This window comes from Monodelphis domestica, chromosome 1, assembly GCF_027887165.1.
Source record: "Monodelphis domestica isolate mMonDom1 chromosome 1, mMonDom1.pri, whole genome shotgun sequence".
Lineage (NCBI taxonomy): Eukaryota > Metazoa > Chordata > Mammalia > Didelphimorphia > Didelphidae > Monodelphis > Monodelphis domestica.
The window spans coordinates 504,787,609-504,859,697 of NC_077227.1; the positions used below are offsets into that span (position 1 = coordinate 504,787,609).

At 40.3% G+C, this 72,089-nt stretch overlaps 1 protein-coding gene across 3 annotated transcripts; it reads right to left on the reverse strand.

Annotated features, from left to right (window-relative positions):
* Positions 1-12,222: 12,222 nt before the first annotated feature.
* LOC103099626 (somatomedin-B and thrombospondin type-1 domain-containing protein-like) lies at positions 12,223-57,332 on the reverse strand. Of its 3 annotated transcripts, none has more exons than XM_056812964.1 (6): positions 56,936-57,332; positions 48,868-49,145; positions 25,443-25,637; positions 19,116-19,194; positions 13,531-13,707; positions 12,223-12,642 (listed from the first exon to the last, which is right to left on the reverse strand). In XM_056812964.1, exons 2-6 carry the CDS (start codon positions 49,100-49,102, stop codon positions 12,525-12,527), a joined length of 804 nt encoding a protein of 267 aa, XP_056668942.1. In that variant the 5' UTR covers positions 49,103-49,145; positions 56,936-57,332; the 3' UTR covers positions 12,223-12,524. The 3 variants fall into 3 exon arrangements, with proteins under 3 accessions (XP_056668942.1, XP_056668941.1, XP_056668940.1); XM_056812963.1 differs by lacking the exon at positions 56,936-57,332 and adding an exon at positions 50,570-50,721; XM_056812962.1 differs by lacking the exon at positions 56,936-57,332 and adding an exon at positions 50,555-50,712.
* Between the last annotated feature and the right edge of the window lie 14,757 nt (positions 57,333-72,089).

The window sequence follows — 72,089 nt, forward strand, 5'->3', positions numbered from 1 at the left end:
TCCCTGGAATTTGGACAAAGCAGACATTGAGGGCTGCAAGATGAGACAGAGATAGCAGCTGGGGGATGCAGACGGCCTGGACATGCTGGGAATGTAACAGCTGAAGCCCCAAACTTGAGTGAGGTTTCTCCAGATGCTGGATGAAGACTTCCACTTGAGAGAAGGAGCCATCAGAATGGGACAGGTGCAGTAGTGTGCTGATAAATGTTTAACAACCAGCTCTTTGATGAGAGAGATGGGGGGGGGGGGGGGGAAGCCTACCTGACATTTTTTTTGAGTTAAATCTGCATTATTGACATTTTCTACATCATTTTCCCAAGTCTAGACAATCAACAAAACAACAAATTCAACCTTGATTTGCAGTATGTGATGATTTCCAAGGGATAAACCCTCACACTGAAATTTTAACGGCTCTCCAGAGCTGGATTAAACTGGCTCCAACTCATCCTTGTGGCAGCCCTAGATGGGGCATCTGGAGAGAGGCCAGTCAGCAAGGTCCAAGGCAGAGCTAAAACTTTCCCCCTACATCTCCCTTACTAGGAAGGCCAGGAAAGAATCACAGTGGGCTAAACTTCTATATATAAGACCTTATCCTTCAGTGCCCTTGGGACCGATACCACTTCTAATAATAATGATGACCACAACGACAGCAGCTCAAGTAGGTAAAACAAGTGCTGTTATCCTCATTTTATAGAGGTTATCCCAATTTTACAAAGGAGGAACCTGAAGGTCACAAAGCTAAGAATGAGGCAACTAGGTGGTACAGGAGATAAAGTACTAAACCTGGGATTGGGAAGACCTGAGTTCAAATCCTGCCTCAGATTCTCAAGAGTTATGGGCAAATTACTTAACTTCCATCTGCCTCAGTTTCTTCATCTGTAAATTGAAAACAATCATATTACCTACTTCCCAGGATTGTTCTGAGGATAAAATGAGAAGAAAATTGTAAAGTCTATCTAAATGCTAGCTATTATTATTAAAGTGTCTTCCTCACACAAACAGCCCAGCTAGTAAAGGTCAGAGCCAAAACTGAAACTCAGACTATCTAGTACCAAATAAGTCCTCTCTTCTTTCTATTATGCTAAGCTGCCTCACTACCATTTCCAGAGCTGTTTCATTTCAACCTCCATTCTGAAATTTGAAACACAAAGCAACTTCTGAAGGTAAAAAGTTGGTGAAACAGCAATAAAACAACAAATGTCAGAACTAGAAAAGAAATTGGAACACAGAATCTTAGAGCTGGAAGGGATTTAGAACATAGAATGTCAGAGCTAGAAAGAATCTTCAAATACAGAACACTGATCATCAAAACTAGAAAGAACCTCAGAAGCCATCTAAGGTGGCTTAGTGGAGAGAGCAAAACTGGAGTCATAAAGACTTGAGTCCAAATCTAGCCTCAGATATTTACTAGCTGTGTGGCCCTGGGCAAGTCACTTACCCTTAGTTTCCTCATCTGTAAAATGGGGCTAATAATATCACTTACCCAGTTTTCTGTAAGGATCAAATGACATAATAATTGTAAAGCACTCAGTATAGTGCCTGGCGCATAGCAAGTACTATACAAATATTAGCTATTACTATTATCTAATCCAATGTCCTCATTTTATGGATGAAGAAACTGAGGGAGAAGAAAATGCTTCTGTACATTCTGCCTTAGCAGCTGGATTAGGAAGGGCAAAAAAGATCTTGAACATGGCAGAAGACCCAATTCTCCAGCATGTGGTTATGTCCCAAAGGCAGAAACAGTCCATCACTCTCAGCTGGCGAGCACCCACTTGGATCTCTGTGTCTCCTCAATACTAGCTAGAGACCTTATCTGCTGGCACATGAAAAATAACTTTCCCTTCCATTCTGTTTCAATGGGAAATTTGGGAGGGAGAGGAGCTAGAAGCCAGCCAGAGCCCAGGGGGAATGACGTGATACAGGATAGCAGTGGAAAAGTCAAATGGGAGGGTTGGGGGGAGCAATTAGATCCATCTTTCAGAGACAGGGGAGGAGGTCGGTACCAGCTCCCTCCAGCCCTCCTCTTAGTGCCCTAATTCATTCAAGGGCTTTCCACCTCCAAAAGAAAAGCTAATGGAGTCTGAAATCAGATCGAAGCATACTTTTCTTTCTTTCTTTTTTTTATGTTTCATTTTGTAGCATATAGGAATATGTTTTACATGACTGCACATGTATAATCTATATCAAATTGCTTGTCTTCTCAAAGAGGGGGAAGGGGACAGAGGGAATGTGGAACTCTCCGTTTTTCAAGATAAATGTTAAAATTTGTTTTTACATGTAATTGAGAAAAAATAATAATTTTTTAAAATGATACTACCCCAAGGAGGCCTGAGCTATATACTCAAAGTCCCTAGAGAAGAAGCTGCTAGATCCTGAGCCCCAGAAAATGACCAATCATCTGGCATCCTAGGGAAATGACTAAGATATTCAGGAGAATATCCACCCTACTGGCAATCATGAACAATAATAATAGATATTTATAAGGGAAGCTGGGTGTCTCAGTGGATTGAGAGCCAGGCCTAGAGACCAGAGGTCCTAGGTTCAAATCTGACCTCAGACACTTCCCAGCCAGGTGACCCTGGGCAAGTCACTTAACCCCCATTGCCTAGCCCTTACCACTCTTCTGCCTTGGAACCAATATACAGTATTGGCTCCAAGACAGAAAGTAAGGGTTTAAAAAAATACATTTATATAGTGTTTGCTTTTGGGTAGGCATTGCACTAAGCAATTATAATCTTATTTGATCCCTACAATAACCCTGGGAGGTAGATTCTATTATTCTCCCCATTTTACAGATGAGAAACTTAAGCAAATATAGTCTAAGCAACTTTCCCAGGGTCACATAGCTAGGAAGTGCCTAATGCCAGATCTGTCTGAACTGAATGAAGCCTTCCTGCTGGCAGACCTAGCACTCCATTCCCTGGGCTGCCTAGCTCTGAGTGTGTGTGTGTGTGTGTGTGTGTGTGTGTGTGTGTGTGTACACATGTAGATTCACACATATAATCACAACAGCTCACATTTTATCATGCTTTATAATATAGAGAGAACAATACCCCACCCCCCATTTTAGAGATGAAGAAACTGAAAGTCACAAAACTATATCCTGAAACAACTAGGTGGCGCAGGGGACAAAGTGCTGTACACACACACAGACTTTCAGAAAGACACATACATAAAGCTTTCAGGCGGCCCTGGGATATATGACCTATGTCATCGGTCCAGACAAAACCCTCCCCCCAAGCTGAGTGACGGTGGCTCCCCCCCTCTTCCTACCCACCCCAAGACCACCCACAGGGACAGCCACTGCCAAGAACTTCATTTATCTCTCTCTGGGTGACCCACGGCTGAGATTTGACCTTTGAGTTTGGGGGCCCCTGACCCCCTCCCCTCAAGGCTAGCTCTCCAGAAGACCACTCCCCACACCCAGGAGCCGGCAGGGGGAAGAGGAAGGGACAGGCTCTGACAGGATAACTCCCAAGGTACCCCACAGGCTCTGGCTGCCAGGGTCCAGGAAGGCAGCTGTTCCTCGTGTTGACATTGGCTGGTGAAAGGCCCAGAAGGTTGCCATGGGAACAGCTGTCATCTCTCGTAAACAGTCCCTGGTTCAGGGCCATAGCACCCAGCTGGCTGGCTTGTTTACAGTCCTGGGCCTCCTTTCAGCTCGGTTCACCCTGTGCTCACCCTGAGATGAGCCCTGGGGCTCCTGCAGAAACCCATTCTAGAGAGGGATGGGGATTCGAGATTCCATTCCCCTCACCTGGGGAGACCAGCCTTTGTCTGGATCAAAGGAACTACCTGAGTAGAGGGAACAAAAGAAAAGACATGTGCAAGGAGAGCTAGAGCAGGCGTTCAGACACCTGGAGTTCCCTTCCCAGCCTACCACGAAATTGATGTTTGACCTTGAACAAGTCCTTCTCGCCTCCCAATTTTCTCACTCAAAAAACAAAATGGGAAAAGAGTGGCCTGGATCACACCGAATGGCTTTTCCCAGCTTTGACCTTCCAAGTCCTGAGTCTCTTTCATCTCTGTTGTTCTACATTCTAAAGTACTGTCCAACTCTGACACTCTCTGTTCTAAGGCCCCTTCTATCTGTGACATTCTATTAATCTATGAATAACTAAGTCTTTCCCCTTCAACACCATCATCTCACAGGGGGAGGGGAATAAGCATTTACATAAGGTCTGTTATGTGCCAGGCAGAATGCTAAGTGTTTTACAAATATTATATCTCATTTGATCTTCACAACAGTCCTGAGAGGTAAAGAGATTATTCTTATCCCCATTTAACAGGAGAGAAAACTGAGGCAGATAGAGGTTAAATCACAGATAGAGTTAAATCACTTGCCCAGGGTCACACAGCTAATAAGTGAATGGGGCTGGATCTGAACTCAGATCTTCCTGACTCCATGCCCAGTGCTCCATCCATTACACCATCAGCTACTTCTAGTTCATCCAGAGAAGTGCAAAAGCCAATTCATGATGGTTCTACAGAGATAATTGTTAAATTATCAGTATGAGCATTTACCCTGGCAAATGCCATGAATCAAGGCTTAACTAATCTTTTTGTTGATTTCTAGGCTTAAGAAAAGGATAGAGAAAATGTTAATAATTTTGGAAAGCACACCATTGAGTTCATCCCCATATATTAGCATCTAAGGTGGTGAAGTTCCATGCCTCAGTCAATCCATAAACAATCACAAAACATCCACTATTTGCAAGGACTGTGCAAGAGCCAGGGGCGGAGACAGAAACATAAAATATAGTCTCTTACCTCTGGGAGCTCAGCCTTCTTGAGAAGATAAGACACACACTTGTGAAAAAATAACACAATAAAAGACCAAGGACTCGAAGGAGTGATACAGACAGACCAGATTTATGGAAGTTCAGAGAAGGGTAAGATCTGCATGGGCTAGTAGAGGCCAGAGACTTCCTGTAGGATACAGCCCTTGAGCTGGACCTTGCAGGAAGGAAAGGACTTCAACAAGGGAAGAATTCCAATGGAAAGAGAGGACATGGGACCAGCGAGGTGACTCAGTAGACCAAGAGTCAGGTCAGGAAACAGGTCCTGGGGTTCATATCTGGCTTCAGACACTTACTTCTTAGCTGTGTGACCCTGGACAAGTCACTTAATTCCAATTGCCTAGTTCTTGCTTCTCTTCTGCCTTGGAACCAATACACAGTAGTTATTCTAAGATGGATGGTAAGAGGAAAGGGAAAGAAAAAAAGAAAGAGAGAAGGAAGGGAAGGAAGGAAGGAAGGAAGGAAGGAAGGAAGGAAGGAAGGAAGGAAGGAAGGAAGGAAGGAAGGAAGGAAGGAAGGAAGGAAGGAAGGAAGGAAGGAAAGAGGGAGGGAGGGAGGGAAGGAGGGAGGGAGGGAAGGAAGGAAGGAAGGAAGGAAGGAAGGAAGGAAGGAAGGAAGGAAGGAAGGAAGGAAGGAAGGAAGGAAGGAAGGAAGGAAGGAAAGAAGGAAGGAAGGAAGGGAGGGAGGAAGGAAGGAAGGAAGGAAGGAAGGAAGGAAGGAAGGAAGGAAGGAAGGAAGGAAGGAAGGAAGGAAGGAAGGAAGGAAGGAAGGAAGGAAGGAAGGAAGGAAGGAAGGAAGGAAGGAAGGAAGGAAGGAAGGAAAGAAGGAAGGAAGGAAGGAAGGAAGGGAGGAAGGGAGGAAGGAAGGAGGGAAGGAAGGAAGGAAGGAAGGGAGGAAGGGAGGAAGGAAGGAGGGAAGGAGGGAAGGAAGGAAGGAAGGAAGGAAGGAAGGAAGGAAGGAAGGAAGGAAGGAAGGAAGGAAGGAAGGAAGGAAGGAAGGAAGGAAGGAAGGAAGGAAGGAAGGAAGGAAGGAAGGAAGGAAGGAAGAGAAAGAGAGAAAAGGACAGGAAATCAGAGTCAGAAACAAAGGTCAAATATATGGAAACATATTCATAGCAAAACTCTGTAACAGGGGGCAGTTGGGTAGCTCAGTGGATTGAGAGCCAGGCCTAGGTTCAAATCTGGCCTCAGACACTTCCCAGCCAGGTGACCCTGGGCAAGTCACTTGACCCCCATTGCCTAGCCCTCACCACTCTTCTGCCTTGAAGCCAATACACAGTATTAACTCCAAGATGGAAGATAAGGATTTAAAAAAAAAACTCTGTAACAGGAAAAACTAAAAGTAAAGTGGGGGTCTGTTGATTGAAGAATAACTGGAAAAAAACTATGGTACAGTAAGAAAAGGCAGTTAGGAAGACCTCAGAGAAATATGGGTAGATTTGTATGAACTAATGCAAAAAAAAGCAAGCAGAACCAAGAAAACAATATACACAAGGACTCCAACTATATAAATCACTAAAAATCAATTATATTCCAAGTAATGGGAAAACCAAGGAAGGTCCTGGAGAAGAGACAATAAATATACTTTCTACTTGATGGCAGAGAGCACTACAAGGATAGAATCAGATATATAAGCCAGACAAGAGTTTTGTATCAGTTTTGGGTTTTTTTTTTTGCTTCATTTCTTTCTTCATCAAATGGGAGGGTTCTGTCTAGAGATGAAAGTAATCTAAAGACAAATGACATCAATAAAATGTATTTTTTTAAAGGAAGGACATGAGAGAAGACTATGGTCAGCAGGAGTATACGAGATGTGTTCAGAGGATAGTGTCCGGAGAAATGAAGCTAAGAAGTAAGGAAATGAGGTGATCGGGCTGGTCACTTTTCTGTGGAATCAAGTTGTTTGGCCAGGAGGAGACCCAGGGCCTGAAGGAAGCTTCTGCCCCCACAGGAGACGGAAAGGGACTGCTTGGTATTTGACTACTGCTCAAAAATATGTAGACCCATAAAAGTGGCTCTGATGCCATAAACCTAAATAGCCAAACTGAGTCAATTTGCAGAAACAGTAATTGCCAAAACTGGAAGGGACCTTGGAACCTAGAATGTTGGAGATCGAAGGACTTTTAGAACATCAAATATAACAATATAGAATGTTAGATCTTCACAGGCCCTTGGAATATAAAGCATAGACTATCAGACCCAGAAATGGCCCTGGAGAACAGAATACAGAATTCCGAGCTGGACTAGATCTTTAAAAAGAGAATACCCATGCCTAAAGGCAGCTGTCTCCTGTTCTGCTGCCTCATGTTTATTCAAGTGAATATTGTTTAAGTTGGGGGGGGGGGGTGGACAAAGAGCTTTGTCTATTTTGATCCCTGAAACTATCAAGAAAGCTCAAGTTAGTCTGAGCTTCTATCTTGAAGGTAGAAACTATAGATGGAAAAAACTAACAGCATTGGAAAGACAGTAATTTAACCCTGTTTTGAAATGTTTTTGAGACTGGCAGGAGAAGGTATGAGAAAACAGCTGCCCAGATAGTTTCCGCTGGTCTGGATTCTCAGGCCCAGAAGGCACAGCTAGTCTCATTGTCATAGCCCCGAGACCTGCATCTCAAGTTATTGGAGCTCTGGCTTTTCCAGAGAAAGAGGGAAGAGGGGAGAGGGAAAGCACAGAATGTGGGGGCAGAGAGAGAAGGAGAGTCAACAAGATAGAGAGAAGATAGAGGAATAGGGAAAGTAAACAAAAAGGAGAGGGGGAAAGGAGCAGAATAAGGGAGAAAGAGGGATAGAGAAAAGAAATCTTTTAAGAGAAAGAGATGAGGCAGCTAGGTGGTTCAGTGGATTGGGAGCCAGACCTAGATATGGAAAGTCTTGAGTTCAAATCTGGCCTCAGCTACTTCCTAGCTATGTGACCTTGGGTAATTCACTTAATGCTGATCACCTAGCCCTTACCACTCTTCTGCCTTGGAATTGATGCTTAGTATTGATTCTAAGACAGAGGAAAGGGATTTTAAAAAGAAAAATGGAAGAGAGAAGGACAAGAAGACAAGAATGATTAAATGCAAGAACACTAAACTGAAAGTTATGAGACATAGAATTCAGGCCCAAGCGATCCACTTGCTGTCAGTGCAACCTCAGGCAAGTCATTTCCTTTCTTTGGGTCACAGCTCCCTCATTTTTAAAAATGAGGTAGCTGAATGCAATAATATCAAGGGTCTCTTCCAGTTCTAACATTCCCGAGGTCCCTTTGGTCTGTGACTTTCTCTGTTCCAACGGCCCTTCTAGGTCTCTCTAAATTCAAAAGTCCCTTCCAGCTGGGACATTCTGTGAATCTGTGCTTAAAGGGAACAGGAAGAAGGTTAATAGGAAATAATGGAGAGAGGGACTAGAGCTAGAAAGCAGGTATGGAGAGGAATAACAGGTTAAGCAGGAGAAGAGAGGAGCAAGAAATTATAAGGGAGATAGGGAAAAAAGTTGAAGAAGAAATTGAGATGGAAGAAAGAGGAAAAAAAACAGACAGAAGGAAGGAAGCCAAGGGGCAATAGAGGGAAGAGCAGAGTTAAAAAAAAAGGGAAATGAGAGAGAACAAGCAAGAAAAGAAAAGAGGGGGAGGATGAAAGACAGAGAAAGAGGGAAAGAAAGCCAAGAGGGTGATCACCACATCCCCAAGCAGGGCCCACCCATGAACTCTGACTCCTGGAACACTTCCAAAGAACCCTAGGAATCTAACCCCACAGGAATGAACAGTGATCTCTCTGAGCTCAGGAACCTTGTGAGTAACGGTCTCCAATATCTCCTGCGCTCCAATTCCTAAATGTAGCTGCATTCTTTAAAAATGTCTTGACTCTTATGTAATGCAGCAATGACGAATGCTGCACAGATGGTGCCGTGACAAGCTTTTTGGAGATGATTAGGAGATATATTGTAAAATTAATGTATGGGCATTTAGCAGAGCTCAGCTAGCCACTGGCAAAGCAAGAACTGACCACATAACTTGATCAAGAATCCATAAATGGCCAACCTCCTAAAGGATTGGTCAAACACTTTCTCCTTCTGCTGGATTTGACAGCAGGGTTTGGAAGAATTAATCATTTGGGGTTAGGGTTGCAAGTTTTAAGATGCGGTAGGACCGCTCTCCATGGCTCTGATGTACCAAAAGGGCCTTGGACCCTGCCAGAATGCCTCCTTCCTAAACCCAACACACTGGAGCCTCGTTACTTATTAATAGGCCATTCTTGGAACTTTGAAGCTGTCTTCCAGAGTGCAGAGTATTTCTCTGCCTCACAAAGATATGTTAGTCACAAATTATATTAGATGCAGCAAGGCAAGCTACACGCCACCATCCCCCCAGCCCCACCACTCCCTCTTTGGTACTCAGAGATGAGATCATTTCATTTGGAGCCAATTATAGACCGTGCATGCTTGTAATGTACAAGGAAACCATCAGGTCCTGATCTCTCATCACACGCTGTACTGTACGTGAGGCAGGGAGGGACGGTCTGCTGTCTGACAGCTAGCTCAGAAATTTGCAAAAGTAGCAGATCCATCACAAGGAGTTCTGATCCTACCAACCCAAATGGTTCCACTGGCTAGACTGACTCAATATGCATTCATGTCAGAGCTGGAAGGATCCTTAGAAGATGGAATGTTAGAGCTGGAAGGGACCATAGAACAGAGAATATTAAAGCTGGAAGAGGCCCTAGAAGATAAGCTGTCAGAGATTCCAGACATGGCCCTAGACCGTGGAATGTTAGACTTGGAAGGGACCTTAAAACAGACACTGGCTGATCTGGGAGGGACTTTAGGATCTAGGATATAGAACGTCGGAACAGAAAGAAGTCTTAGAACATGGACTAATAGATCTGGAAGATAGATTAAAATATAAAACAAAAAATGTTAGAGCAGAGAGGAACCTTGGGGTTCTGTGACTCTGATGGCTATCATTTCATTAATTCGCACTAGACTAGGACAAGAGGGTCTGATGCTAAGACAAATTTGGGGGCAGAAAGTGATGCTACTTAAGCTGCTGCTGCTGCTGCTGCTGCTGCTGCTGCTGCTGCTGCTGCTGCTGCTGTTGCTTCTGCCACCTCCTCAGGGCATGACAGACCATGACTACCTGAGGATGATAATCCCCAGCCAGTAATTAAGAGCCAGTAATTAACAAGCAGCATGTTCTGCCTGATTCTACAATGACACACCCCTTAGGGCTCTAGTTCTGAGAATACCCTTCCATACTCTCTCCCCAAGCAGCCCTAGACAATGCTGATGCTGGACACCAGCAATTAAGCATTTTCCCTCAACCACCAGGGAAAACCTGGGAAAGCCGCCTTCCCCAGATCATCCAGATATCTTCTCTGCCTGCCAGCCTGGGGAATTAGTCTTATTCATCAAGCTTTGATAGATGGCCAGGTAAAATTCAATATGGCTATCTCCTTTTGCCTTAATATACTGATCTCCCTCTAAATCCCCCTCTCTTCTGAAAATCCAGGACAATCCAATCCAATTCAAACACTTTATTAATTATCTACTCTGATAAAGGTCCTCTGCTCAAGGCTGGGGATGCAAAGATGGACATGGTGCAAACCCTCAAGGAGATTATCATTGAATAGTAGAAAAGACAAGGATGCTTCTAATGAAAATGGGGATAAATGCACAGGAAAAGTCAAGGCAAAACTAGAGGAGACAGTCAAGGAAGGAAGAGAACGCTTTCACCTGGGGATCCCAGAAGACACCTTGAAGGAGTTTTTAAAAAGAGGTATCCAACATGAGGCTTTCAGAGTACAGTCCCAAACCCAATGTAATCACAAAATATTGCTTAATTTTTATTATCATGCAAAACACACTTCCATATTGGTCAATGCTGTAAAAGTACACTCAAATAAAACCAAAACCCCAAAATAAAACTTTAAATAAACTGATGTGAAAGATAGCATGCTTTGGTCTGCATCTATCCAACTCCAAAAATTCTTTCTCTGGGTGGAAACACTTAACAAAATAAATTTTAGAAAACAATAGAACACGGGTAATAATAAAACATGGTTTTCAGAGTAGGGCTAGTCACAAAACCACTAGAAAATATCCATTTTTATACTGAGATTTTTTTTAAATTAAATTCTTTTTTTCATAGACAGATTGATGGCTCAGTGAATTGAAAACCAGGCCTAGAAATGAGAGGTCCTGGATTCTAATCTAAGCTCAGATACTTCCTACTGTATGACCCTGGGGAAGTCACTTAAGTCTCATTGCCTAGTTGTTACTACTCATCTACCTTGGAACCGATACACACTATTAATTCTAAGATGAAAGGAAAGAGTTTTTTAAATAAGTAATTCCCCCTCCCCAATTAAAATTGAAATCTTTTTTTTAAATCTTTCTATAAACAATTTCCTCTGCTGGATTATAAACTCTTTAAGAGCATGAGAACTATATCTCATTCATTGCTATTTCCATAACAGGATACGGTATAGGTTAGAAACATATTTGTTTCTGTCCCAAACCTCCCACAAAGAGAAAAGGCAGGTAGATAGGGTAGAGGAGGAAGATTGTATAAGGAGGAAACAATAGAGCTAAGCTCTCAGAGAGGTGGGTCAGGAAAGGGGAAGCCTGTCAGTCTTAACAAGCCATTCCCAGGACCCCCAGGATCAAGAATGCCTCTTCCCAACTTGCTTCCATCACTCATCTCCTCTTGCCTAATTATGAGAATAGCTACATAATTAATCTCCTGTCTTGGACTCTCATCTTCACTCTCATATCTGTCCCTATGCCCCTTCCCAGGGACGTGCCCTGATGCACCTCCATGATCAGTGATGTCACTGTTCTATGTATCAGTGGTTGTTCTCACCTACAGAATAACATTCAAGGCCTTCCTTAATCTGGAGCTGATTTAGCTCTCTAGTCTTTTCTCACACTATTTTCCTTCCTGTACTCTCCATTCCCACCCAAATGAACTACTTTCCACCCCCAGCCCCCCAGACCTGCCCTTCCTTCTTCTAATCATCTATGCCTAGACTGGACTCTTCTCTCCCATGTTCCTCTCTTAAAGCAGTGGTATTAAATTCAAATTGAAATGGGGGCCAGTAAACCATAAGTAAGCATTCTTTTGGAGGACCTAAGGAAGCCAATCTTGAAGAACCATGTCTTTTCCTTGATCTAGACATACTGTCCAGCCAGTCACTATGATGCACCTTGCTAGCAAGTCCTTCTAGAATAAGGACCTTCTGACCAAAAACAAGTGTCAGCCTGGTCCTCATGGGCAGGCAAGCAGTCTGACAGCACCAGGGCAGTTAAAAAATCTGAGCCCTTTCATTCATTCATTCACACTCACACTGTGCACACCCAAGTTAAGATGACCTTTGCTAAGGACCAACATTACCATTCAGTCTGGTTTTCTTCTTAGTCAGATTATTAAAAAAAAATGCTGAGTTATAGTTTCTCCAAAACATCTTTATTCTCTACAGCAATGTTTCTGGTCACATTAGTATAAGTCAAAGGGGGGGGGCAAAAAAATAAAAAGCACAGAAAATGGAAAGGAGTGAGGATGGAGATTTCCAGTGTTTTGAAGACCAGTAGGGAGAAAAGTGAAGAGGACCTTCACGTGGCCAAAAGAATGTAAGACATGGGGTGCTTTCAGTCTTAGGGGAGCAAGTTGTTGGAAGAAGGTACCATCTACTGGTATCCCAAAGTTCAGAGGCCCTCCATGGACACATAGCACAAGTTCACGGCCCCTAGACAAACAGGAAGTTGTGGACAGCAGGGCAGGAACAGGCTTCCAGCTGCTGAAATTTCTTCCAGGTCCCTCTACAGCTGGGATTGCCAACAGCTTGCCACTGAAGCAGCTGGTCCCTGCAATGAACAAAGCATACAACGTAAACCTTGGAGGGGGCAGCACCTGCATGTCGGTCCAATCAACCACAGGTCGTCACAAGGCCATCTGGATGCATTTCATAGGGATCTCCATCTCCCAAGGCTGCAGTGGTTGGAAATAAACCAACAAAGAGTCTGAATGTCAGAATCACACAGAGATGGAGAGAACCTTCAAATAGAGAATGTTAGGATAAAGAATGCCAAAGATGGCACAAAACCAAAACAAAACAGAAGGTCGAAGCCGGAAGCAACTTGGGGACAAAGAACATTGAATCTTAGAGCTAGAAACACTCTGAGAACCTAAACGATCCTAGCTGTATGGGGGGTTAGAACCTAGAATTTTTAGAACTTAATATTTGTCCAATGTTAGAACACAGAATCTGAGTTGGAAAGGATCTGGGAATCAAAGCTCTGAAGGGGGAGAGGACCCCAGAAGCCTAATGTAGTCCCTGAGGCCCAGGGAAGGTTACCTGGGTGAAATTCTAACCTCCCACCTAACATGGAAATACCTCCTTCAGCTCCCGGAGAGGCAGACATCAGGCATCAGTTGAATAAGTCATTTCATAAGTCAGTGAGTTCTATTCTACTGTTAGACAGTTCTAATCTTTAGTTCTTGCTAATAGTGAGCCAATATTTGCTTTTCTGTAACTTCCATTCCTAGACCTGGGTTCTTCCCTCTGGTAACCTCCTTCTGTCTAGCTCACTGTAAACCAGGAAAAGTGATTTTTCCTCTCTCTCTCTCTCTCTCTCTCTCTCTCTCTCTCTCTCTCTCTCTCTCTCTCTCATTCTCTATCCCGCCCCCCCTCCTCACACACACACACACACACACACACACACACCACCCAATGCCAAAGTCCAGACTCTTACCCTCTAGATCCTTTACCATCCCCATAGCATCGAAGGCTTTTCATATCCAGGGCAGGAGGCTCACAAAACACGCAGACCGTATGCCCTTGGGTGAGGTACCTCATCCACTGAGTGTAGGGGGCTCTTGTCTGAAGGCAGCCCACAGCGATGGTCACAAGCCGGAACATGACACAATACCTGTGTCCAATAGAGAGAAACATACATACATACATACATAGAGTCTATTTTTTCAAACACTTAACTTCCATCTTATCATCAATACTATATAGTGGTTCCAAGGGAAAAGAGTGGTAAGGGCTAGGCAATGGGGATTAAGTGACTTGCCCAGGGTCACACAGCTGGGAAGTGTCTGAGGTCAGATTTGAACCTAGGACCTCCCATCACTAGGCCTGGCTCTCTATCCACTGAACCATCTAGCTGACCGAATAATAAATTTCAAAACCATTCCCACTTCTAGCCCACCAACCAGAGCAGATAAGTCAATCCTTGTTATGCTCATACTTCCCCATTGGAGCCTCTTCCTCTCCCTTGTTTATGTCTTTACAGATTAAAAAAAGAGAGAGAGAGAACCAGAGAAAGGAATCAACTTTCCAAAGATTATACAAAAGAAAGTATGACTGGGAGCAGGTAGGTGGCTCAGTGTATTGAGAGCCAAGTTAGAGACAGGAGGTCCTGGGTTCAAATATGGGCTGTGTGATCCTGGGCAAGTCATTTAACCCCCATTGCCTAGCTCTTGTTATTCTTCTGCCTTGGAACCAATACACAGTATGGATTCTAAGATGGAAGGGAAAGGTTGAAAAGAAAAGAAAAGAAGATAAGAGAAAATAAAAGAAGGGAAAAGAAAAGAAAGGAAGAGAAAATAAAATAAAAGACAAGGAAAAGACAAGGAAAGGAAAGGAAAGGAAAGGAAAGGAAAGGAAAGGAAAGGAAAGGAAAGGAAAGGAAAGGAAAGGAAAGGAAAGGAAAGGAAAGGAAAGGAAAGGAAAGGAAAGGAAAGGAAAGGAAAGGAAAGGAAAGGAAAGGAAAGGAAAGGAAAAAGAAAAGAAAAGAAAAAGAAAAAGAAAAGAAAAAGAAAAGAAAAAGAAAAAGAAAAGAAAAAGAAAAGAAAAAGTATGAAATAGTGAAAAGAGGACTATACCTGGATTCAGGAAAAATCAAGTTCAAATTCTCACTCCAATGATTACTACCTAAATGACTATGGACAGGTTACTTTATTTCCCTGAGCCTAATATGTAAAATGGTAATAACAATATCTAAGGTATGTTTCTCACAGGGTTGTTATGAAGATCAGATGAGATGATTTCTATAAATCACTTTGTAAACACTAAAGTAATATATAACTGCTAACAATTATTATTTTAAAGTAGCAAAGTCATGATTTGAACCCAGCTACCCTGGGTCCATATCCCATACTTTTGCTTACTATAGCACGCTACCTTTTTTTTTTTAAGTTCTTACCTTCTGCCTTAGAATCAACACTATGGGGGGCAGCTAGGTGGCTCAGTGGTTCAGTAGATTGAGAGCCCAGAGATGGGAGGTCCTGGGTTCAAATCTAGCTTCAGACACTTCCTAGCTGTGTGACCCTGGGCAAGTCACTTGACTCCCATTGCCTAGCCCTTACTACTCTTCTGTCTTGGAGCCAATATACAGTATTGATTCTAAAATAGAAGGTAAAGTTAAAAAAAAAAAAGAATCAACACTATGCATTGGTGGAAGAATGATAAGGGCTATACAACAGGGGTTAAGTGACTTGCCCAGGGTCACACAGCTAGGAAGTGGGCACAGTGCTTTTGAGGTAGACTCTACTGCCAGCCCAGAATACCTACAAAGATTTTCATGGGGAGCCCCCATTCACAAAAAAAGTGTGTTAGTACTATTTAACCAACAGCAACTGAACCTATAACTCATAACCACATTTCATTGACATCAAGAAACTTGAGCTTTTACACGTTGACGGTTGCTAGCCAATATTTTCTGGGCTTCAAGATTTAAAAGTGGAGTCATCAGCCCAAGAAACATGGGTTTGCCCCTCCTTTCAATAAATTTACCATATAAAAATTTCCAATTAGGGAAGTGATGATTCCATTTATAAAAGAATGGTTTACTGTAAAAAAGAATTTTCCACTGGATCTCTTCATCCAAGAAGCTGTCCTAAGGCACCTCAATATAATTCAAATTCCAAAATTTCTATTTGCCTCCAAGTGTGGGAAGAACTATTGAGAGAGGAAGAGGGGAAGGAAAACTCAATATCGTCCCCTGCTGAGGAGAAAAAAAGCAGCCCTCCCCACCAACATGCCTGTTGATTATTTGCATCTGGTGCCCTCTAGTGACAGCAGCAGAAATAACCAGGGGAGCTGGAGTTTTGTGGTCCTTTTCTAAATCATTTGGGGCGGGAGGGAATGGCCAAGGACAAGGTTTCCAGGACCATCCCAGTCTGTGCTGGAGAGCAGTGGTGTCAAACTTAAACTAAACCATGCACAGGGATCCCTGCAGGCTACAGAGTGGCTTCGGTTTAATATAGAATATCTGTGGCTGTTGGTTAGTTGAAATATTTCCCAATTCCATTTTCATGTGGTTCAGGAGCACTCAACAGCATTTTGGACCACTTGTGGCCTGTAGGCCATGAGTTTGACCCTTCTTCTGTAGCCCACTAAACTAAAGGAAGTTCAAAAACACTCTCCCCAAAGCTAGTACCTTCCCAGAAAGGAAGCAACCCTTTTTTTTTCCATTGGGAAGATAGTCTAACACATTATAGAGGGCCCTGGGCTGGGAATCAGATTCCCAACAGTCTTCTAGTTCTCATCTTGTCTCTTAACTCACTGTGTAACTTGGGACAAGTAATTTCTCCATTCTGGGCTATAATTTCCTCCCGTAAAACCAAAAAGAGGTGGGCAGTGACAATATTTGGAGTCAAAGAACCTGGGTTTGATTATGACACAGCTATTCATTTTGTAGTGAGTTCTTAGGCAAATCACTTCCCTTCTAGGGGCTTATTTTCTCTTCTGTAAAATTCAGCACTTACTCTAGAGTTGTGTTGGCGAACTTATGGCACCCATGCTAGAAAGGGCTTCTCTCCTCCCCCTGTCCACATGTACCTGAGGACATTTCTCCCATCACCTGCCTCTCTGCCCAGCAGCCCAATGGGAACACTTTCTTCCTTTCCTGTCTGGAGTAATGTGGGAGCTCACATGTGCATGAGGGTACAGTTTGGGCACTTGGTCTCTAAAAGGTTTACCATCGATGCTCTAGAGTGTCATTAAGTGGGGGAGGGGAGTACTTTCCTTCTAGAAACATAAGCTGTTACTAGAGCTAGGGTCACACATGTTGGAGAGCAGTGAGATAAGAACAGAGATCAATGTGGGCTCTTCAATGACCATATTTTCTCTCTCTCTTTTTTAAATTTCTGTTCCAAATTCTCCCCTCTCTAAACTTTCTCCCTGACCCACTGAAAAGGCAAGAAAAATGATACTCATTATCCATATGAAGAATGAGCATATTTTCTTTTTTTAACCCTTATCTTTGATACTAAGTATCAATTCCAAGACAGAAGAGACTTGTCCAGAGTCACACAACTAGGAAGTGTCTGAGGTTAGATTGGAACCCAGATCCTCCAAACTCAAGGCCTGGCCCTCTATCCACTGTCCTACCTAGTTTCCCTATAAACATATTTTCTTAACAAGAACTTGAGCATATATTTACTAGCACTTTCCTCAGGGAAATTTCATTGTCTTTATATATTTAATTTTCCAAGTACCTATTGTTTCCCTTAATAGAAGGGAAACTCCTTGTGGGCAAAGATAGTTTCAATTTTTTTCCTCTGTATTCCCAGTCCACAGTATACTACCTACATGGCACATAGTAGGCACTAAAAAAATGTTCTTTGGATGGATTAATGAACAGTTTTCTCACAGACTCATTAGTAACATATTTTCTTTTCCTGAAATCAGGAACAACAATAGTAACAATAGCTAACATGTGCTTGACCTTGTTGCTAAGCCCTTTACAATTGGTATTTCATCTGATTCTCACAACAAACTTGAGAGGTAGGTACTGTTACTATCCATACTTCATAGATGAAGAAACTGAGACAAAGAGAGATTAAGTGTTTCACCCAGTCATACAACTAATAAGTGTGTAAGGCCAGATTTGAACACAGGTCTTGATCTATCCACTGCATCACCTAAAAACTAGTTAACAATAATACTAACTGAAATCTCCATAGCACTTTAAGCTCCACAATGCACTTCCCTGGCATAGCCTTCTGAGGAAAATGTTCATTAATCCATCCAAAGAACACTTATTTAGTACCTACTATGTGCCATATAAGTAGTATTTTTATTTTTATTTTGCAGATGAGGAACTTTGGAAAACTCATCGTGCCATTTTCTGTCACATCCAACTCTTCATTTTTGGAATTTTCTTGGCAAAGATACTGGAGGAGTTTGCCTTTTCCTTCTTCCATTCATTTGACAGATGAGGAAACTGAGGCAAACAGAGAAACTTGTTGTTCATGGTCAAGTGTTCTTGAGTCAATGAGTTCTCATTTGAACCCATGAAGATGAATCTTCCTATAAGAATGGACCATCCATTAACAGTGCCTGTCTCCAATATTATATGTTCTCTTTTCATTTCATGGCCCTCAGAGAAAACATGAGTATAATAGCAACAATGAAGATATCTATATTGCTTTAATATTGTAAAATCAATGTCAGAACTAGAAGGAACCTCAGAATGTAACAACAACATAACTTTATTTTTTTTCTTATATAATCCCCAAGTAACCCAATGAGATAGATGCTATTATTATATCCATTTTAGAGCAAAAGAAGCTGAGGCTGAGAGAACTGATTAGGCTTCAGTCACATCACTAGTAACTCTCAGAGCTAAGGTCCAAACCCAGTTTTTTTGCATGTCTAGGCCAGGGAACTTTCCATCATGGAGGAGATTGGATTTGATTCAGTAGGAAAAAGAGTCCTACAAGGGAGAAATGTTCAAGAAGAGCAAAAACAAGCCAAGAGTTAGGCTGTGTTTTTCTTGTTCTTTTAACTGGCATTTATCTATCCTCCATCACAGACCTCCAATGTTGGATCATCATGGGATGCTCATGACCCTAAGTTCTTGAAGGTTTTTCCAGTGGAGTGTGAGCTCTGGCAAGACCTCTCAAGATGGAGTCTTTGAGCATGAGCTCAGGGATGGACTTGCCATGTTTGCCTGTCATTCAAGGCCCAGCCTAGCTAATTATGGAAAGATTCACTGCCTGAAAACTGGCCACTAGGGTGTGATTTTTATGTCCATAGCAACCAGTGTAGACTGGTAGTCTCCTATGGTGCAGAGGGGTTGAGATTGGGGCTGGTGAAGAAAGTGTCCAAACTGATAAAATTGTGGACCTTTTGGAGTCACTTGCATTTACACAGAGATTTGAGGTTTTATATGAATTCGACCCACACAGCAGCCCCACATAGTAGACAAGGCAGAGATTATCATTCCTCATTTTACAAAAGGGGAAACTAAGACTCAGAAAGGAAGTGTCATGCCCCACATTTACCCCAAGAAGACATTTTCTATGTTCTGGTTCTCCTACTTACCCAGTTGACTTTCTCTCGTAGGCCAGGGCCCTCTTTTTCCTCCCATTCCGGAAGGCCCCAGTGGTTATGAGAGCTGGGACTGTGGGAGCCAGAGAGAAAGAACAGGACTGTGTGAGTAAATGCCCCTAGCCAGGGCTCCTAGAGACACAACAGAGTCATCTGCAGGAGGACAGAGGCTGGTCCAATCTATTGGAAAAAATAATCCTTCAGTTGCCCTGAAAGTCTAGGTTCACCATTCCTCCAGCCAACAAGTAGTCTGTTGATGGGGGCAGAGGAGGAGGAGGAGGAGGAGAAGGAGAAGGAGGAGGAGGAGAAGGAGGAGGAGGAGAGGAGGAGGAGGAGGAGGAGGAGAAGGAGAAGGAGGAGGAGGAGAAGGAGGAGGAGGAGAGGAGGAGGAGGAGGAGGAGGAGAAGGAGAAGGAGGAGGAGGAGAAGGAGGAGGAGGAGAGGAGGAGGAGGAGGAGGAGGAGGAGGAGGAGGAGGAGGAGGAGGAGGAGAGGAGGAGGAGGAGGAAAACCTAAGAGTGAATTCACAGGAGGTTGGGAAATTCTTCTAAAAGCATATCACAGGGAACACACTGGGAGAAAAAATCCAAGCTGGGAATTAGAGGAAGGGATGGAACTGACCCATAAGGAAGTCAATTGCAGGGCTTCCTGATCCTACCCATAATTTGTCTGCAGTAGAGTTTGGCTTTTACACCTAGTTCATTGGGTCAGAAAATTTTAGTGCTTGAAGGACCTTAGAACCCCACATTTTGTAGGATTAAAATGGATCTGAACCTTAAAACATAGATTGTTAGCAACAGAAGGGAATTTAAGAGATAGCTAGAGGCATTAGGTGGCTTAGCAGAGAGAGAGCCAGCCCTAAAGATAGGAGATTCTGGATTCAAATGTGGCTTTAGCTACTTCTTAGCTATATGACCTTGGGCAAGTCATTTTAACCCCAGTTGCCTAGCTCTTATTGATTGTCTGCCTTAGCACTGATATTTAGTATCAAATATAACCTCTTACTTTAGAGCTATGAAAACCAAGGTCCAAAGCTAAGTCATTTGCCCAAGGGTCAGCAGTAAGTAACAAAGGCAGGCTTCAAACTCCAAACTCCAAACCCAGTGGTCTTCCGACCACACTACACTGTGAATACCCTAAAGGCAGCAACTGTCTCATCTCTAAACTTTGTATCTCTCCCAGGACACTGTGAATGGTTTACAGATACATGTGGCTCTTCTCTCTCCTGCTTCTCCTAGTACTTAATAACAAAAATGAGTTACAATGACCAGAGAAGGCTGAATTTAGACTATGCTTTTGTCTCCAATCTGCCTTGTATTAACCCTAAAATCCAGCCTACAATTGATGTCATTTTTCAATTGATATTTTTTTCTTTCATTCAAAGTGATCTCATTTTAGGGGCATAAGACCTCTGTTTGACTATCCAAAGCATAGAAGATATCAACAAATGGAGGTACAGTGAGGGGAAGATTGGATGATCATTTGCCCGGGACACTGTAGAGAAGATTTCTGTTCAGGTAAAAATTGAACTGAATGATTTCTGAGTATCTTTCCAACCAGAGGTGTGCTGGAGCAAGTTCAAACAGGCTTCTGAGAGCTTGTGGTTAAATTTTCAGTGTGAACATTTACACATCAAATATCAGTAAATAACCACATATCAGGGCTTGATTTATTGTTTTGCTGATTGCCTCAGTTGGAGAAAGTGATAGAGAAAATGTTAGTAATGCAAGTTAAACTTTTAAAATGTGTCCTGGAATATTGTTTAAAAAAAAAGAAGCATTATTTTCAGAGAGCAGGTTATTAAACATTTACCACACAACCCTTGCTTCCATCCCTAAGATTTGGGGAAAGAGAATTCCATTCCAAGTACCAGGATAGGTATCAGCACAGAGCAGAAATGGAAGCGTACAGGACTGATCAGGAAATAGCAAGCTGTCCAGTTTGGTTGAAATATAGGCCAATAAAAAGAGGAGCAGATCCTCCACAGGTTTCATCCCTGGCTATCCATTCCCATTCCCCCATGCCCACCCCACCCCCACTTCCTGATACTTTGGTCCTAGTTGTCAGGATAAGACCTGGAATTCCCAGAATAAGAATTCCATTCCCATTCCTGAGATTAGGCCTGTGGGGAAGGGAAGCAGGACTGAAGAGGAGGAAGGATTATGGCATTTGAAGCTAGAATGTTCCTTGGATATTATCTAGCTCAGAGGTGTCAAACACACAGCCCAGGCAGACAGCCACACTCTGGAGTGACCCACATTAAAAGGGAATTGTGAAATATTTAATAAAGAAATTTAAAAAATAGAACATAGATAATGTTCATCTGTGATTTTCTAAGTCAGTGTGGTGCTCGGAGGGACTCTGTTGTTCAGTTTGGTTGTTTATGTTTCTATTTGAGTTTGATACCACTTCTCTATATAAATGATCTTCTTCTTACAAATGAAGAAATTAAGAAAAAGACTTGTACAAGAATATTCATAGCTGCACTCTTTGTGGTGGCCAAAAATTGGGAAATGAGGGGATGCCCTCCATTGGAGAATGGCTGAACAAATTGTGGTATATGTTGGTGATGGAATACTACTGTGCTCAAAGGAATAATAAAGTGGAGGAATTCCGTGGAGACTGGAACAACCTCCAGGAAGTGATGCAGAGCGAGAGGAGCAGATCCAGGAGAACATTGTACACAGAGACTGATACACTGTGGTACAATTGAAGGTAATGAACTTCTCCATTAGTGGCGGTGTAATGTCCCTGAACAATCTGCAGGGATCTAAAAAACACTATCCACAAGCAGAAGATAAACTGTGGGAGTAAAAACATCGAGGAAAAGCAATTGCTTGACTACAGGGGTTGAGGGGATATGACTGAGGAGAGACTCTGAATGAACACTCTAATGCAAATACCAACAACACGGAAATAGGTTTAAATCAAGAACACATGTGATACCCAATGGAATTGCGCGTGGGCTATGGGAGAGGTGGTGGGAGGGGGGGAGGGAAGAAAAGAAAATGATCTTTGTTTCCAATGAATAATGTTTGGAAATGACCAAATAAAAATTAAAAAATTAAAAAATGGGGAAAAAAATCAATACAGTGTAATGGTTCCAAGGCAAAAGAAGTATAGAGACAGCGGAGGTTAAATGACTTAGCCAGGGTCACCTAGCTAGGAAGTACCTGAGGTCAGATTTGAATCCAGGACCTCCTATCTCTAGGTCTGACTCTCAATCCACTGAGCCCCTTGGCTGCCCCCTGCTAGTATTAGTATTACTTTGATCTTTCCCTCTAACTGATTTTGACACATTCGCTTTGTTCATGACTATGAAAAGTTGATTTCTGCAGGCATCAAAATAGAGTGAAGAACTTGAGGTCAAGATTTGATTTTAAATCCTGCTTTGGGCATTTACTGACTGTGTGACTTTGGGTAAGTCACTTACTCTCTTTCAGACTCAGTTTCCTCTTCTGTAAAATGAAGATAATAATAGTACCCACTTCCCAGGATGGTTGTGAGGATTAAATTAGATGACTTTTGTAAAGCATCTTGCAAACCTTAGAGTCTTCTATAAATGTTAGCAATTCTTATTACTAAATTGCTTGTAAACCTTAAAAAAAATGAAGAAATTAAGGACTGAAGAAGAGAAGAGTAGCCCAAGAGATACACAAGTACCCCAGAATTCAAACTCCAAAACAGGGCAAAATGAAACAGATGTGCCACCCAAACAAGTAAAACCTGAAAACCTTCTGGCTAGGCACAAGATCTGGGATTTCATTAGTAGAATGAATTCCCAGATGAGGAAATTCCTTCTGCCTATTCAGGGAAGCACCTTTTTTTTTTGGCAACTTTGGGTCTTAGAGAGTTACTTAGGCACCCTGAAAAACTCCTGCTTTTTCAGAGGCACATAACCAGGATGTAATAGGGCAAGGTCTTGAATCTAGGTCTTCTTGGCTCTGAGTAAAGCCTTTTTTTTTTCTGAGAGTTTCAAAATTTGATTGGGTTGGGTAAGACTAGAAGCTTTTGGAAATTAAATCCTAGAGAGTCACTAAATAATGCCCTCATCCTCCAGATGATGATCTGGATCTTAGAGTAGAAAGAACTCTAGACTTGAAGGCAGAGATGGGATTTGAGTTCCAGCTTTGTCATTTATTTGATGTGTGACCCAAGACAAGTCACTTTCCCACCTTGAACCTCAGTTTCCATATCTAGAAAACCAGAGAATTAGACCAGTCTTTCCCTAAGATTCTATAATTCTATGTTCTGTTTTTGCTCCATAATGCTACAGTCTAGCGAGCTTCCCAAATCCAAAATTCTCTGTGCCCTATTTTGCTTCAGGGTTAATAATAATAATGCTAATAGCAATGACCCATATCTATCTAGTGCTTTAAGATTTGCAAAACATGTTGCTTCTATGATTTCACTTGATTCTCTCTGTAGCAAGCAGGTAGGTGGTAAAATGCATCAAAAGCTAGACTGAGAGTCAAGAAGATCTGAGTTTGAATCCTGTTTCAGACACTTGTTTGCAAGTCATTTAACCTATCTCAATCTCAGTTTCTTCATCTCTAAAGCAGAGGTGATAATAGAACTTATTTAACCAGGTTGTTGTGAGGATTAAGAGATATGTCAAGTGCTTTATAAATGCCAGTTATTGTTATTATTAACAATCTTGTGAAATAAGGTATTATCACCTCCACTGTTCAGTTGAGAAAACAAGGTGAGAGATTAAATGACTTGACCAGGGTCACAGAGCTATTCTTATCTAAGGTCAAATTTGAACTCATGTCTTTCTGACTTGAAGTCTAAGACTCTATTCACTATCAATCAATCAATCAACATTTATTAAGTGTCTACTATAGATCTTGAGATACAAAAAGAGACAAAAGACAATCCCTGCCCCAAGTTTACTATCTAAATCAGGGGAGACAACAAGCAAACAAATACAGTTATCCTTTCCACATGGGGGACAGAGTACTGGGGTATGTGGCAGAGGGTTTGCACTCCAGGAAGGAGTGAAGGGCTGATGGATCTGCTCGATGGGGGAGGGGTCCCAGGAGGTCTGGAATGTTGAGAATCCAGAAGACTCTTGCTGGGTTTTCAGTTAGATCTCTCTCAGCCTTGAGAAGCCTGGGAGGAAGGTCTGGTCAAACCTTTCTCCTGGGGATATACTCACCTTTTCCTCTCCTAGTGACTGGACATTCTCCACCCCACTCCCCAATTCCCAACTGAAGGGACAGCTGAAGAAGATATTTGAGTCTCTGTCAAAACTTTACCTCACAGCTCCCGGTACCCTGGGTCTGAACTGTGGCCAGGGGGCCAAACCCAGAGTCAGTCAACCTGACTCTCTCTCAGGGGGCTCAGGCTGCCAAGGCCTGAGTTCCCCCAAACTCAAGGAGGGAAGGAAAGGGGTAGTTAGAAAAGGGACACCTTCCCCCCTACCCACTTCCTCACCAATTCCCATCCTGCCAGCCATTTTCTTTGTGTTATCCTAGTTGACTTAATTTATATTAAAGTTGTTATCCTTTCCCAAAGTGACTCAAGTGTGAGTGGCACAGCTTGAGGGGGGAGAGTAATCTTCCTGAGAAGAAATCTTTAGGCTCTAGTAGTGGAGGAAGTCAAGAGCCAGTTTGTGAGAGCAGCCATAGCTGAAGAGAGAAGGCTGAAGGGGGAAATTAATCAACACTCCCCCTCTCCTATCTCTGAACCAACCTTAAACATGAGCTGCCTCTCCTAGATCCTGCTTTCAGGGAGAAATCTCCATTCTTCCTCTATCCCCTTTACCACCAACTAATCCCTCCATGATAGGTGTTGCCCTCTCAGTCTGGGAAATCTGATTAAAAATTTCTGGCTCTCCCTCCATACCAGAGAAGTCTAAATTGTTTCTTTTTCTTTTATTAGATGTTTATAGTACCTTATTATACATTTTGGGTTAAGTAGGCATTTCTGTGTTTCTAAAAATTTCCTGTGTTGTCTGCTGGCCTTCACATGTCATCTGTAGCTTCTGTAAACTTCCAAAAAAAGATTTCCATTTAATTTCTTAGGCCAAACTGTGGTATATCAAAACCACAATAGGGAAAGTAGTGATATGGAAGATATAGCTGTATGTACAAAGCAAGCTATAGAAAGGATAGATAGGAAACAATTTTTAAAAGGAAAGCACTGAAAATAAGAAGAGTTCGGGAAGACCTTCTGTAGAAGACTGGATTTTAGCTGGGATTTAAAGGAAGCCCAGAGAGGTCAGCAGCCACTCTGGTATTTGAAAGTTTCCCCAGCTTCTAGTCTCAGAAAAGATTCAACTTTACATCTTGCCTCTTTGGCCCATTTCTGGCACTCACTCAGGGCCTGTTGGCACTCCACACCCTGATGGCTCCAGTATTCCACACAGCCAGCCCTCTCTTCCAGTGGGGGGCAGCGGCCACCACCGTTCCTGGGCTCTCTTAGGACTCTTCTCCTCCGAACTCGAAAACTGATGGTGCAGGGCTCAATACACCGGCTCCAGCTGCTCCACTCTGACACTACACAGGTCACAGCTGTAGGAACAAATAGGGGTTCGTGATGTGACTCTCCCAGGCTTTCCAGACCTTTCCAGGCCTTTCACCAACTTCTAGCCAAATTAAATTCCAGTGAGAATTATGTTGTGATGGAAAAAACACTGAGCTCCAAGTCTACCCTCTACCACTGACTGATTCGGCAAGTCACTTAAAATCTCTATATCACTGTTTTCCCATCTGTAAAACAAACATTATGATGCATGTCTTATAAGAAGGCTAGGATGATCAAATGACAAATAGATGAGAAATGTGAATGGTATAAAGCAAAATACATACAAATATAAAACCTGAATAATCATTATTATCACCCACAAAGCATAAAATGTCTGTTGGAAAGGACCTCAGAGGCAATCTAATCCAAACCATACATACCTAAAGAAGTAGAAAAAGTGATCAGCTAGCCCCCCTGTTCTCCATTTAAGTGCCAGGTGGTACAGGAGAGAGAGCCCAGAACCTAAAGTCAGAAAGACAAGAGTTCAAATCTAGCCTTGGTCACTAGCTGTATAACTCTGGGCAAGTCACTTAACCACTGTCTGCATCAATTTCCTCATCTGAAAAATGAACATCATAATAGTACCTACCTCCCAGGATTGTGAACCCTGGAAGGAAGGAAGGAAGGAAGGAAGGAAGGAAGGAAGGAAGGAAGGAAGGAAGGAAGGAAGGAAGGAAGGAAGGAAGGAAGGAAGGAAGGAAGGAAGGAGAGAAGGAAGGAAGGAAGGAAGGAAGGAAGGAAGGAAGGAAGGAAGGAAGGAAGGAAGGAAGGAAGGAAGGAAGGAAGGAAGGAAGGAAGGAACAAACGAACGAAGGAACGAAGGAACGAAGGGGAAAGGGGGAGAGAGGGAGGGAGGGAGAGGTCTGAGAGATGATTGAGGAGGTAGATTCAAGCCTTCAAAACTGATTGGCTAGGCAGGGATAAATGAAAGTAAAATGTTGAGGATGACTCCTCAATTTCACACCTGGGAAATTGAAAGAATGATGATGCCCTTTACAGAAACAGGAAAATGAGGAAGGCTGGGCTTAGGGAACAACAGAATGGGTTCAGTTTTGGATGTGCTGATGCCTATGAACAGTGTGGAATCAGAACTGTCCAGCAGATAGTTAGAGAGCCAGACATGGAGCTCAGGGAAAAGTATGAACTGGCTGTGTATATGTGAGTGTCACCTGCAGAGAGAATTAAATTCATATAGGTTAAGGATTATCTGAGAAAGAACATAGAGAAAGAAAAGGATAGAACTCTGAGGCACACCCACAGCCTTGAAGAAGAACATGGATGACAAATCTGTCAAGTAAATTAATAAATACAACCTCAATAGGTAAAAGGAAAGTCACAAGCAAGCAGTGTCATGTGTGATAAAGGATGAAAAGGTCTGCAAAAACTGTTGCAAAAACGGAGAAATGCAAACCTTTGAGATTGATTGACAGGAGCGTATGACTAAGGGTCACACATCCCTGAGCTTTGGGATCTGGGAAAATTCTATGCTCAATGGTTGCTTCATCTCAGAGTCTGCTCTCCAGGAAGGACCTAAGTCTTGAAGAGGATTTTCCCTGTGACTAACAGAGGAAAGAGGTTTTCTGGACCTAGCTGCTGGCAGCATCAGTGAGATCTCTGGACCTACTTGGACATCTGTCAACTTAAGATCCTGGCCCTATTAGTGACTGGGCTCCTGGTATGAGATTTGGATATTGGGAAGTTAATGTTTAGCTTAATAATATAGTTTAGATAGTTAATAGATATTAGCTTTTAAATTAAGTATGGTCACTCCTAAACCCTTATTCCTTCCTACTCTTCCCAAACAATAAATCGGAATTTATTTACATGTTTCCTCTTGTTCTTTCCTCACCCCAAATCCTACCTTAACACATGAAAACTTAGGCGAGACAGGAGAGGAATATTGGTAATGTCCAATATTATGGAAAAGTCACTTCTTAATAGAATCTATTCGAATGTGACTGCCCCCTATAGCAAGTGGGAATTATTACTGAGGGGAAGAACCCCAAATTTATCCACATACCTACAAAGAGAAAAATGAGACTATTCAGCCTAAAGAAATTGCCTCCCAAAGTGCTCAGGGAATGGGCCACATGTCATAGCAAACATGTACCACTAGGTGACAGTATTTCAGAAAATGATGCTGCCTAGATCCTTTGTATATTACATATATACATGGCACATATCTTGAATACATACACACTGTATATACATAATAGATACCGTGTATATTACTACACTATCTATCAAGTAGAAAACACTAATTTAATCTTAGAAAATATTGTTGCACCCAAATGCCTTGAGTTAAAACCAGCCAGGCAGCCCAGGGTGCGCAGGAACATACCACCATGGCACCCGAGTAAGTTGGAGGCCAGGAGAGTTTAGTCCCATGTCTATCACTATGAAGCTGTGGGCAAGTCTCTAGACCTCACGTTTCTCATCTATAAAATGGGTATAATAATAGCACCTGCCTCTCGGGCTTGTGAGACTCAAATGTGATAATATGTATAAAGCCCTTGGCACACCCTAAAACACCATAGAAATGTTAGCTGTCATTACTGTTATTACTGATGATACCTGTTACAATTTTTGGTTCCTGCTATTTTCTAGTTAGGCAACTTTGATTACCAACATTTGAATTAACCAATGAGAACAGACTTGTCAGTAGATAGGGAAAATGCCACAAAAGGAGAAATAACCCCTGGTCCTGGGAATACGAGAAAGGAAATGGTATTGGAAAGACTATAGTCTGCCTCACACAGACAGGGAACATGTCAGAAGAGGGAGCCTGTCACATTGGGTGGGGAAAACCCAGTTATATGTACAGATAATTTCTGGGAAAGTTTCTTCCCTTTTTTTGCATTAGGTAGCTTTTTTTCTTGTAAGCCTATAAGCTTAAATAAGTATTGAATCAGAACCTGCTGAATATATTTTTGGTCATTTTTCCAACTCACAATTTGGTCTTTTTAAATTATTGTTTCCCATTGTAACCCTTCCTGAGTACACCAACTATTGTTTTCACTATTCCTTTAGTACTGTGGTACAGTAGAGTACCAATGTTCAGTGTCTCAGCAACATATAGCATAAGAGATAATGTGTTCGACCTAAAGTCAGGAATTTATGGAATTAAAACCCATCTCAGAATTGCCTCACTGTGTGATCACTTTACCTCTCTCACCCTCAGTTATCTCATCTAGAAAATGGGGAGAACAACTCATAGGTCACAGAGTTGCTGTCAGGATCAAACAAGATAATATATGTAAAACAATTTGCAAACCTCAAAATGTCATATAAAAGACAGCTATTATTATTCAAAGGGAGAAGTAGAAAGAAAACATCCTTGGACTCAGGAAAACCTGGGTTCAAATTCTGCTTCTGTCACTTAACCAACTTGTATAGTCAAGGGGAAGATGTTTAACTCCTCAATGTCCATAGCAACTGTCTCAGGCTTTGTTACACACAATACTCTGTAACAATGGAGTTAGTTTCAGACTGGATTTTCCTTAAATGTTCATAAAATCACTGTCCTGGGCAAATTATATGCCTGTGAATGTGTGTATATGATTATCAAGGCATTGTTTGGTTCACTCTGACTGAGCCCAGGGTAAACTAGAAAGATGACTGGACCACCACTGTACAGTTGGCATGCTGCCATCAGATTGCCAAAGTTGCCCCCGAAAGGGAAAATGACAAATATTGGAGGAGCTACAGGAAAACAGGTGAATTGCTATACTATTAGTGGAACTATGAATTGGGAAAGAAAATCTGGAAAACAATTTGAAAATATGTCTCAAAGATTACTAAACTAGGCATAACATTTGGCCCAGTGACACCACTACTATGTCTATACCACAAAATAAATCAAAGAAAGAGGAAAAAGTCTCGTATGTTCAAAAATATTTGTAGAGGCTCTTTCGGTGTTGGCAAATAACTGGCAACTTAATGAGGTACCCATAAATTGGAAAATAGCTGAACAAATTACGGCATATGAATACAATGAAATACAACTGTGCTATGAGAAGTGATGCAGGGTCAACAATGCAAGAATCCAGGACAACACAACAGAAAAGGCTATCCGCCACCATAAAAGGAACTGAGAGAGTCTGCGTGAAGATTAAAGCATGCCATTAAAGCTTTATTTCCTCCATGAATTTTTCTCTAGTGTAAGCAATATGTGTCTTTCTTCACAACATGATGAACATGGAAATATGTATTGTATGATAACATATATATACAACCTATTTTATATTACTGGCCATCATGGGGGTAAGAGATAGGAGGGAGGGAAAGAACATGGATCACAAATGTTGGAAAAAATTATTAAAAATTGTGTTGACATGTAAAAAGAAATTTTTTAAAAAACATTTTAAGGAAATAGTGATGCAAAGTGAAGTGGGCAAAACCAGAAGAGATATTTATATAATAATGTCAATATTGTAAAACCAAAATTTGAAAAGCCTTGAGAATTCTGATCAATGTAATGTTAATTATGACTCCAGAGGACTAAGGTGAAGAATGTTACCTGTCCACTGATAAGGAAGTGATTAACTAAATATGAAGAACTGTAATCATAATAATAATAAATAAGGTTTTTATATTACCTACTATGTTTCAGGAATCCTACTAAGTGCTTTATAAATATCATTTCCTTTGATCCTCACAAGTTTAGGATGTAGGTGCTTAGTATGATACCCACTTCACAGATGAGGAAACTAAGGCAAATAAAGGTTAAATGACTTGACCATGGTTCACATAACTAGTAAGTGACTGAGGCCAAAGATTTTCTTAACTGCAGGCCTAGCACTCTATCCACTGCATCATTTAGCTCTCTCTGTATGAATGAGACATATATTTTTGGTTAACCAAAGTGGGAATTTATTTTGCAAGACTATGCATAATTGTTAAAAGAGTTTTGTTTTATTTCTTCTTTTCAGTGGCTAAGAGGGAAGAAGAAGGAGGAAGAAAAAATAAATGCTTGTTCATTGAAAAAATACAAATCAGAGTCTTAAAAAAAAAAGTTCATAAAACCTAGTATCAAAGCAACTCCACTGAGTGCTGTTAGTATCAGAGCTATCCACTGAATACTTTGATAAGCTATTCTGGCTAGACTGCTCTAAAAGGAGGCTGGAACAATGTCTGTACTCTTGCCAATTACCTGATACAGAAGAACACTCCAGTGTCCCCAAAGAAATAAAGGTTGAAGAGGATGTCTGGAAATTAGTTGCTAGACCTCCTGTGGAGGACAAGAACTTGGCAAAAAAACTTAAAACCTTCCTGGGGAGAAAAATAGATGGAAGATGAAGTGAGGTGCCTTCTAGAAAGGATAATAAGCCTGCCAGTGCAATGACAAAGTACTCACTTCATAAAGATAAGAGCCTTTTTCATCCCTCCTCCAAACTTCCCAACTTTTATTTGGGGCATAATCATTCTTCCACTCACTCAGGTTAACAGTCTAAGAAACATCTTCAGCTCTTCTCTCTCCTCATCCCCCATTTCCAATTAGTTGCCAGGACTCACTGATTCTCCCTCCACAACATTTCTTGGTAGCTATCCCTTTCTCTCTATTCATATGGCCACCACTAGAGCTCAGACTTCATACCTGGGCTATTTTTTCCCCTCTTTTTTAATTCTATTTTTTTCCAGATGGCATGTAGATATAATTTTTAATCATCATTTTCTGACATTTTGTGTTCATGCTCTCTTTCTTCCTTTCCCTCCCCCCCTCTGAGATGGAAGGCAATATCATATAGGTTGTACATGTGCTCTCATACAATATGTATTTCCATTTTCGTCATTTTGTGAAAGAAGATACATATCATTTATACTAGGGAAAAAAACTCATGAAGGAAATAAAGTGAAGAATGGTATGCTTCCATCTACATTTACACTCCATCAGTTCCTTCTATGGTAGTAGAGAGCCTTTTTTTCACCTGGACTTTGCAATACCCTCCCCATTGGACTCCCAGCTGCCAATCTCGTTTTACTAATCCATCCTCCACAAAGCTGCCAATTTCTCTGTCTCTCTCTAATCTCTCCTCCACAAAACTGCCAAAATAAACTTCCTAAAACACAAATTCAAGCTTGTCATTTTCCTGCTCAAAAACTTGGTTGGGGTCGGGGGAGGGGGTGTCCCTATTGCCTCTAAGTTAAAAAAAAAAACGAGCTCAATTAAGCATTTAAAGCCCTTCACAATTTGGCCTCAGACTATCTTGCCAAGCTTATCACACATTACTCATCTTCATGTACAACAGAGAGCACATGTTGCACATCGAGGCTGTCTCCTATGCCTAGAATCAGTCAGACATGACTAAAACAATTGAACAATAACCAGAAAATTGCCACCATTGCTGTCTCTCTTGTAGGTGTGTGGTTGAGAAGAGCTAAACACAGAAGGGCCAAAAAGGGCATTCTCATTTCTTTGGTACCATATGAGGTCATTAGGACAAGAAATATCAATGATTTTTTAGGGTCTAAGTCTTATGTGCATTAGGGCTAGCTTTTCATATCCAAGTAAGCATATGGTCTGGAAGACTTCTGAGCAATCTTATCCTAGAAAAGCAATGGTGTGATAGGAACATATACCAGAATTTCCCCACAAAGAGGTGTTAGAACCACTCTTCCTTCTTCTTTCCTGCAACAAGGATTTGGTGTTATGTTCAGATGTTTCAGTTGTGTCCAACTCTTCATGATTCGATTTGGGGTTTTCTTGGCAAAGATCTTACAGTTGTCTGCATTTTCTTTTCCAGTTCATTTTACAGGTGGAGAAACTGAGACAAATAGGGCTAAGTGATTTGCCCAGGGTCACACAGCTAAGTGTCTGAGGTCAGATTTTGAACTCAGAGAGATAAGTCTTCCTGACTACAGGCCTGGCACTCTATCTACTGTGCAACATAGATCAGCTTTCCCTAAAAGGAGCCAAAATTTTTGATTACCCCTGGTTTCCTTGATGCAGCTTCCTGATGACCTAAGAGCTTAAAAAGTACCAGTCAAAAGGAATGAGGTTCCTCTGACGTAGTATATTTTTGAAGACCACACAAGGCATGATGTCCTTCATCACATCCTGCCTTAATGACCAGGAATTTTTCCATAAGGAGAGACAAAGGAGGTCATAGCCAAAGAAGCTAAGAGCCACTGTGTCCTTGTTGTACATTCTTGCCATATTAGAGAGAAGTAAACTTCACTTTCTTGACCTTCATATTTCAACTAACATTCAACCTAAACTAAGAGAATGCTGGGACTGGGGCCCCCAACAACAAATGGTCATTTGCTAGTAATGAATTTACTGAGAAGGAAACTCATTATCTCATACACATTTTGGCATTCTTGGCTTTGAGGGAGGCTTTTGCTAATAAATTCAAAGGACACGTATATCATAGCAAATGCCAAACTGGATGGTGCTTGCCAGAGATGGGCAGAAACACTAGCTGACTCTGAGTTCAGGGTGTACCATCAGTCAGGAAATAAGAAAAGGAATGCGGATGAAGTCTCATGTCATGAGGCCTGATGAGTCTGAAGCTTTGATAATGGGGTGAACTCAGGGAGACCACTGTCATATCCATGAGGGCATGACTGAGAATCTGGGATACTGACCACCAACCAAACCAAAGACAGGTTTTCAATCTCTTTTTTTGTCATGAACTGCCTTGGGCAATCTGATGACAAAATTAATTTAAAGTTGCCCAAGGCATAACAGATAAAAATCAATTACATATGGAACCTGTTGATGAACTTCAAGTGATCTATACTTCATCCATAACCTTCTTTTTTTTTGCCTCAGTCTCTTCATCTATAAAATGGGGATAAATTAAATAATAGCACCTTTTTCACTGGGTTGTAATAAGGATCAAATAAGATGAGATATGTAAAACACTTGAAAAACCTTAATGTGCTACACAAATGCACAAGTTCTTTTGTAGTATACATGGCCTATATGTTTGCTTTCCTATCCTACATCGTCATTATATATGTTAACATTATACAGGGCATCCCATTAATTTAACTAGTAAATCTTAAAACTACACTAAGGCTTTTGGATCACCTTGTATTTATTCTCTTTCTGCACATAACCTTTCTATTTGGTGATTGTTTACCATTCTGATATGCAATGCTATGTTTTATGTTTTACATGAGAAACAGGAGTTAGGTTGTTACATGTGTCCTTGTCCTGTGTGTTATGCATTCTATTTCTGCATGTGCTTTTGCTTCTTGCAAGCTATCTAATAAGAATGAAGTATATTAAATATCTGCATGTGGGTTGTTTAATTGGGACAATTAGCTACATTATGTGCTAATTTATAGGCATTTATTATGTGTGTTAAAAATATCAGAGTACACCTCTAGAATTTTCAGGGTCTGCAAATTTTTACTGAAGAAAGTAGTGTTATCACTAGCATTTGTATAGCACTTTAAGGTTTTTCAAATGTTTTATATGTCATCTCATTTGATCTTCATAATAACCAAGTAATATGGATTCTATTATTATACTCATTTTATAGATGAGGCAACTGAGGCCAAAAGAGGTTAAGTGACTTGCCAAGGATCATACAGTTAGTCTGAAGTGGGATTAGAACTCAGGTCTTCCTGACTCCAAGTCCAGCACCCTTACACAAGGAGTCACATACTTTTTCCCCAGAGATCTAAAGAAAGACCCAAGAAGGTCTGGGGAAAGACTTATGTCAGGGTAGACAGTTGACATTCTGGTCTAGAGAGGTTTGGGGGCAGGGGGAATTCATTGAGAGAAGGTTCTAAAAGTAACATTCCAGGAGAGGCAGAGTCAATATGGCAGCAGAGTAGCAGCAAAAACCAAAACTGCTTTGACCAACCTTCCATATCAACCTTTATAAAATGCCTCAAAGAGACAGGGACCCAACCAAACCCAACAGCAAAACACAGTCCAAGACCTCCCCTGCAAAAGCAACTTCAAAGGTAGGCAGAGAGTCAATTTTCACAGGATAAGGGAACAAAACTGCACACAGAGAATTCTTGGTCAATCTCCCCCACCCACTTACCACATTTGGATCTATGATTATGCTAAGGCTAACTTTGGGACACTAGGGTCGGGGTGCTACTGGCAGAGGAGCACCTCAGATACATTTCTTGAGGTCCTATGCCCCCAACAACATCTGGCAGAGAGGACCAAGGGTCTATCTGGCTAGGTACCTTTGGGCCTCAGCAAACAACTAAATGGAAGATTTGGCCCTAAAGGCAGATTAGCTCAACTGGCCTAATCCAATATCATTATCATAGTATTTAGAAGAAGTATATATAGAGGGTGTGGTAGTAAGCTGTTTAGGATATGTCCAAAAAATAAAACTAGGGGTAAAAAAGAGGATAGTACTAAGAGAAATGGGAAGAGAAAAGTAAAGTGGGGTAAATTATATCACATAAAGAGGCACATGGGTTTAGGGGAAGACTAATGCAATAGAAGAGAGGAAAAGGGCAGTGATGGGTAATACCTAAAACTTACTCTCATTGGAATTGACTCAGGGAGGGGGGAAAGGGCCAGCTTCACCAGAGTATACCTATAGAGAAGTAAAAGGGGAATAAGAAGAAAGATGGTGGGAAGGAGAGTAATATAAGGGAAAAACCTGGGGGGGTGTGATCAAAAGACACTATAGAGAAATATGGAGGGGAATAAGAAGGGAGGTGGTGAGAAGGAGAGTAATATAACAGAAGGGGAAGGAAGGGGACAGATTAAAAGCAAAACACTGAAGGGGAGGGAAAGAATGAAAGGAGAAAGGTCAAGATTAAAAGAAGTCAAAATGGAGGGGAATATACAGATGGTAATGATATTGTGAATATAAATGAGATTAACTCATCTATAAAATGGAAGCAGATAGCAGAATGGATTAAAAAAACAGAATCCTACCATATGTTGAAAAACACATTTGAGGCAGATAGACACACCCAGGGTAAAGGTAAGAGACTGGAGCAGAATCTATTGGGCTTCAACTGAGACATGATCTTAGACAAAGCTAAAGCAAAAATAGATCTGATTAAAAGAGATAAGGAAGGAAATTATATCTTGATAAAAGGCAGAATAGATAATGAAGAAATATCAATACTCAACATATATGCACCAAATGGAGAAACCTCAACCTTCCCCTATCAGAACTAGATAAATTCAAACAAAAAATAAATAAGAAAGACATAAGGGAAGTGAATTTTAGAAAAATTAGAGTTAATAGATATCTGGAGAAAACTGAATAGGGATGAAAAGGAATATACCTTCTTTTCAGCAGCACATAGTACATATAAAAATACTGACCATGTATGAGGATAGAGGTGGCAAACCTTTTAGATACTGTGTAACATGCCCCACCCCCCACATAGAGATCTTCTGCTGTTCCCCCTCCGGAGTCCAAGTGCCACACACTCCCCTTAATCCCTGACAGGGGAGGAACAACATACTGCCATTGGGCTGTTGGGCAGAGGGATGGGTAAAGTGAAAAAGTGTCCTCAGGCATGGTGGAGAAGGGGAAGGGAGCAGCTTGGTCCAAGTCCCTCTGACTTTCTAGTAATTAACTCTGACAGGAGTGTGCCCATAGAGAGGGCTCTCCATGCCTTCTCTGTCACACATGCCAAGGGTTCACCACCATAGTACTAGGGCATAAAAGTATCACAACCAAATGCAGAAACACAGAGTTAATAAATGCAACTTTTTCAGATCATAATACAATAAAAATTATAAAAAATAAGGGCTCATAGAGAGGCAAATCAAAAATTAATTGGAAGCCAAATAATCTAATCCTTTAAAACTGGTGGTTCAAAGAACAAATCATAGAAACAATCAATAATTTCATTGAGGAAAATGACAGTGAGAAGACAACATACCAAAATTCATAGGATATAGCCAAAGTAGTACTCAGGGCGGGGGGATGTATATCCCTGAGGTCTTATATCAAAAAATTAGAGGGAAGGGAGATCAATTAACTGAGCATGCAACTAAAAAAAAAAACTAGAAAAAAAATTTTAATCCCCAGATAAAGACTAAATTGGAAATCCTAAAAAATCAAAGGAAAAGTTAATAAAATTGAAAGTAAAAGAACTATTGAACTAATAAATAAGACTAGAATCTGGTCCTAGTAAAAAAAGTAATAAGAAAAGAAAAGAAAGTATTGGTTAATTTTATTTTTTTTAAAAGAAAGAAGAGAATGAAATTACCAGTATCAAAAATGAAAATTGTGATTTCACGTCTAATGAAGAGGAAATTAAGGGAATTATTAGAGGCTATTTTGTCCAATCATATGACGATTAATCTGACAATCTAGGTGAAGTGGAAGAATATTTACAAAAAATATAAATTTCCTAGATTAACAAAAACATAAATGGAATAATTAAATAATCCTATCTCAGAAAGAGAACAAGTCATCAATGAACCCCCCAGCTAAAAAATCACTGGGGTCAGATGGATTCATAAGTGAATTCTATCAAATATTTAAAGAACAACTAATCCCAATACTATACAAAATATTTGACAAAATAAGTAAAGAAGGAATCTTACCAAATGCTTTTTATGACACAAATATGGTACTGATATCCAAGCCAGGAAGCCCAAAAACAGAAAAAGAAAATTATAGACTAATCTCCTTAATGAACATAGATACAAAAATCTTAAATAAAATGCTAGCAAAGAGAATACAGCAATATATTACAAGGATTATTCACTATGACCAGGTGGGATTTATACCAGAAATGTAAGGCTGGTTTAATATTAGGAAAACCATCCACATAATTGACCATATCAATAATCGAACTAATAGAAATCACATGATTTATAAACATTATCTAAATAAATGCAGAAAAAGTCCTTGACAAAATACAGCACCCATTCCTATTGAAAACACTAGAAAGCAAAGGAATAAAAGGGCCTTTCCTCAAAATAATAAGTAGTATTTATTTAAAACCATCAGCAAGTATCATCTGCAATTGGGATAAATTAGAAGCCTTCCCAGTAAGATCAAGAGTGAAGCAAGGATGCCCATTATCACCACTTTTATTTAATATTGTACTAGAAATGCTATCTGTAGCAATAAGAGAAGAAAAAGAAATTGAATGAATTAAAGTATGCAATGAGGAAACTAAATTATCACTCTTTGCAGATGATATAATGGTATACTTAGAGAATCCTAGAAAATCAACTAAAAAGCGAGTGGAAATAATTTAATAACTTTAGGAAAGTTGTAGGATACAAAATAAACCCACCTAAATCATGAGCATTTCTATATCTTTCCAACAAAAATCAGAAACAAGAGATAGAAAGAGAAACTCCATTTAAAATCACTCTAGACAATATAAAGTATATCTGCCTAGACAAACACAGGAATTATATGAACACAACTACAAAACACTTTTCACACAAATAAAACTAGACCTAAACAATTGGGAAAACATTAATTGCTAATGGGTAGCATGAGCTAATATAATAAAAATGACAATTCTACCTGAATTAATTTACTTATTCAGTGCCATATATATCAAACTACGAAAAAAACTATTTTATAGAAAATTTCTTAGCTTGCAGAATGGGTCTGGGGAGTGGAAAATCAAACAAGGCTAGCAAATCTTTAAAACAGCAATTTAAATATCCACACCATTCTGACAAGATAGCCAAATAAGACATTGTTACAAGAAATCTTGAAGCTGATACATTTATACATCTAAGAAGGGAAAGAAAGAGAAATGAAGGGAGAACTAACTTTAATCCAAAAACCAAAGACTTTTACCCATGAGATCATATCCAAAATCTTATAACACTCAAAGATACCAGTCCTGGGGATGGGTCAGATCGATACCAAACTTCCAATGACTGTCTATTCTCTTAACGAGAGATTGTAAAACAATCTAAGGGAGTGAGAACAGAAGAGTCTTTGATAGTGAAACATCATCCAAGCAGTTTTCAAACTGAAATTAACACAAACACAAACTCTGAGCAAGCTGTTAGCTCACAGACAGCAGTGGTCCAAAGTGATACAGAACTAGTTAATAACAGTGCATTGAATGGGGATGGACTAACTGAAGAGGGGATGGTAGATTACACTATAACATCTAAACATCTACTATTTATACATGTGCATTACAAACCATGGGGCAAGAAAATAAAGAGGATAATGGGAAATCTGTGCATGCAAAAACCATAATAGCTCATTTACAAGAGACTCCAGAACAATATCTTGGGACAAAAGTGGGAGAACAAGGTTACAAACCTCTCAGTGATACAGGGGAAAGTGGATCTATACTGAAGTTATTCCCAGAATATACCACCATAGAGGGAATGATTTCTATGTTAACAGATTCACAAGAGTGAGTAGATAAGAACCTGATTCAAAAGATATGATAGAACCTGTGCATACCAGTAATATAATAGCAGATACTCAGGAAGCAGTAAACCCACAAGAATCAAATGTGTCACCACAGAACACAGAATTAGAGCATATTACTGGGCAACAACTAGAAAAAGAATTGGGAAGTATAAAAATCATTGAAATAGGGTCAGACCAAGACACAAAACCTGATTTAACAACACCTGACACAGAATTATAACCTGTCACTGAACAAAAGCTAGTGAAAGACATGGAGAGTACAGAAATCAGTGACCAAGAGTCAGACTCAGAACCAGATGATACAGTACCAAATGGTACAATAATAGTTAACCAAAACAGTGATGAAGAACAAGAACCCTATGAGTACATCAAACTCTGTGGTAAAGTTCACAAAGATTTAGATGAGTGGAACACAAATTATCATAGTTAACACCTGAATTCAGAACAATCTTTTCTGATTCTGATTCTGAAGAAGCAAATGAAAACCTAGGAAACTCTTTATCAGTAGAGGAAATACTGTATATTTCAGGAGTCAGTAGTTATGAAGAATTTTCTAAGAAATGTATCTTAGGGGACAGTGACATTGAATTGGAAGTAATTTGATAGAGAATAAACAAAAACAGAATAATGCCCAACACAGATAGTATAAATGTGGGTTAGTTAGATCAAGAGGGGGTTAGTGTAGCCTATGAAACACAGGAGAAGCGGTTCCTTGTGGAACCTGGGAGTTTATTTGGATGGATTTAGAATCCTTTAGAATTAGTCAACATATATACAAATCTCCATCTCAAGCCTAGACTAAAATATCATTAACCTCTACAGTCAACTACAAAGGAATATAATTGTCTTACAATCACACATTAAGAAAGATACCTACATTCATTACATTAAAAAAAAAAACCTCACTTGCACACATGAAGATGGCACAAACATCCTGCATAAAGTTTCACTCACATGCATCAATATATTCACTCTTACACGTAAGCACACATTAATCTTACACACACGCATGATCCAGTGGTTCTGGATACCTGAGATCGGCTTTCAAGGTGAAACAACAGGCAAGTATGTATCCTGTAAAGGCAAAGGTAACCTGGACCAGTGACAAACTTCAAGCAACACCAAAGGATGGAAGACATTCTGACAACTGGAAAGAACTTTGAATCAAAGACATTATGGGGAATGAATTTCAGGAAAATGGGTCATGTAAGATTTATCATCAATCACATTAATTTCACATAAAGGGAATTACATCCACATACACATTGGAATCTACACAGGAAGAGTGAAGAAGAGATCTTCAGGCAACATGAGAAGAGGCTTTCCTGAAGAGGAATAAGTATGCATCTACCACAACATATCTAGAACACGAACAAATTCCATACTGAAATTAGGGGCTGTGCCATAAATAAGGACAGCCCATAAATTGTATATCTTTAAATAGATCTCTACTATCAGAGGATGTATATATGTATATAAATAACATGTGATATATGTAAATGTGAACAAATAACAGACATGTACATATGTAGCATAATAACGATCTAATCCACTGATATAGATAGAAAGGAGAGAGTTAAAATACTAACCATTAACAGACAGGGAAAGAGTAGTTTAGGGTAGAAAAGGGAATGTTATAACTAAAGAGGTAACATAGCGTCAGAATAAATCAGATTTCATTTAGATACAAGTTAATATATATACATATAATTGTTATGAATTGTTACATTGGAATTAGCATTACATAAGGCATAGGAGAGTTCAATTTTACTTACAGCTTAAATTTTATATTGATTGCAATAGGAATAACCTTTGTATTAAGAAATTGTTATATTGTAAAACTTTGTTGGCACATAATCCTCTTCCCATAACTCAGTTTTAGCACAAGATAGAACTTAGATTAGCAAATAGACAGATTAGGATAAGATTTATTATTTTGGGAGGGGGAAGCTAAAACAATAAGTAACATAGATAGATTAGAAGAGACATAGAAGGTAAGTAACTGTTGGGGGCCAGGGTAGCACCACACAAACAACAGGAAATGGAGGATTTGTGACAGAGGCTGGCACTAAAGAAAAGTGCCAAGATGAAGAGTGTGTGGAACTGATCACCTCGACGGGGGGAAGGCCCCAGAAGTTTGGAATCTGGAGGAGGAGAAGACTCGGGCTGGTAAAGGAGTTGATCTCTCAGTTGGAAGAAGCCGAAGAGAGAAGGTTGAAAAAGACTTTCTCCTGAGGGTTACTCACTTTTTCCTGTCTGTGACTGGAAATCTTTCCCCCCAACATTTCCCAATTGAAAATACTATTGAAGAGGAAACCTGAGAAAGACATTTTAAATCTCTGTCCAACTTTACTTCAGCTCCTGTTGCCCTGAGTCTGAACTGTGGCCAAGGGGCCAAACCCAGGGTGAGTCAACCTGACTTTCTTTCAGGGGGTTCAGGCTGCCAAGGTCTGAGTTTCCCCCCCACCACCTCGAGGAAGGGAGAGGGTTTATATCCAGACAGGGACCCCTTTTTTCCTACTTTCCTCTCCCATTCTTTCCCTGCTAGTTATTCCTTTGTATTATCCTGATTGAGTTGACATTAAAATAGTTATCTTTTCCCCAAGCTGTGAATCAAGTGTGAGTGAACAGATCAAGGGGAGACCCTTTGGTCTAGAGTAGCGGAGGTGGAGACGTGAGGGACAGAAGAATCTGGAAGAGCAGCCTTAGCTAAGGACAGAAGGTAGAAGGGGGAAAATCTTCAAACCCCCTCTCCTCTCTCTGAGCCAACCTTAAACATCAGCTGTCTCCCCTGAACCTCACTTTGAGAAGAGAGGTCTCCACTCTTCTCCTTTCTCTCTCTATTCTGAAAGACTGAACCCCTTGGTTACAAATAAACAACCCCTTGAATACATTACATTTTATTCTGAAAATCATTTGTACTCACACATGGTTGACACAGTGTGTCACTGATTTTAAGCTATATATATTTTTTTATTTTTAAAACTTTTTTATTATTGCTTTTCCTTGCATGTGCAATATGGTATCTGAGTTTTATTTTTTTCTCTCCTTGTATTTGAAGCACATGTCAACAGTACTGAGAAGATTTTTCTTTAACTTTTTTGATTTTTCAGTAATATAAATTTAAAATACACTTGTTCTAATATTAATGCATACCCAAAAGTTTTAGACTATAAAAATGATGCCATTGATTGTATAAAATTACAGAATTTTGCTTCATAATTCTTTCTGATTCCAGAAGAAGAGAATATACAAAAGAGTCACTGTACAGTGCTACAGAAGCACAGAGCACCTGCATAGTGTGGAAGAGAGAAATTATAAGGCATGCAAAAGGACAGAAGCAGTGGCTGAGTGATAATCTGTCAATCAAATGAAGATTCTGATTTAGAATGTTACCAGGAAAGGCAGTTTGGAGCCAAACCAACTGCTGGGTGAATTCTGGTGGACTTGGCTGATGGGGTTTGCCTTTGAATCAGGGAAGGAAGAAGCTAGGTTTATCTCTGGGACTTGGGATAATCAAGCTGGAGGTGGCTTGGTGACTTTGAAGGCAGAAGAAGGACAATAGTCCATATATCTCTGACTTTGTTGGTGATAGTGACTGAAATATTAGACCTATCAACCATTTCTGTCAATATCCTCCAATCTAAGGCTAATTATAGAATTAGGGAAACCCCAAACCTCTTATCTCCACTCTACCCTTTCCTATTTCCCCAAATAAACCTCTTACTTCAGATAAAGAAGAGAAAACAGTATTTCTTCTGAAACATCATTAACTCACCCTGACTGATTGAGAAACCAGAAGAACAGGGGAAGGGGAAGCTGAAGGGAAGAAGAGGGGAGGAAGGGAGGCTGAAGAAGAGGGAGGAAAAGGGAAGAAGGGAGGGATATAGGGAGGAGGGTAGGCAAAAGAAGATAACTACCTGATTTATTAGTTATCATTTACCCATCAAATATACCCCCTCAATATTATCTATTACAATAGTACCTATGGAGCACAAGATCAAAGAGACCGATCCCAGTAGGATTGACGTAATTTTGAGCCAAGACAAGAGGACTTGAATTTGTTTGGGGTTCAAGGTTGCAGTTGTTTTGACATATGTCAAAGGCTGGGCTTCCTCTGAGCCACATTCTATCAAGAACCTCCTTTTCGTTGCCATCCTGGCTCCCATTTGCTGCTGAAATCTAGTCCCTTTTCTGTCTTTCATGGTGTGGCAAACTTCCTGTAGTCTTAGCTACTGATTGGGGTGTGCATAATTTCTTAAATCACTTTAACTGGGCCCTGATTCAAGGATCTGTTATAGGTTTGTTTTTCCTTTACTTAGATTTTTTTAGACATAAGACTTTTACATTTTGTATTATATCCACAAATTATTTTTCTCTTTTATTTGGATTTTTTGATGTTTTTTATTTTCTTTTGCAAATTGATTCATATACCTAATAACTCAGCCATGCATCCCTGAGTGATCCCTATGTTTGTTATTGTTCAACTCAGGGGGGCCAAGTTGTTGTTTGAACTTTGATTTAAATTTGAGCAATTTTAGGAAGAAAAACTTGCTACCTCCCAGAATTCAGAATGTGACATGAAAATAGATGCCTGCAGAAACCACATGCTGCACCAGAAGATCCAGAGTGAACTTTGGGATGGGAATTGAACTATGTAGGGTTGAAATGTTTTGTTTATATACCTCCCTTCCTCCCTCTTTTTCAACCTCCCTTCCTCCCTCTTCTTCCCTTCAGCTTCCTCTTCCCCTATTTTGAATGTATACTCTTATGCCAAAAGGGACTGCCCCCAAACTGGCTTTTTGTCAACCTAGTAATCATTGGTTTTTTTCTTTTTTCCTTTTATCCACAAATTATTGCAATTTTTAAGTTGATTATGTTTCCATGTGATCCTTTTGGGGAAACTGGTTTCCCAATAGGATCACAGTGGGTTATGTATAAATGGAGATTTTGACTTCATTCCCCAGAAGTCCTTAGTATTTCCCAAAATTCCCTATAATCTCTCCTGCATCTCCACATTGGCACAATCACGTTATTGTATTTAAGTGGATGTATGCTCCTCCCATGCATTCTTTTTGACCTGTGACCAGGCTGAATTCAGGCAATTCTTTTGATGTAGTTATTATGAATAAAAAATTTTAAATATAATACTTAATTATTGATTATTCATTTTAATCTTTACAGTGGTATATGCTGGTGATGGAATAATATTGTGCTATAAGGAATGAGGAACCAGAAGATTTCAGAAAGAACTGGGAAGACCTACATGAATTGATGCAGAGTGAAATAAGCAGAACCAGGTGAACATTATACATAATAAATGAAACATTTGATGATAATCAAATGTAATAGTTTTTGCTATTAATAGTAGTGCATTATTCCAGGACAATTCTGAGAGACTTATGAGAAAGAATGCTATCCACAGCTAGAGAAAGAATTATTGGAGTAGAGATGCAGAAGAAAACATATGATTTATCATTTGTTTATATAGGTATATGATTTGAGGTTTTGACTTTAAAAGATTACTCTATTACAAAAATGAATAATATGGAAATAGATTTTGAGTGATAATACATGTATAACCCAGTGGAATTGCTTGTCAACTCTGGGAAGGGGGAGGTTAGAGGGGAAGGAGACAAAATGAATCATGTAACGTTGGAAAAAAATATAAAATATTAAAAAAATAAAAGTGACATCCCAGGAAGCCAGGTATGAGGCATCCACATACCTACCTGTGAAAACAGAAAGCAAAAAGGATAGAGAATGTCATAATAAAAAAGAAAAAATTACTGTGGTCATATGCCAATGTGAGTCCTCTATATCCCATCATGAGCTGAGTGGGATATGACATTCATCTCTCCTATTTCTGGAAAAGTTCAAAGCACTATATTGAATCTTCCTATTCCAAGCAATGAAAAAATTGATGGGACCCAAGATCTAGCCCATTTGGACAAAAAGAAGACTGTTCCCTCAAGATTGTGCTTGAGTAGCTCAACTAGGAGACCTTGGACACTGAGAACCCCAGTTTTGCATGCTGAAGTCAGGGAGATGGTACCTGCTACAATTATAGGTTCTCTGTGGTGAATGTCTTTTTTTTTTCTTAATCCTTACTTTCCATCTTAGAACCAATACTATGGAACCAATACAGTGTCACATATATAGGAAATGTCTAAGACCAAATTGAAACCCAGGACCTCCTGTCTCCGGGCCTGGCTATCAATCTACTAAGCCATCTAGCTGTCCCTGGTTTTTAAGCTATTTGCCTGTTACTGCTTGATATAATCACCATTTTCTTAAAAAAAAAAAAACCTTTGGTTAATATAACATTAAGTTCAAGTGATTTGTTAACAATAGCTGAATCAAACAAAAGAAAGGAGTTGCCAATAGTGAGGGCAGAAACACAAATGACAAGTAACATTAGAACTTGGAAATAGCTGGAAGAAGTTGATGCTGAAAAATCTATAGTCTGCCCTACCCAGACAAGGAACCTGTCCCATGGAGGAGCCTGGAACATTGGGGAGGGCAGATCCCTATTTCATTTGTATCTTCATCTCACATATAGCACAGTACTGGACAAGAATAAAATATAATTCTACAATATATCTTCTATATTATTAAATAAATAAAAATTATTTATAAAGCTTTATCTAGTGAAAAAAATACTACATTCATAATTAAATGACCTTGATTATAGTCCTAGCTCTTCTACTCCTTCTCTCAGTGACCTTCCCCATACAGATTCCCAGCTTTTTCCTTTGTAAAACAAGGGAGATTATATCAGGTAATCTTTAAAGACCCTTATAGCTCTAACATTCTATATTCTATCTAAGATATCTTCTAGTTCTAATATTCTTTGTTCTAAATAAAAACAATCATTAATTTCATTGAAGAGAATAATAATGAAGAGACAACATATCAAAATTTATGGGATATAGCCAAAGCAGTACTCAGGGGGAAATTTATATCCCTGAGTGCCTATATCAGTAAAATAGAGAAAAAGCAGATGAAAGAATTAGACATGCATTTAATACTCTTTGTTCTCAAGTTATTTCTAGTTTTCACATTCTATATTTTTATGAATGAGTTGTATTTTTTAAATCTTTCAATATTTTATATTTCTCAATTATGAGTAAAAATAATTTTAATGTTAATTTTCTAGAATTCTGAGTTCCAAATTCTCACCCTCCCTTTTTTCCCCCTCCCTGAGATTGTAATAAACTTGATATGTTATCCATTTGATATCATGCAAATCTAAGTTCCATATTGGTCATCACATTCTATACTTTTAAAGCCTCTCCTAATTTTAATGTTATGTCCTAAGCTCTTATCCAGATCAAATGCTGTTTCTAAAAATTGAATAGAATTCCCTAATACCATAAAATAGAAGATTTTGACTCATAGTTTCCCTGATTCTGGAACTCAAATTTTATAGTCCTTGGCCTTTGAGCCCCTAAAATCATTGTTGCCGAATCTGTGATTTGTTTATAAGAAGATGGAGCCACGCCAGCCCATAATCAGAAAGTCGATTTCTGGTCCCACAGTCCTTTGGCACCTACTGTATAAAGCAGGACCTAAAATGGAATAAATAAAGGGAACACAAAGCTTTGATGAACACAAGGAATTGTCTTTATCATCCCCCTCTCCCCTACCCTCTTGCCCACCCTTCCGCCACCCTGTTCTGAGCTCTTTATACTCCAGAAAATGATGAAGTGTTGATAATATCAGTTGGTTTTGTGGGCTCTGGGTCAGGAATGTGGGAACATTTCCCTGACTCTTCACACAATGTAACCACAGGTCCTTTCTGCCCATCTCCCCCTCCTAGGGCCCCACACCACTCCCTTTCCATCAGTGAATAACAATATACGGAGGCATATCCCACTGGAAGGGGCCTTAGATTGTAGAATGTTAGAACTAGAAGGGACTTTAGAGTATAGAAAATGAAAGCTGAAAGGAATCTCAGAACAGATAACATAGATATTTATGCTGGAAGAGAACTTAGAAACATCAAAAATGAAAAGTTACAAGTGAAAACAACTTGAAACTATAGAATGGCTTCTATCTGGGCCTGGAATGGAACCCTTGGCCCTTGCTCAGAGCCCCTCAGGCCACAAATTTGGCCCTGAAACTGTGCCTCGATTCTCTTAAAAGTAAAATGCATATAAGAATACCAAACAGAAACAGTTGTAATTCTCCTGAATCCCTGAAGAGCCACTCTTGCAGGGATGTTTGGGATGATTGCAGGCATGTGCCAGTAAAACAAAGGTACCAGATGTGTACAGGTATAAAACAATTCTGATATTCTAGGCAGATGGTTTTCTAAGAATAGCTCAGAAGGGGCCAGTCTTGTGATTTCATAATACTCTGAAAAGAGATGGTGGGACCAGTACACATCTGGTACCTCTAATGTGATTTAACATAAAATGAAATTTTTTCCCATCTCCTGCTTTCTCCTCAACCAACAAAAACACTATCCCCCACTGGTAACTAAAAGTCTAATCTCATAATTCCCTTGATTCCATAGTTTAAAATGTCTTTCTGAGGGCAGCTAGGTGGCTCAGTGGAAAAAGAGCCACAACTGGAGTTGGGAAGATTTGGGTTCAAATCTGGATTCAGACACTTCTTAGCTGTGTGCCCCTGGGCAAATCACTTAACCCCCATTGCCTAGCCCTTAGCACTCTTCTGCCTTAGAACCAATACACAGTATTGATTCTTAAATGGAAGGTAAATGTTTTAAAAAGGTTATCATAACATATGAAACCCAGCAGAATTGCATGTTGGCTATGGGGGAGGGGGAGGGAAAGAACATGAATCATGTAACCATGGAAAAAATATTCTTAATTAATTAATTAATTGAAATTTTTCAATTAAAAATAAGGGTTATCAGATAAAGATGAAAATTCTAAAACAAGAAACAGAAAAAACAGTAAAGACAGTATCTCTAATGGCCATAGATTAAAGCATCTCCTCAATGCCTCAACTTTTTGTGAAGCTGACTCACTGTTTTTAAGGGGGGGGATAAAAGGAGGGGAGCAAAATAATCTCTTAACAGAAGAACTATGGCATCTACAAGAAGTGGAATAAGCATTCACTTGAATTGCACTTCATGAGCACTCATCATTGATACAGAAGATGAAAGTGGTACAGAAGATGAAAGTGGTAATGATGATAGTGCTGATAATGAAGGCAATGTTTGTTTGTTTTTTAATAAAGATAATAGTAGGGATGCTAGTTGTTTGAGTCCTATTAATCTGAGTCACTGGGGAAGTTAAACTGACACTGGTCATCACTGCCAATAAATGTGGCTTTCCAGACAGCTCCAAGCCCACCACAAAGTCCCTCTGAGGGAGGTTAGGAGAGGATAAGAGACAGAGCTGTGGGCATGTACAGGGCCTAGGTTTAAGGGCAGGGCACATCCCACATCTCATGGCCCTCTCCCACCTCTTGTCCCAGGCAAGTCCTCAAGCATCCCTTTACAAATCCTAGTTCTTCTCTCTCAGTTACTTTGGGTCTTCTCTGTCCCTGCTTGAGGTCCTTAACTACATACCAGGTGCAGAACATCCCCCGACTTGTCACCCCTTCCCCTGTCCTAACCTCTAACCTTCCATCCTAATTGTACCCCAGCCTGACCCCAGATTCTCTTCGCACTTTCACTGACCCCTCTATGGCCTCACCCTACCTAATGACTTGGGGCACGGAAGATCATGAACTAGATGACTTCTTACTTCTCTCAGAGATCCGGATCTACTTTCCCTCCTCTTCCCCACTCCCGAGCCCCTAAGCAGTCTCGAGCGCTCAGGTTCCTTTCCCTTCCCTGGCGCATCTTTCCCAAGCTCCCTCTCCCTAGGTCTCGCAGCCCATGCCCTCCCTCGCACCCAGCTCATCCTCGCGAGGCTCCCACCTGGGCAGACACTCGTATAATCCGGGCAGCAGTCCCGGGCGGTAATGCATTCCTGGTCACAGTAGCAGAGCTGAGTGCCCAACGAGGGTCCTGCCGCCTCTGCCCAATCCCGAAAGACGCAAGTCAGGTCTCGTCCTGGACAGCAACGACCAAGCTCCGCACAGCCTGCTTGGGCTCCTGGCACGGCTCCCAGCGCCAGGGCCCAGGCCCAGGCCAGCAACGCACTGTGGGCCATGTCCGAGGAATCCCCACACCGGCGGAGCGGTCCCAGGGAAGGGCTGGGGAGAGAGGGGGGAGGGATGAGGCAGTCAGGCGGGGCCACAGGTTTTCCTCTCTGGGCTGGAACCCAAGTCAAACTACACACCCCTTTCCCTCTTCCCCCACCCTCCTTTCACCCAGTCACCCGATCACCCACCCTTCCCTGGAATCCAAGTCCAGGCGGGTGGGGGGTTGGAAGGCCTTTCCCAAGATACCCCAATGTTTCACGCACCCCCCCCATTTGCTTCTGCCTACACATTTGCCACACAGACTCCCCTCCCCATCTTATCTGCTGGGAAACCCACGACCTCAGGGGTTTGAAGAAGCTTTTAGAAATCATCTATTCCAACTGGGTCATTTTACTGAAGCCCAGAGTGGGGAAGTTATTTCCCTAAGGACACATCTTTCTAGAAAGTGGCCCGAAATCCTCCTAGTTTCATGAATTTCTTTTTCATCAAGTCCTGGGATTTCATTAGTGTAAGGTGTTTAAAGCAATGCCTGATGAGTAATCTTCCTAAAGCCTGTAACTAGCATCTGATTGACAGCTTGTAGACTTAGTTGCCCAAAGACAGATAAAGTTGCCTAGCCAGGATGTGTCAGAAGCAGGACTCAACCAGATCTTTCTCAGTCCCAGGCTGACTCTCTCTCCACTATATCATTCAGCCTTCTTCCATAAAGATTCTTCAATTTTAGAGCTCTAAGAGACCTTGGGTATCACCTAGTCCAGGGGTTCCAAAGTTTAATGAGCCACTTTGGTAGTCTGGAAAAACCTGTGGATCCCTTATCAAAATAATGTATAAGTTGTTTCCAATAAATAATGTTTGGAAATTACCAAATAAAAATTAAAAAATAAATAATGTATAAGATAAAATATATGCAATACTATTATCAAAATGTTTTTTTAAAGCAAGTTCACTGACCAGAAATTAAGAACTCCTGATCTAGTCTAACCTGCTCATATATCAAGTGTGAAGACTATTATTCCTCACCACATTTTCTCAGTCCTACCAAAGACACCATTTTGATTCCCTTCTCTCCTTTCTCTCAGCTCCAAAACCCCACCCCTTCCAGACACCCACACCAGATCAGTTGCCTATCCCCGGTTCTAATGCCCCTCCCACACACACAAGAACACCTGCTATTCCCTCTACTTTCTGAGATATATTTTCCTGGGTGAATATTCCATTATTCCCTTCCCATTCCTATTCAATGTTCTGAACTGTCTCCCACCAAAGGCCATTCAAACTTGCAGGGAGGAAAAGAGACAGACAGACAGACAGACAGACAGAGACAGAGAGAGGCAGAGACAGAGACAGAGACACAGAGACACAGACACAGAGACAGAGACACGGACAAAGACACAGACACAGAGAGAGACACAGAGAGAGAGAGAGAGAATGAGAAACTTCAAGAAGTCCCAGGCACTCACCAACACTTTCCTAACCTGAGATATCTTGGGGACTTGGCATAGAAAGTAAAACCAGTTAGTAATCTGAGCTTTCTTATTCTCTGAAGTTCAGGCAGGAAGAACTTAATCAATCCTAGCCAAATTCAGGGAGATAAACTCTAAGAGACCTGGGGAGGGAAATGAAGCTGTAGAGGAGGTTTCTGATAGGCTACAGACAGGATTTCGATGAGCTGTATTTTTTTTTAATTCCTGCTCATCCAGGAAACAAGAGGGTAATGAGTCTCTGTGGTAGGTTGCCAGTGAGAAAGCAGTCATGGCCTTGGATTCTAAAGGCAACTCCCCCTCCTATGCCTCCTTTTTTTCATACCTAACAGACTCAGAGTTTCAGTCAGGCCAGATGATGGGGATGGGGGGAGGGGAATAAAGGAGGACAGGGTGATCAAGAAGAAAGGAACTTGGCTGAAACATAGTTTTAGTTGAAACAAACATTTCAAAAAAGACACTGTGCTCCTTGAAAAATAAACAGAAATCCAGGAGACAGAAGTACAATCTGGGTCATCTTTACATCTATCAATGGGGAAAACTTCCTCCCTCCCATCAGTCAATATTTACTGAGCATCAATATGCCCCCTATTCACAACAATCTTCCACAGTCAGAAGTGCCCAACCCACACATAGGTGAAGCCCCATCATAGAAGAAAGTTCTTTCAGGACTTCAGTAACTGATGTCCCAAGGAGAGAGTACAAGGCAAACCAGCTTCCTATTGAATTCCATTCTAATAGCAAATAATGTAAGCCAGGCAAGATTTTCCTGAAGTCTCTGGTCCTCAGTTTCCTCCTCTGTTTAAAAGGAAAAAAAAGGCACCATAATTACTATATTACAGATTTGGGACTGGAAGATCCAAACCTCTCATTTGTGGGATAGGGATACTGAAGCCTAGAATAAATGAAGTAATTTCCCCAAAGTCACATAACTAGAGATAAGACAAGAAGTGTCAGAAGTAGACTTGACTATTTTTTTTAACTATTGACTTTATTTTAATTTTTCCATGGTTACATGATTCTTGGGGTCTCCCTCCCTTCTTCCTTCCCGCCTCCTGGAGTGGACATGCAATTCCACTGGCTTATACATATATTTTCATGCAAATCCTGTTTCCAAACTATTGATTTTAGCTATTAGCTATTGACTTTTTAAAAAACTCTTACTTTCTTAGAATTCATACTAAATATCAGTTCCAAGGCAGGAGAGTAGTAAAGGCTAGGCAACTGGGATTAAGTGACTTGCTTAGGATCACACAGTTAGGAAATCTCTGAGGTCAGATAGGAGCCTAGAACCTCCCATCTCCAGGTCTGGTGCTCTGTGCACTCTGCCACCTAGCTGACCTTAACATAAAGAGGGTAGACTGTTGTTGATTTGCCATCTCCTTCTCAAAATCATTTTTATAGATAAGGAACCTAACACAAACAAGGTTAAGTGACTTGCCCAGGGTCACACAGTTAGTAAGTGAGCTCAAATTTGAACTCGGGAACATTAGTCTCCCTAATTCCAAATGCATTGCTCTATCTACCTGCCTAAGGCTATTGACTTTTGATCTCATTGTTGTTCTTCCATGATGCTCCTACACTACACTCAGTAGCTATGTGACCATGAGCAGGTCATAGTCTTTCTAAACCTCCATTTCCTCCTGAGTAAAATACTACATGCCTCACAGGGTTGCCATGAGGAAAGAATTTTGTAACTTTAAAATACTAGTAAATGTGAGTTATAAAGAAGATAAAGGAGGGAAAGCAGGTCATTCTGTCCACCTGAAAGGATGACTAATTTGGCTTCCTTAAAAATCTTCTAGGTTTTCTTATCCTGCTTCCATCCTCATCACCCACCAGGTTTTTGATACCAGAGCATCTGGTGACCTACTTCTCAGTTGATCTCCCTCATCAGTCCCCTTTGTGAGGGCCTTGGAATAGGGAGGCATTTGGCAGGTAACATTTTCACAGGAACAAAGACCAGTCTATTCTCCCTCTCATCCTTTCAGTTGGCAGAGAGAGGTGGGGCCACCTCTACTTCTTGCCTTGCCCTGTTTGGGTAGGGCTCCTCTGCTCCCCAAGAACACAGAAGATGCTATGTTCCAAAGGGAAGGCCAAATAATAAAATTTCAGAATCAGAGGGGACCTCAGAGGCTGCCTACTGACAAGCAGTCAACCAGCCTCTGTTTAATACTTTCCCTGACAAAGAACTCACTACTTCCTCAAGTAGCTCATTCTATTTTTGGACATTGTTCTTTAGGTGAAGCCTAAATCTGCCTCCTTGTAACTTCTTCCCATTGATGCTCTCTGAGACCAAGCAATGCAAGTTTAATACTTTATACATATAAGAGCTCTTCAGAAGTCAGCTCTTGGAAAACAGTTAAAATGTTTCCCCTTAAGTCTCCTCTTCTCCAAATTAAACATCTACAACTTCTTTAAATAATCCATATTGCATGATTTCCTGTCCCCTTACCTTATCATCCTATTCACTGGCCCCTCTAGGTTGTTGGTGCCCTTCCTAAAATGGGTGAAGAGATCTGAACATAATGCTCCAAATATACTCTGACTTAGGCGAGTTATAGTGGTACTATCACCTCCTGTGCTTTGGACATTATACCTCTATTAATGCTATCTAAATAATACCTAAATTACACTTTGCTTTTCCTATCATGTCACATTGGAGGCAGGTCCACTTCTCAATACTCCTTATTTCTCACTAAAATACACAAAGACCCTTGGAATCCCACCTACATTGTTATGTGTGGTGCAAAATTTCTTGCCACATAATTACCTGCCTTACTTGGGTACTAGGTGTAGAAAAGAAAATGGAGTATAGTTGCAGAGCTTATCAGAATGTAATGTCTGCATAAGCCACCAGAGGGTGATTCTGAGTTCAGACTGCTCCAGTTCCCGTCTGTCCCTCTGAAAGCATGCAAATATGGACTGACCGTCAGAGACCTCTGTACAAATGCAAGACCTTATTTAGGCTACCAGAGCTTCCTGTCTGGTCTCCTATCTATCTCTCTGGGTTAGTAGGAACAGAGCAATCTGGGTTCCTTGAGACTTTCAGTCTCCAAATACCTTGACTCGGGTTTTATCTCAATTTACTTAGCCTATGATTGAAACTACAAAGATTACCATAACTTATTTGGTTTGGGCCCCCAGTTTCAATAAAGATTTTTGTCTCCTTCCCAACTATGGATGACCCAAAAAGGACTATGCACTCACATTAGAGCTTAGAGAATACACATACTGAATGGAACTGAAAATAAAAGCTATAACATTAAAATTCCCACAGGGCTGGATACAACCATCCCAAAAAAGTTCTAAAATTTCCATTCCTCAACAGCAACCAATCTGGTAAGTCAAAGGTCTCAATTCCACTTTCACCCAGGGAATAGACAGACCAGGAAGCTGCCTACAAATGATGATTATCCAATGGATCAATGGAATAAATTAGATACACAATATTCAGAGGTACGTGACCTTTGTAATCTAGTGCTTGATGAACCCAACATCCCAGCTTTGAGGGTAAAAATTCACTATTTGACAAAAACTACCAGAAAAACTAGAAAAGAGTATGGCAAAAACTAGGTATAGACCAATATCTTACACCCTAAACCCATGTTGGTGAACCTATGGTATGTGTGCCAGAGCATGCCAGAAGGGGCTGCTCCCTTCCCCCTCTCTATACCTGCCTGTTGACATTTCTCACATAATCCACTCCTCTGTCCAGCAGCCTAATTGGAGCACTTCCTCCCTCCCTCTGGGGTAAGGTGGGGGTGGGGCTCACCTGTAGTGTGAGGATTACAGTTTGGGCACTTGGTCTCTAAGGTCTCTAAAAGGTTTGCCATCACTGATTCCAAGATAAGGTCAAAATGAGAATATGAATTAAACATAAAGGCTGATACCATAAGTAAATTCAGGGAACATAGAATCATTTGCCTGGTAGATCTATGGAGAAGGGAAGAATTTATGACCAAATAAGATACAGAGAATATTAAAAGATGTAAGTAGAATAAGATTTGGTTATCCTTCTTTTGTTGTTTTTATTTTTAACTTAATCAGTCAGGAATTTGAAGATACTTTAGCATTGATTCCAAGTTCACATCCTCAAATTAAGGAACTATGATTGGTTCCTGAGGTGTGACATGGGATGGGAGAGAGCTGATGGGTGGAGAAAACTGCATATAAGTGGGACCCAGGGACTGCTCAGCCTCTTTTGTGTTGGTGACCTGCTTGGGTTAGTGACACTCTGGCTGAAGACACTCTCTTGGGTTGGTGACACTCTTGCTGAAGGTTCAAACTTCTGCAGACTTCTGGTTAGAGACTGGGACCTGAGGGAGCCTTTGTTGGTGATGAGCTGGATTTCATCGGATCAGCATTTAGGGTAGACTAGGCAACTCCTTACCTCTTTTCTACATTTCCCTCTCATTATTATCTCTACTTTGATTAAACTAAATTGCTAAAACTACTAACAACTTCATAATTTAATTGTAATTATTATAATTGGCAACCACAACACCCTTTTTAACTCTTACAAATGTAAACATTTTTATACAAACAAAACCAATATAACCAACATTAGAATGGAAACAACACACAGGGGAAAGTTTTTATAGAAAACTTCTATGTTAAAGATTTAATTTCTCAAATATATAGAGAACTAAATCAAATTTATAAGACTACAAGCCACATTCCCATTTGACAAATAGTCAAAGGACATGAAGAAACAATTTTCAGATGAAGAAACCAAAGCTATCAAAAATCATATGAAAAAAATGTTCTAGATCACTTTAGATTAGAGAAATGCAAATTAAAACAATTATAAGGTACCACTTTACATCTTTGAGATCAGCCAATGTAACAATAAAAGAAATTGAAAAAAGTTGGAGGGGATGTGACAAAATTGGGACACTGATGCATTGTTGGTGGATTTGTGAACTATCCAACCATTCAAGAGGGCAATTTAGAACTATGCCCAAAGGGCTATAAAACTGTGCATACCCTTTAATAGGTCTGTATCCCTTTTATCAAGATGAAATTACCTTCCTTATCTCTTTTAATAAAATCCATTTTTACCTTAGCTTTGTCTGAGATCATGATTACTATTCCTGCTTTCTTTGTCACAGCTGAAGCCCAATAGATTCTGCTCCAGTGTGTAATTAGAAATCTGTTACCCTAAAAACTACATTTTCCAGGAGCCCACTGACTTCCTGTTGTTGTGTACTTCCTGTAGACAAGGGGTTATAATCGTTGAGGTTCCTAGTATCCCATTCTATGCTTCCTGGGTTGAGAGCATGGTGGTAATTGGGGTTTTTGAACAGGTAGATTAGCCATTGGCACATGTTGTTGTTTTTTTATTTTGTTACCTTTTATTCCTTTATTTCTAATGATCACTAATAAAGCTCCAAAAATATAATATTTTAAAGTATTGCACATTAATTTTTAATTTTTACAAAGATGGTTAAATTTAATTTTACACCCAGCCTCGTACCTTTACCCTGTGCTTGTCGACCTGCCTCAAGTGTGTTTTGTAAAGATTGAGGCATAGTAGATAAGGAAGGGTTTGTAATAAGAACTGGAGGAGGTGAAGGGACCGAAGGAATATGGAGGTACCCCCTGGGCTGACAGATGACCCTTGTAATTCCCTCACACTCAACCCACAAGAGAGGTACCCCTAGGTAAAGTTAGGTCAAGGATGACAGGACCAGTGTCTTTGAGTGAACTTCTGGAGAATACAGGATTTTACTTCTTCACAAATCGTCTGGAATTTGAAACCCCAGAAGTCCCCCTTGTCTGGCAGGCAGACTGTCACTGTTGGCTTTCATGATTTAACTAAGGCTAATAGCTAACCTAGTTCACCACCCTCTCTTACTTTGTGCTTCTTTCAAGTTGAATCTGACTGCAAGTTTCTAGTTTACAAAGTAATTTAATAAGTCTAATAATAAGAGAAAGGGGATAGGTTTGTGGGAATAGGAGACCCTGCAAGTTTTCTTTGCTTCTTCACCAGATGAGCCAAAATGGCTCTACTTTAGCTTATCTATCTTCTTCTTCTCTAGTCTCTCTAATCACTATCCTATCTAACAAATGGCAAGTGTCCTTGGGAAGTTCAAGGGATGGAAAGTTAACCCCTTGAAGTTTAAGGGATCAGCTCCTTTCAACAGCAGTTGTTGTTCTTCCTCTAGTACAGTGATGGACAACCTTTTAAGCTTGGTGTGTCAAAATTCACCAAAAAAACGAACATAACTCAGATAGTGTGTCACTTTGAGGAAAAAAAAAACATAATTCCACAACATTTATAGTTCAAATAACAAAAATGTATAATTGTAATATATAATTGTATTTAATAAACCAAAAACTAATTATTTAACTTACCTGCTTAGTGACTTCTTTATTCATCTGTCAGTTGATTTCTTTTGTTGGTCTTGTTATTATTTAACTTCTGTGGTGTGCTGTGAAGTAAGATAAGTAAGGGGGACGGAGAATTCTTTAACTAACCTACCTCTTAGTGACTTTTTTGTTGCTGAATTTCATTGGCTAAATCTTCAATTGAAGGTCGGTATTTTGTACATTTCAAGTCCAAGCAAGTGCTACTAATTTCATCTGTCAATCTGTTTCTTTTATTGGTTTTGAAATTATTTAACGCTGAGAATAAGGTCTCTCAAAAGTATGTAGAGGGAAAATTTTTGAGTAAAGCCATTGCTATAATGGCTTGCTAAACACTTGCTAAAAGTGTCTGGTAATTGATTCCAGGCACTCCTCCATTGCATTTGACCAGAGCCCTGCCCAGTCTTCTGCTGGCCCTGCCCTGCCCCTCCCCTCCCCAGCTGGCTGGCCCCAGGGCTCCACCCACCAGCCTGACTGCATGCTCCTTCCTGGCACACACTCTTCCTCTCTGCCCCCACAGGAGCCCCATGCACCCCAGCTACCTGGCACTCTCTGCCTGCTGCTTCCCCCTGCCCCCACAGCCAGCACATGGAGCAACCCTTCCCCCCCAAATCAGGCCAAGGCATGATTACTGCCATAGCTGCAGGTATGCAACTCCCCAGGTGGGCCCCAAGGCACGCTGAGCCCACATGTGAATGTATGTCATCAAAAATGGCTACTTGTGTCAGTGCTGACATACGTGTCATAGATTTGTCATCATGGCTCTAGTGGATACTCTCAAACACTCAGGAATCTTCTCTCTTCTTCTGGGTAAGGGAAATGGAGGCAAAGCTTTTCCACAAGTTGAGATCTAGAGCTCTAGGTCCTTGTTCCTCTCTCAATAGAGTTCAGAAGGCAAAGATCCTTTATTTTTAGCAGTTTCTCCCACAATCCTCTTCTCTCACTCCAACTGTCACTCCCCTCCCATCACATTCAAACAATGACTTCTCAGTCTCAGTGGGCAGAAGAAAGCTTGATTCACAGTTTTCCATTCCACAGTTTCTTGTAAACAACATATTGTAGAATTCTGGGTTTTAATCCATTCTGTTATCTGCTTCCATTTTATGGGTGAGTTCATCCCATTTGTAGTCACAATTATGATTACCATCTGTGCATTTCCCTCCATTTTGACTTCCTCCTTTAATCTTGACTTTTCTCCTTTCATTCTTTCCCTCCCTTCCAGTGTTTTTCTTTTAGTCAGTCTCCCCTCTTCCCACCATCTCCCTTCTTATTCTTCTATTACTATAGGGTCTTTTGATCACACACACACCCCCAGCCTCTCCCTTCCTTGTATAATTCCCCTTTCCACCACCCTGTTTCTTATTACTTATTCCCTTTCTACTTCTCTATGGGTAAGATAGGAGTCTATACCCCAATGAATCTGGCCCTTCTCTCTCTGAGCCAATTCCAATGAATGAGAGTAAGGTATAAGCATAACCCATCACTGCCCTTTTCTTCCCTTCCATTGTATTAGTCTTCTCCCCCACCCTTGTGCCTTTTTATTTGATATAATTTACCCCCACTTTACTTCTCTCTTTCTTTTTCTCTTAGTACTATCCTCTTTTTCATCCCTAGTTTTGTTTTCTTGGACATATCATCCTAAACAGCTTACTACCACACCCTCTATGCATATTTCTTCTAACTACTATGATAATGATCACAATTTTTAAGAGTTACAGATTTCATCTTTCCATATAGGAATATAAGCCATTTGACCTCATTGAAGCCCTTAAATTTTGTTCTCTTTCTTATTTACCTTTTTGTGTATCTCTTTTTTTTTTAAGTTTTTAAACAATATTTTATTTGGTCATTTTCATACATTATTCATTGGAAACAGAGATCATTTTCTTTTCCTCCCCCCTACCACCACCCCTCCCCTAGCCGACTCTTGATTCCACTGGGTATCACATGTGTCCTTGCTCCGAACCCATTTCCTTATTGTTGGTATTTGTATTATGGTGCTCATTTAGTGTTTCTCCTCAATCATATCCCCTCCACCCCTGTAGTCAAGCAGTTGCCTTTCCTCGGTGTTTTTACTCCCACAGTTTGTCCTCTGCTTGAGGATAGTGTTTTTTCTCATAGATCCCTGCAGATTGTTCTGGGACATTGCATTGACACTAATGGAGAATTCCATTACGTTCAATTGTACTACAGTGTATCAGTCTCTGCATACAATGTTTTCCTGGTTCTGCTCCTTTCACTCTGCATCACTTTCTAGAGGCTGTTCCAGTCTCCATGGAATTCCTCCACTTTATTATTCCTTTGAGCACAATAGTATTCCATCACCAGCATATACCACAATTTGTTCAGCCATTCCCCAATTGAAGGGCATCCCCTCATTTTCCAATTTTTGGCCACCACAAAGAGTGCAGCTATGAATATTCTTGTACAAGTCTTTTTCATTATTATCTCTTTGGGGTACAAACCCAGCAGTGCTATGGCTGGATCAAAGGGCAGACAGTCTTTTATTTCCCTTTGGGCATAGTTTCAAATTGCCCTTCAGAATGGTTGGATCAATTCACAACTCCACCAGCAATGAATTAATGTCCCAACTCTGCCACATCCCCTCCAGCATTCATTACTTTCCTTTGCTGTTATGTTAGCCAATCTGCTAGGTGTGAGGTGGTACCTCAGAGTTGTTTTTATTTTCATCTCTCTGATTATAAGAGATTTAGAACACTTTTTCATGTGCTTATTAATAGTTTTGATTTCTTTATCTGAAAACTGCCTATTCATGTCCCTTGCCCATTTATCAATTGGAGAATGGCTTGATTTTTTGTACAACTGGTTTTGCTCTTTATATATTTGAGTAATTAGACCTTTGTCAGGGGTTTTTGTTATGAAGATTGTTTCCCAATTTGTTGCTTCCCTTCTGATTTTAGTTACATTGGTCTTGTTTTGTAGCATACCAGGTATGTTGGCATTTGGGAAGTATGATTGATGTATTGATATTGTACTACAAGACACATGGTCAGACCTCTTAATGTTCATTGTGTGATAAGAACAGTCCAATGCACGGGCAAATTCTTGGGCTGGGCATGGACAGCCACACTGCCTCGGATAGGAGTACACTCATTTACAAGACTGGGCACTTTCGGAGTACACTCATTTGCAAAGTGTGGGTTGGATTTACCTCCACCACTTTGTTTTCATCACTATCAATTCAACCAATGTTAAGACCTATGCTATGTTACGTATTCATACACCTCCCAATCCACATCCCTCAATAAATACGGATGAGGCGGTGCTATTCCTTCTCTTGATTCCTGCTTCCTCGGAGTTCTTCCTCCTATCTCTCCTTATTTTTCCTAGAGACACTATCGCCCACATGTTTCCTATTTAGGAATTCTTACCTCCATGTGTTTTCTTATTTCTCAGGTGTTCCTTTAATTAACCTTCAAAGGAAAACCTTATAAGGGGTTAGCACCACTCCCCATATCAATTAACTTGTCTTTGAGTCTTCATTTATTACCTATTTTCCTCAGGCTCCCTTCTCCTTCTCAAGTTATAACCCACAAAGGAAAATTATATAACAACCACTGGCTGGATTGTTATATGTTTGTACAAAAATCTTTTAATTTGATGTAGTCAAAATTATTTATTTTACATTTTGTGACTTTTTCTAAGTCTTGCTTGGTTTTAAAATCTTTCCCTTCCCAAAGGTTTGACATGTATACTATTCTGTGTTCGCCTAATTTACTTATAGTTTCCTTTTTTATATTCAAGTCATTCTCCCATTCCGAGTTTATCTTGGTGTAGGGTGTGACGTGTTGATCCAAACATAATCTCTCCCACACTGTCTTCCAATTTTCCCAGCAGTTTTTATCAAATAGTGGATTTTTGTCCCAGCAGCTGGGGTCTTTGGGTTTGTCATAGACTGTCTTGCTGAGGTCATTTACCTCAAGTCTATTCCACTGATCCTCCTTTCTGTCTCTTAGCCAGTACCAAATCGTTTTGATGACCCCTGCTTTATAATATAGTTTGAGATCTGGGACTGCAAGGCCACCTTCCTTTGTATTTTTTTTCATTATTTCCCTGGATATCCTTGACCCTTTGTTCTTCCAAATGAACTTTGTTATGGTTTTCTCTAATTCAGTAAAAAAGTTTTTTGGAAGTTCAATGGGTATGGCACTAACTAGATAGATAAGTTTGGGTAGGATGGTCATTTTTATTATGTTAGCTCATCCCACCCATGAGCAATCAATGTTTTTCCAATTGTTTAGATCTAGTTTTAATTGTGTGGAGAGTGTTTTGTAGTTGTGTTCATATAGTTCCTGTGTTTGTCTCAGCAGATAGATTCCTAAGTATTTTATATTGTCTTGGATGACTTTAAATGGAATTTCTCTTTCTAATTCTTGCTGAAGAACTGGGTTGGAGATATATAGAAATGCTGATGACTTATGCAGGTTTACTTTGTATCCTGCAACTTTGCTAAAGTTGTTGATTATTTCGACTAGCTTTTTGGTTGATTCTCTAGGATTCTTTAAGTAAATCATCATATCATCCTCAAAGAGTGACAGCTTGGTCTCCTCATTGCCAATTTTAATACCTTCAATTTCTTTTTCTTCTCTAATTGCTACTGCTAGTGTTTCTAGTACAATATTAAATAATAAAGGTGATAATGGGAATCCTTGTTTTACTCCTGATCTTATTGGGAAGGCTTCCAGTTTATCCCCATTGCAGATGATAGTTGCTGATGGTTTTAGATAGATATTGTTTATTATTTTTAGGAAAGCCCCTTCTATTCCTATATTTTCTAGTGTTTTCAATAGGAATGGGTGTTATATTTTATCAAAGGCTTTTTCTGCATCTATTGAGATAATCATGTGATTTTTGTCAGTTTGCTTGTTAATATGGTCAATTATGTGAATGGTTTTCCTAATATTGAATCATTCTTGCATTCCTGGTATGAATTCTACCTGATCATAGTGGATAACCCTTGTGATGACTTGCTGGAGTCTTTTTGCTAGTATCCTATTGTCAAGATTAAGATTTTGGGAAACTGAGGCAGGGTAGAAATTAGTTTCTGTCTGCAAGGAGTATGATATTTTTAGAGGTTTATTAAAGGTTGAGAATTTAAGAAAATACAGAATAAGAAAACACGTGTCTAGGCCTCTGGCCTAGACAACCTCACCTACCTTATGAAAAGAGCCGCGTCTGCTTGCAAGCGGAAACAGGAAAGAAAAAAAAACCCCGCCATGGGCGGAGACCCTTTAAATAATGATTTGCTCTCAGCCCAGGTGAGAATTTAGTGAGATTACAAAGCATTTTGGGGAAGTGGAGCAAGGACTTCTGGGGATTGAAGTCCTGGATTCGAGTCCATTTTTACACTATTTAAGATTTTTGCATCTATATTCATTAGGGAGATGGACCTATAGTTTTCTTTCTCTGTTTTTAACCTGCCTGGCTATGGGATCAGTACCATGTTTGTGTCATAAAAAGAATTTGGTAGAAACCTTTCTTGGCTTATTCTGTCAAATAGTTTGTATAATATTGGGATTAGTTGTTCTTTGGATGTTTGATAGAATTCATTTGTGAATCCATCTGGACCTGGGGATTTTTTCTTAGGGAGTTCTTTGATGGCTTGTTCAATTTCTTTTTCTGATATGGGGTTGTTTAGGTAATTTATTTCTTCCTCTTTTAGTCTAGGCAATTTATATTTTTGTAAGTATTTGTCCATATCACCTAGATTGCCATATTTGTTGCCATATAATTGGGCATAGTAGTTTTTAATGATTGCCTTAATTTCCTCTTCATTAGAGGTGAGGTCTCCCTTTTCATCTTGGATACTGTCAATTTGGTTTTTTTCTTTCCTTTCTTTAATTAGACTGACTAGTACTTTGTCTATTTTATTTGTTTTTTCAAAGTACCAGCTTCTAGTCTTATTTCTTAAATCAATAGTTCTTTGACTTTCAATTTTATTGATTTCTACTTTAATTTTTAGGATCTCTAATTTAGTCTTCATCTGAGGATTTTTAATTTGTTCACTTTCTAGTTTTTTAATTTGCATGCCCAATTCATTGGCCTCTGCCCTTCTTAATTTATTTATATATTAACTGAAGGATATAAATTTCCCCCTGAGTACTGCTTTGGCAGCATCCCATAGGTTTTGAAAGGATGTCTCACCATTGTCATTTTCTTCAATGAAGTTATTGATTGTTTCTACAATTTGTTCTTTAACTAGCCAGTTTTGGAGAATCATGTTGTTTAATTTCCAATTAATTTTTTATTTATCTCTCCATGTACCCTTACTAATTATTATTTTCATTGCATTGTGGTCTGAGAAGGTTGCATTTATTATTTCTGTGTAGCATCCCAAGCATATTCACATCTATGAAATATAAATGACTGTATGGCGACTGTGTCTCCAAGCATAAGGTGATACCAATGAGGCTTGTGAATGTAACCTTGAACTGGCCATGCGGCCCTTGGCTAAGACAAACTCATTAACATGCTCGGACTCAATTCCCCAGGAAAGAGCGGTTTGCAATCTACACGCCCAAAGGTGTTCCCTCTACCTTGCCACCCAATCTTAATTGTCTATACTTTGTGATGTGGTTACTACGTCCTTGGGAGTACCGCCCAAGCAGGACAGGAATAAATTCAGAGGCAATCCCATGAACTTCCTCTTGGCCTTTCTCCCCTTCCATGGAGCTCCACTGGGCTCCTCAATGACTCTGTCTCTCTCACCTCTTAACCTTCTCCTTCCCCGAGGCTGTAACCATCTTGGCCTGCATTTCCTATCTTAATCTCCTCCTCCACCTCTTGTTCCTTTGTACTCATACTCTCCTATCAAAGGGAGTATCATAGGGATTGCCTGCCCTATCCAAACACTGACTTGTCCGTGTCTTTCATTTCCACCCTGGTTCTCGGTTCCTACCTCTCCTCGGGTCCCATCACAAAGGTGAGCCCCTTCCCTTGTGGGACCCTGCTGGTCAGGGAAGTCCATTAAGGAAAACCCCACATTCTGCCCTTTTGCATTTGTTTGCAATGTTTTTGTGCCCTAATACATGGTCAATTTTTGTGAATGTACCATGTGCTGCTGAAAAGAAGATGTATTCCTTTTTGTCCCTATTTATTTTTCTCCACATGTCTACTAACACTAATTTTTCTAAGATTTCAGTCACTTCTCTCACCTCTTTCTTATTTGTTTTTTTGGTTTGATTTATCTAGTTCGAATAGAGGAAGGTTCAGATCTCCCACCAGTATAGTTTTTCTATCTATTTCATCCTTGAGCTCCTCTAGTTTCTCCTTTAGAAATTTAGGTGCTATGCCATTTGGTGCATACATATTGAGTACAGATATTTCCTCATTGTCTATACTGCCTTTTATCAGGATGTAATTACCTTCCCTGTCTCTTTTAACTAGATTTATTTTTACTTTGGCTTTGTCAGATATCATGATTGTGACTCCTGCCTTCTTTTTATCAGTTGATACCCAATAGATTTGGCTCCATCCTCTTACTTTCACCCTATGTGTATCGACCTTCCTCATGTGTATTTCTTGCAGACAGCATATGGTAGGGTTTTTGATTCTAATCCACTCTGCTATTCACTTGTGTTTTATGGGTGAGTTCATTCCATTCACATTCAGAATTATGATTACTAGCTGTGTATTTCCCAGCGTTTTGATTTCTACTCCTGGTCCTGCCTTTTCTTCTTTCACTACTTCCTTCTACACCAATGTTTGTTTATAGTCAGTCCCCCTAGTTCCCCCCCTTATTTTACTTCCCTTTCTATCCCACTCCCTTCTTATTCCCCCCTTATTTTCCCCTGTAGTCTTTTTAAAATTGCCCCCCACCCTCTCCCTCCCTTGTACTGCTTCCCTCCCCACTAGTCCATTTTTTACCCTTCTACTCCCCTATAGGGCACAAATCTATTCTCTGCCCCAATGGATTGGATTGTTCTTCCCTCTTTGGGTCAGTTTCAAAGCACGTAAGAGTTGAATATTTCCTATCTCCAACCTCTTTACCCTTCCAGTGTATCGATGTTCTCCCCCCTCCCATCATGAGCTTCTTTGTGACATATAAATTTACCCCCATTTATTTCTTTTCCCATTTCTTTTAGTATTAACCTCTTTTTTTAGCTCTGATTGTATATATATGCATGCATATGCATGCATAAATATATATATGCATGCATAAATACATATACATGTGGGTATATATATAAGTTTTCCATAGTTGCATGATTCATGTTATCTCCCTCCTCTTTTCCCTCCACTCTCCTGGAGTTGATAAGCAATTCCACGGGATTATACCTGTATTATCACTCGATACCAATTTCCATATTATTCATTTTTGTAATAGAAGTCTTTTAAAACCAAAACCCCAAATCACATGCCCATATAAACAAGTGATAAATCATATGTTCTCTTTTGGATTTCTACTCTCACAGTTCTTTCTCTTTTCTTAAGTCCCTCAGAATTGTCCTGAATCATTGTACTGAGTAAAGCCCTTTCTAAAAGTTAACTGTCTGACTGAGAATCAATGAGTATTATTCTGTCAGAGACTTATGAACAATATTAGGAAACCCAAGACCCTTAAGCTTACCCCTAGACTCTTGAGGATAATAACAGTAGTAATAGGTTCCCTCTGGGGACCCAACCTACCATTGCTAAGGGTAGTTGGGGAAATTGAAGAGGACAGGAATTTTCTCATCACTTCTTATTATGCAGCATAACAGTCATGAGTCAGTGATGAAAGATAGAAAGAATGTAAGAGGCAGTTAGATAGTAAAGTGAATAGAGTGCCAGGCCTGGAGTCAGGAGGCCCAGAGTTCAAATCTGGCCTCGGATACTTCCTAATTATGCAACCCTGAGTGTCACTTAACCCCAATTGCCTAGTCCTTGCTGCTTAGAATTTATGCTGGCACAAAAAGGAGAAAAGAATGCAAGGAAGGAGAGAGGAAGGAGAAAGGTTTTGAAGGCTGATCAGCAATCTACGAAGTCAGGGCTTCCTTTTAACTAGGTGTGATAACAAAGGTGGATAAGGAATGAGAGAGACCTGAGTGTTTCAAACCTGTTGCTCAGGCATCACAAGTAGTTGTTCTGCTTGGCACATATTTTTATATCTCAGTGGTTACATTTTTTCTTGGCACACAGTCTCATTTTTCAACATATATGATTTCTTACAGATAATTGGATATGTCACACATTCACTTTTTTTTTTAAACCCTTACCTTCTGTCTTGGAGTCAATACTGTGTATTGGCTCCAAGGCAGAAGAGTAGTAAGGGCTAGGCAATGGTGGGGGGTTGCAGGGGGGTGTCAAGTGATTTGCCCAGGGTCACACAGCTGGGAAGTGTCTGAGGCCAGATTTGAACCTAGAACCTCCCATCTCTAGGCCTGGTTCTCAATCCACTGAGCTACCCAGCTGCTGGCACATTAATTTTTAACAAATCATTTAATTAATATTCTATGATCATCTTGCATATCAAGTTGCTATAACACAGCAAAGCTTGTTAGAGATCAATGTCATAGGAAGGGTAACCAGGGGGTCAGGTCCCACTGACCTGTGGGATGACCAGCTAAGAAAATCATTGTTGCTTTTAATAAACTTACATAATCAATCAGAATTACTTAGGAGATAAGTAACAAAAACACTGCTGCTAAGTGCAGGGTTAAAGGGTAAAATCAACACAATCCAGATTTAGGTATTTTCTAATTTCAAGGTTTCATTTTTCTGTGTTTCATGAAGGTATCTTAGAAATGTTGCTTGGGTTTCAGTAAACACAAAAAACCATTGAGGTATGATATACCGGCCTATGTCTGAAAAGTGACTTTCATCCCTGGCTTCCAGTGGGGGTGGAGAATCTGAATGTGGTCCTTGTTAGAGGCTTAAGCTTAGGAAAAAAGAAGGGAGATTTTCCACCTAAGTGGGTACATAGGAATCTTTGGGTTTAACTCTATAAATAAGATCTTTTGGTGATATTCTGGGGGGATTAAAGTAGGACATATGTATTAATTCTGCAAGTATTTTTGCTCTCGTATAATTTTTCCTAAAGCTAGGAAGAGAATAATAATCATAGCAATTCCAATACTAAGGGATATTAGTGAGAGAAGTCCAGGGTTGAGTGGGTGTCTCCATCATCCCTGGAGGCCACTTTGTGACCTCCGGTTCCCACATGGGACTATGTCAGACAGTGTGGGTTTGACAGCCCCCAATAGAAAGGGAAAGGAAGGAAGGAAGGAAGGAAGGAAGGAAGGAAGGAAGGAAGGAAGGAAGGAAGGAAGGAAGGAAGGAAGGAAGGAAGGAAGGAAGGAAGGAAGGAAGGAAGGAAGGAAGGAAGGAAGGAAGGAAGAGGAAGGAAGGAAGGAAGGAAGGAAGGAAGGAAGGAAGGAAGGAAGGAAGGAAGGAAGGAAGGAAAGAAGGAAGGAAGGAAGGAAGGAAGGAAGGAAGGAAGGAAGGAAGGAAGGAAGGAAGGAAGGAAGGAAGAGGAAGGAAGGAAAGAAGGAAGGAAGGAAGGGAGGGAGGAAGGGAGGGAGGAAGGAAGGAAGGAAGGAAGGAAGGAAGGAAGGAAGGAAGGAAGGAAGGAAGGAAGGATGGGAGGGAGGGAGGAAAAATCTAGATTTTAAAATGCCTTTGAAGTGGCTTTGAATCTCAGCTCTGATATCACATCGAAGCTATGTAGTTGTCAGCAAGTCATTTTACTTCTCAGGAAGTCTGGTCCTCCATATCTCTATATATACCAATTCCACTGCTACCAAAGTACTGCCTCCCCTAGAGAAATCATCACAGTTATGTTTCAGACAGAACAGGAGGCAATGGTAGAGGGGGCTATGTAAGGGAGCAGGAACAGCTGTTTCTGACATAAGTCAATGGTACAGGATTAGGGGAGCTAGGAAGATAGGTCCTTCATTTGTTCTCCAAGTCCTCAGCTTTTCATCCCAGGGTTTCAGATCTTTTGACCCTCCTCCAAGCTACTATGGTAATTCCCCCTTGCTGAAGTGGTTTGGACAGTTCATTTTGAATATATTCTTTAAATGTTTTTTTTCCTCTAGCCTTGTATGTTGAAAGCTAAAAAGAAATGAATAGAAGCCATTGCCTTGCCCAGGGCTTGCTGGGAGCTAAAACAAAGACTGCTGTATTAAGATACTAATGTTCATTCCAACCTGAGATGGTTCTTCTCTCCCACACATTTGATAGTCACTAGTGTTGTAACTTTGGAACAGAATCTTCAGGAAGTTACCTACAATGTAAATATGAATTGCTATTTTTAAATTTGTTTTTCAGTTTTCACCCATTTCTGTTTTCTCATTTCTATCTACACACACACACACACATACACACACACACACACATACTAGAAAAAAGGGGGGGGGAGAAAATCTTTGTAACAAATAACAATAGTCAAGCAAAACAAATTTTCACATTGTCTACATCCAAAAATATTTCTCATTCTGCCTATTAATCCATCACTTTTCTATCAGGAAGTAGGTAGCTTTCTTGAGGTCCAGTTATGATACTATCATAACTGAGCAGGGTTATTGTGAGGAAAACACTCTGTAATCCTTAAAGTGATATAAAAAAATGTTAGTTATAATTATTATTACTTTAGCATACTTGGACAAATACCTTCTTGTCTCCACTCCCTATTTAGGTTTATTTCTTTTCTCTGTAAAATGAAAATATTTCCAGTGCTTGGTGTATGTGGGTGTCAAATGAGGCAAGATGAAGAAAGTACTTTGCAAACCTTAAGATGCTATATAAATGCTGTCAATGAGATGATGGTGGTGGTCATAGTAATGGGAGTAGGGGTGGTGAAGGAATGTATATTAGAAGATTGGAAATCCTGTTGAAAGAAAAGATAAAAGGTATTAAGAATATCTGATACTATTTAATACATTGAAATTCTAAAGGCTTTTGTTTTCCTAAATAAATATTTTCTGTAAGAAACTGGGTCACATTTCGAAAAACAATAAATCATGCAGCCAACAAACCACTCTCCTCCACTACTATAAATTCTGTCTCTTGGCTTCTAGGAAGTATTGCCTGGCCCCTAAGAAATGCACATGTTTCCTCTAATCTCAAATTCATCTGAGAGTTTGTCCCCTAGGGTCCCCCAAGAAGCATCTGTCTTTCTTTGTTCATCTCTGCATAGTTCACAGATTCATTGCTGCCTCTCTCCTCATCTTTGGCAAAAAGGTAAGTCCTTAATTAACTTCTTCAGTTAACTAGTTCCTGTCCAAAGAGATCACAAGGATTTTTAAAATATTAGAGTTGGAAAGGGCCTTAAAGGAGACTTTAGATCACAGAATGTGAAAGCTGAGAGACCTTAGACTACAAATGCCAGAACTAGAAGGGACCCTTGACAATAATGCCTAACACAGTTTCTTGAATATAAAAATAATAAAAATGTGTTGAATTTGATCAAGTTGAATGTTAGAGCTAGAAAGGGTATTAGAATATGGAATTAAGAACTAGGAAAAAAACATAGAGACCATAAAATTATAGATGTAAATGTTAGCTTAAAAAATAATATACAGTAACTCCAAATATTATATTTAATAATATTTATTAATAATTAAAATAAAAAAGCTAGAGTAAAAAGGGAGCTAACTCAGCTACAATCTTGAGAGAAGAGATCAAAAGAACAGAGTTACAGAAACTTTATCTACACACGTAATAACACAAACGTGAGGACGAAGTGAGAGGAATATTGGGAGATAAAGTCCAAGGGTTCAAGATTTTCTATTTATACATAAAACTGGAAGAGACTTCAGTGACCATCTAGTACAACCCCTTCATTTTAATAGATGAAAAAACTAAGGTACAAGTAGATTGAGTGACTTGACCAAATACACACAGATAATAAGTGTCAAAGGAGGAATTTGAACCCATGTCTTCTCACTCAAAATCTAATGTTCCTTCTGCTATGCTATGATGCTTCCCTCCTGTCCATCTAGTCCAAGTCCCTCATCTTTTAGTGGAGGAGCCTGAGCCCCAGAAAGATACTATCCACATCCAGAGGAAGAACTATGGGAGCAGAAACACAGAAGAAAAACAACTGCTTGATCACAAGGCTCAATGAGGCTATGATTGGGGATGTTGACTTTAAGACCACTCCCTTGCAAATATTAATAATATGGAAATAGGTTTTAAACAAGATACATGTAAAATCCAGTGGGGAGTGACTTTCACAAGGTCACACAAGTGACAGAACTGGTGGATTTTTTTTTAATCCTTACCTTCTGTCTTAGAATTGATACTAAGTATTGGTTCCAAGGAAAATGAGTCATAATAGCTAGCTAGGTAGTTAAGTGACTTGTCCAAGGTCGCACAACTAAAAAGTGTGTGAGGCCAAATTTGAACCCAGGATCTCTCTATCTCTAGGCCTGACTTTCTACCCACTGAGCAACCTAGATACTCCCAGACCCACTGGATTAAACCTAAGACTTTTGACCTCCCTTCACTGTCCCTTCAAGCCTAGGTGGTCTCACTTAATAGCTGCATGACCCTAAGAAAGTTATTTCAGCTTCAACATTGTCTTCAGAAACTCATCTTCCTGCAAGATGGCATCAGCCCCATAACTCACACCTTCTCAGTGCCCCCTACTCCTTTGACTCCTTCCTCTCTCTCTCTGATTGGAATGGTTGGAGGGAGGACATTGGCCTCTCAGACCCTCTATTCAAGGAGGAGGCACAGGGAGATCACACCATGATTTCCCACCTGGCTGCAGGTAGGAAATGCAGCTTCATCTCCCCTCCCCAAATGCCTTCCTTCTCTCCTATTCCCCTATCTTTTTCTGCTTCTTTTGATATTGGGTTGTAAGCTCCTTGAGGGTAAGCACTAACTTTTGCTTTTCTATGTAATCCCAAGACAACACAAGTTGAGAAAGTAATGGGTGCTTAGCAAATGCTTTTCCTTTTTTCCCTTCCATTGGACTATATCCCCACTGTCTAAAGCTGCTAGGAAAAGGCTTCTAAGCCTTGACCAACCATGCAAATTCCCAGACATGGTGAAAACCCCTTGGTGACACAATCCAGCTCAAAGAAACCTGGAGGCAGTCCTTTCCGCAAAACCAAAATGACTCCTGAATTTAAGTCCACGTTTTCTTGAGATTTCCATTTCTGGATGGGGTTGGGGGGAGAGACTTAGGGAAGAAGGTGAATTTCCTTTATGAAACAATAAAGAAGGTCCTCCCCACTCTCTTGGCTACAGAACCCTATTTCCAACTTTTATCTACATTCCTAAGTTTGTTCTAAGACAAATGATTGCCCACAAAGATAATGCAGTCATTAATTCTATTGGCGATGGGTTTGTCACAGCCAACTTCCCATCTGGGTAATTAAACCAGCTGGCAGTTCCCTATTAGAGTCACTGCTGTCTGGAGAGAAGCAGGGCCCTAAGCCTCCCATGTACCAGTTCTGGAGTTCTGAAGTAAAGATATGTCCTGAGGTGACTTAAGGACACCATGAGCTTTCACTGGGCAGGTTTCAAGGGTCCTGGGAAGGGAGGAAGAGGATTCATATGAGTGATTGCTCCACTCATTCTCCTCTACCCATTATCCCCCTTCATACTTTTGGAAATCTATACTTTTTTAATGTTTCTAGATTTACTGCTGGGTTTGCACCCCAAAGAGATAATAAGGAAAAAGACTTGTACAAGAATATTCATAGCTGCACTCTTTGTGGTGGCCAAAAACTGGAAAACGAGGGGATGCCCTTCAATTGGGCAATGGCTGAACAAATTGTGGTATCTGTTGGTGATGGAATACTATTGTGCTCAAAGGAATAATAAAGTGGAGGAATTCCATGGGAACTGGAACAACCTCCAGGAAGTGATGCAGAGTGAGAGGAGCAGAACCAGGAGAACATTGTACACAGAGACTGATACCCTGTGGAACAATCAAATGTGATAGACTCCTCTACTAGCAACAATGCAATGATCCTGGACAATTCTAAGAGACCTGAGAAAAATGCTATCCACATCCAGAGGAAGAACTGTGGGAGCAGAAACACAGAAGAAAAACAACTGCTTGATCACAAGGTTCAATGAGGCTATGATTGGGGATGTTGACTTTAAGATCACTCCCTTGCAAATATTAATAATATGGAAATAGGTTTTAAACAAGATACAGGTAAAATCCAGTGAAATTGCTCTT

Excerpts from the sequence above, each read along its gene's own strand:
- LOC103099626 (XM_056812964.1), bottom strand. The coding sequence starts at position 49,102 with ATGGCCCACAGTGCGTTGCTGGCCTGGGCCTGGGCCCTGGCGCTGGGA. Across the intron at positions 19,195-25,442 it reads GGAGTGCCAACAGGCCCTGA|TCCCAGCTCTCATAACCACT; the intron begins GTGAGTGCCAGA and ends TGGCTCCCACAG. Across the intron at positions 12,643-13,530 it reads GATGGTAAAGGATCTAGAGG|GGACCAGCTGCTTCAGTGGC; the intron begins GTAAGAGTCTGG and ends TGTTCATTGCAG.